The sequence below is a fragment of the Nannobrachium achirus genome, assembly GCF_963921795.1.
Source record: "Nannobrachium achirus genome assembly, chromosome: 19".
In the NCBI taxonomy this organism is placed as follows: Eukaryota; Metazoa; Chordata; class Actinopteri; order Myctophiformes; family Myctophidae; genus Nannobrachium; species Nannobrachium achirus.
Window position 1 is genome coordinate 31303684 of NC_137826.1, and position 55322 is coordinate 31359005.

General features: G+C 41.4%; 4 protein-coding genes across 4 annotated transcripts; 2 read left to right on the top strand and 2 right to left on the bottom strand.

Annotated features, from left to right (window-relative positions):
• Window positions 1-6992: 6992 nt before the first annotated feature.
• On the bottom strand, window positions 6993-11185 carry mpzl2b (myelin protein zero-like 2b). Its single transcript, XM_080749621.1, has 4 exons — window positions 11005-11185; window positions 8871-9040; window positions 8533-8743; window positions 6993-8122 (listed from the first exon to the last, which is right to left on the bottom strand). Exons 1-4 carry the CDS (start codon window positions 11045-11047, stop codon window positions 7950-7952), a joined length of 597 nt encoding a protein of 198 aa, XP_080605747.1. The 5' UTR covers window positions 11048-11185; the 3' UTR covers window positions 6993-7949.
• Window positions 11186-17407: 6222 nt separating this feature from the next.
• On the top strand, window positions 17408-28303 carry pafah1b2 (platelet-activating factor acetylhydrolase 1b, catalytic subunit 2). The gene is made up of 6 exons (XM_080749615.1): window positions 17408-17512; window positions 17997-18078; window positions 18644-18733; window positions 20656-20772; window positions 23694-23816; window positions 24935-28303. Exons 2-6 carry the CDS (start codon window positions 17998-18000, stop codon window positions 25211-25213), a joined length of 690 nt encoding a protein of 229 aa, XP_080605741.1. The 5' UTR covers window positions 17408-17512; window position 17997; the 3' UTR covers window positions 25214-28303.
• A 4231-nt stretch (window positions 28304-32534) lies between these two features.
• On the top strand, window positions 32535-33959 carry apoa1a (apolipoprotein A-Ia; the record flags this gene model as incomplete). Its single annotated transcript, XM_080749393.1, has 3 exons — window positions 32535-32577; window positions 32686-32830; window positions 33371-33959. 3 exons carry the CDS (start codon window positions 32535-32537, stop codon window positions 33957-33959), a joined length of 777 nt encoding a protein of 258 aa, XP_080605519.1.
• A 3840-nt stretch (window positions 33960-37799) lies between these two features.
• Window positions 37800-46209, bottom strand: LOC308304996 (transgelin-like). Its single transcript, XM_080749622.1, has 5 exons — window positions 45970-46209; window positions 39058-39245; window positions 38751-38922; window positions 38442-38544; window positions 37800-38312 (listed from the first exon to the last, which is right to left on the bottom strand). Exons 2-5 carry the CDS (start codon window positions 39235-39237, stop codon window positions 38171-38173), a joined length of 597 nt encoding a protein of 198 aa, XP_080605748.1. The 5' UTR covers window positions 39238-39245; window positions 45970-46209; the 3' UTR covers window positions 37800-38170.
• Between the last annotated feature and the right edge of the window lie 9113 nt (window positions 46210-55322).

Genomic DNA, 55322 nt, shown 5'->3' on the forward strand with positions numbered 1-55322 from the left:
TTGAAATGTGACTTTTTGTAGAAAATCAATATTATATTGTTTGCCTGGTGCTACACACACACACACACACACACACACACACACACACACACACACACACACACACACACACACACACGCACACGCACGCACGCACACACACACACACACACACACACACACACACACACACACGCACCCTTGAACTCTGGCACATATCCCACTCAAGTGACTCAGTAGCTATCAAACAAGATAAAACAAGGCAGGGACATTTAACAGTACAGCAAAGACCAAACCTGAATAAATAATCAAATAAATAAAAGGTCACAACACCTATTATTTACTTAACCTGCTCTCTTGGGATATGTACTTTTAGAGGTGCAGACTAGGCTCTGTGCATACTGCTTAATGTAGTGCCAGGAACAGGAAATGGGTATGTACAGTATGTATGCCCCCTTCTGGAAACCCAGGACTACAGTTATGCACAGAGCACATTCAAACTGCCTCCGCCCCCATATAATCTGTGCTGAAACTTTACAGAACCCATCTATTCCATGCCACTGTAAATACAGGAATACATGTTTTACTTGAAATGGTTAAAATAACGTGTTGTTGCATGCTAGAGATGTTTTTATTGTGTCAATTAAAGGATCATCTTTGTGTCCCTGATCCAGAGAGTTAATAGAAGAGAAGGCAGCTTGTGTTTCACCTGAACAAAGTCCTGTTGTGCCAGGCAGGCCTCCACACGTCACAGGGCAGGTCTTCTCGTGTCACAGGGCAGGCCTCCTCATGTCACAGAGCAGCGACTGGTCACTTCTCCCCTGTGATACAGCAAGCACTACTTCCAATATGTTCTTCAGGTGGGCAGCATGCACAAAAGCATGGACTATGCAGAAAACATTTCTTCTGATGTCGACTGATTAGAAAGAAGAATGGGTAAAACACAGCATATGGGACTGGTAGACAATGGGTAAAATTGTAGGCAATTATAGTATAGGTATAGTCCACCCTGTAGACAATATGCCTTTCGGTTGGTTCAAGCGGAAGTGGCGGAAGTCTTGCGTTTAACGGAGGTTACGTCATGCGTTGCAGTCTTCCGGTGAAATTCTCACGGTGGAAGTTGAACGCTTTCTGCCTTATGTCACCAGGCTTTTCTCTTCGCAGATGAGTAAGCCTGGCTATGCGAGGCTAGGTATAGTCAGACATTAGACAGTGACACTTAACCCCATAGGGCATACATGGGCAACTGGCGGCCCGGGGGCCACATGCCCCCAGAATACTGAGATATTATTATTTTGGCTGTTACAATTCCAAACATGACCTGCTTTAATTCCGTCAGTCTGTATTAGTAGCTTAATGACTAGTATAGTAGTATTAAATGGTCTTTTTTATGTCCAATGTATTTGTATTTAGGTTCATAAAGTTAACATGAGTATATAACTAAATGCAATTGAAATTAAATCAAAATGTTACTTTTCAGGATTCCAATTAAAAAATAATAATAATAATTCAGAATTCCAATTCAAAAGAAGCAAAAATAGCCGATCTACAAGCTCAAAACGCATCGCAGCGCGATGCGTTTTGAGCTTGTAGATCTGCAATTTTTGCTTCTTTTGTATGAGATGCTAGAATGACAAAGTAGGACGTAGCAACATGCAATGTGGCCCTCTGATGTGAAGGTGTAAATATAGTGGCCCTCGCCATCATCAAAGTTGCCCACCCCTGCCATAGGGGGAGAGTGGGGTAAACAGACACTTTTTACATTTGCTCCCCTCTAGGGCAAACTGAAAGATATATAAGTAAAAATGTACACTTGTCCCAGTAAGTTCGGATGTTTCCTAACATTTCCTAACAAGTTATCACCAGAATGTATTCAAGACAAAAGGCAGTGAAAATATGATTATTTCTTTTGGTGGTCTTGTGTCTCACTTTACTGAGACAGACCAGAGAAATCAAGGGTGGAAGTGATCCACTTACTTTTTTCACTTTAAAACTACCATAAAAACACAAAACCCCACAGCGTCGGCAGGTTAAATATGCACAATACAAAAAAAGATTTACATAGCAGATTTTTTTAATATTGTTTGTCCTGTCATTTCCAACTGTATGTTGTTGAGCAGAGGATTGGGTACTTTTCTGTTTTCGCTCTGCATCAAACATCTTTGCTGAAAATACCCGATCCACAAGCTCAATCTGCTAAAGTTTTCCCAAAATGACAAATGCTGGGGTCTGAGTGGTTAACCCCCAACTGCTCCCTGAGGCACTGCCCCCGTAACTCTGATACTTAACCCAATACTTAACCTGGAAAGCATCTGTCACATTTTAACCACTTTAGCCATTATTTTATACTATTTAAAATAATATTTTTTTAGCTATTCAAAAATAGCAGATATACAAGCTCATGATGCAGTGTGCCGCTCTATGAGCTTGTAGATCTGCTATTTTTGAAAAATCATGAATATTTGTGTGTGTGTGTGGGGGGGGGGGGGGGGCTTGACATGAGAACCACTCATCATAGAAACACAAGTTTTTCAAAAACCTTAGAAGGATTTAAAGACATTCGTATAATCGGTCCTCTGGTCTTAAAGGCTTAAGTGCCGATACCACATTTCACAATATATGCAAACATAGTGACAAATACAGCAACTGGACCTAATGTTAGCATAGCATATCACATGGTTAACCTGTTTATTAAAACAAGGCTATGTAGTTGCCACTGACTATCCACCTGCTATGTTCAGCTCTATGCTCTATGCTCATAGACTGTGGTCACAGTAGCTTAGGCCAACATTTCAGCATCTGTTCATTCATTAACAGGGTTAACAGACTTTCTAATGCATAATTGGGCACGCAGCCTCTCTCCGAGATAATGATACAATCCAAGGTTGTTGTTACAACTTTCCCCTCATATCGAGTATTTTGACACACACCGTTCGCAGACAGTCTGTATAATGACCTTGAAGAGTGTACAAGACTTGTATCCAAATGGTCCCAATAGACCCTACGGTCTATTTGGTTTCCATTTGTACACTCTTAGTTGCAAATAGATACATTAACACTAAAAGGATTTTTATTGTCTAGGAGTGACTTATGACACGCATATTTAGGAGTGGCTTATGACACGTATATACTATATTTCACAACAAAGGATACTAACAATCTTGTAATTAAAAAAAACAAAACATTTATTAAAAGAAATATATTTGTCAAACAGCTAAAGACAATTTATAAAAACATAACGATGCTTATCAAGAAAATGTGGACACAATCTAAGAATAAAAGAATTTGCACAATGTAATGGTTTTCTGGTTAATACTACCCTGGGGGACCATTGATGACAATGGGTAGGTTCATGGAGGGCATGATTAGGCCATAACAGTTAAAAGCGCTGCAAAGATTTCTTACATTCTATTTCTAACAAGCCCACTGTGATATATTTTAATATGTGTATTAAAATCGAACAGCATTTCCCACTGTGAGTAACTGTTTGAAACGAGCTAAATACAATGCAACACAAAAAAGAAAAAGGGGAAAAAAAAGGCGAAAATGGCCCGGCCCTAACTGGGCAGGCCCGAGGCCCTACCCGACCCTAAATGTCGGGTCGGGTTTGGGTATGGTCGAGTTCTCATTACTCTATCACAGAGTAATAGTAATAAAATAATAATACAAATATATTTTCTTTTTTCATTGAGCCGGAGCCCTACCCGGCCCGACTAATTAGCATACATTTTAGGCCCTACCCTACCCTAAATGCCGGGTCGGGTTCGGGCAGAATTTGAGAACACTAATCCACCTGCCCAGAAGGAAATTCATATTTTAGTTTGGATCTGTAGACAATCGACATCAACAAAACATAAGTGATGGCAGTGTTCTTGTTATCTCCCAAAAAACTGAGACTTGCATCGACCAACATTCATAAAACTTTTGCAATCCATTTTCACGATTACATCAACCACTTAACAGTGCAGTACGTTAACATGCCTGACAAAATGTAAATAACGTTGCTGTCAGGCAGAAACCTTCTATGCATGTCCAAAACCATGATGGAGGGGGGGTATACTATGTATACTATATGTACAGTAGTTTAGTCAAAGCTCTTGTTAATATTTTGCATTGGTTACATATTTTTTAAAGCAACACACAGACTAAACCACTTTCAACCTTGCATCCCTATTTTGGACATGTCATTGCACATTTTCAATAAAAAAAATAATACTATAGGAATTCAGTAAGTAAATAGCGTCCATTGGCTCACAGTTCGTCGCACCGCAACATGTGAGTTTGTACTGTAGGTCAGCTATTTACACTACAATTGCATGACATGTCAACCCTTCAAGGTACATAATCGTCTAATCGTGATTATTTGACATTATCGCAATTATTTTGTCATAATCGTGAATGTTGAAAAATTTCCGAAATAGTGGAAATAGCAGATGCGACGCGTTGTGAGCTTGTAGATCGGCTATTTCCACTATCAAAGTTATTTTTTAAGTAGTAAGTTGTCAAATATGTCAGTAATTTATTTGTGTATTTAGGTTATGTGTCATATCTGCCATGTGCAATTTCAAAGCCTAAAGGCCAAACAGAAATGTAATTATCAACGACAAAAACGGAATTAAATCGTTAATCGCCAATTATTTGAGTGACAATTAATCGTCCTGTAAAATGTCATATCGTGACAGCCCTACTTCAAGGTCCATTATATATTGGAATTTGAGCCACAGAGATTTAGCCTCTCAGACCAATATTTTGTTTTCGATGTTTAAGATTTTGTCCACAATTCCTTGCTGTATTGATGTTGGTGCCATAGGCGCGATAACAGGCTTTCACATTCTCGAGTTCTTAATATATAATGCGGATGTTTAACAAAGATATAACTCTTGAGAGCGTGAAATGAAACCAAATGGACCCATTTTACACTCTCAAGAGTTAAAGATCTATGAAGGTTAATTTGGTTACCAACTCTCTATCACTTAGCTGGGGACCAACTGGAGACCCCTCAAAGGCCACTGGTTGAAAACCACTGGAATAGGGCATTCATTGGATGTTATAATAGTGATAAAGTTAGGGCTGTCACGATTATGACATTTTACATGACGATTAATTGTCACTCAGATAATTGCGAATAATGATTTAATTGTGTTTTTGTCATTGACAATTACATTTCTGTTTGGCGTTTAGGCTTTGAAGTTGCACATGGCAGATATGACACAACCTAAATATACAAAGAAATTCTACAACTTTATACTTTAAAAAGAACATCTACAAGCTCTACAAGCTCACAACGCGTCACATGGCGACATGTTGTGAGCTTGTAGATCTGCTATTTCCACTATTTTTTTTAAATGTTTGAAAATATATGAATATTTTTCAACATGGCAACGATTATGACAAAATAATTGCGATTAAGTCAAATAATTGCAATGAGACGATTATGTCATAATTGTGACAGGACTAGATACAGTAAGACAGGAAAGGTTTATGCCATCAATGGAGTGAACCTGAATCAATCATCTCCGCCGCCATCGTCATCGTCGTCATCATCGTCCTCTTCTTCACCGTCTCCCTCCTCCTCATCGCCTCCACTGCTTGCTTCTGACTCTTCATCTGAACTTTCAACCTCTATCGCCTTCTCCACCGTTTTCAGATGAATTGCCTCTTCGGGTTTACTGATAAACCCCACACAAACACATAACATACATGAACTTCCACACACACAGATGTTGACAGCTATTAGGGCTGCAACTTTTAAAAAACGATTATTTTCTTCAATTATTCTTTTAGATTCGTTTTTCAATTAATTGAGATATACAGTTCTTTTTATAATTATAAAACAATTACATAACTTAAGCATTATTTGTCACATAATGGGATTGTGCAAAAGTATGTTAAAATCATCAATTTACAAGCTGATGATTGTCTATTTTAACAATTTTTGATATTCTTTTTACTTTTCCCCTATAACATACTGTAACACCAAAAAAGGGATTGATGACTAATGGATTATTTAATGATTTTCTTTTTCTTTTTTACAATTGAGCAAATCAATTAGTTTGTTTAACTCTTGCATCCCTAGGTGGATATCCCATCCAAGATGTAATAAATGAACAAAAAGGTTGTGTTAGTTTACCTCACCAAAAGGCCAAAAGCAGAACAGAAAGAGAGAAGAAACCACGGAGAATCCAATATCCAGACTTCTTGACTTGGAGTGAACCCAGACATAGTGTACAGTATCTTCCCTCCAGACCACCACAAAGAACTGATGCACAGCATTCATCGTTGGACAAATAATTACTACAATATTAGTTCATTTAACATCTTCATGATGAAAAAGATGAGCCCAGGGCACTCTTCATAAAGTTCCAAAGCTTTAATACCAGGCTAGTTCATAATAAGTATTCCGTCATTTCCGTGACTTGCCTTGGACTCATCTTCTTTTTGAGTATGGATGTTTTTTCACCTTTTTGAACCAAAGACACCATTCTAAAAACTTTTCACAAGACTTGCCTTAGCTCTCCTTTTTTTCTATTTTATCCTCCAAAACATCATAAGTTATAGTAACTGGCCTTGAGTTGCTAATTTCTTCTGTATGTTCACAGTTGAAGGTAGGTAGGTTGTCTATGTTAAAAGTGTTATTACTTATGCCAGCGTAGGGCGCAAGTACTGCGTTCTTTGTTTCTGTATGTGGTGGTGTGTGTCTGTGTTTACGCCTGTAGCCAATCAGAGAAGGGCCGTCCAAACCATAGCCAATGAGGGGCCAGCATTCTTGGAGACGTCACCATCAACAAGCGCGACCTGATATAAATAACAAGGCGCAAGTTGGCACCTCGACTAACCCTAGTGCCAACTTGCCCACCCACATACATACAGCACCGATTGCAGTACTTGCGCGCTCTGCTGGCGCACAAGTAGGCCATACATGGCCACGAGTGCACAACGTGCAAGTTGGCACCTTGACGTAGGGACCGATGACAGTCCAGACAGACACGGGGACAAACAGACAAAGCCAGATGTAGGAACGATTAGCACTGCTCAAAAGGTATATGTTAAAAACAAGTATAAAAACCCACAGATACAAGCATATGAGGCAAAAGAATTTACTTGCCTCAATTCACAGCAGAGTTAGACAAGTATTTTGCTTACTTTTAGGGAGCAATTTGCAGGCAAATTTGCACCAATTACATACTGTAGAGCAGTGGTTCTCAAAGTGTATTCCAGGGACTCTGTGGGTTCCTTTAGGGGGGTCCAAATTGACCCATACAAGTATGTAACTCTGACAGTGTACAAATGGAACTAAATGAACCCTAACAGGTCCATTTGGTTCCATATGTACACTGTCACAGTTAAGGGGAGACCTCGAAACTTGAAAGTTTGAGAAACACTGCTGAAGAGTAGATAGATAGATACTATACCGTACATTTAAGTCATACGTAGATTTGCCAACAGATGATAAATTGTGTAGTTAAACATATTGCTTTCATAATAACTCAGTCATTAATTCAGTAATTTATAAAAAAAAAAGGGCTGTCTAAAGAGCTTCTTAACGTAGCTCTACTGCTGGGAATTGAGGTCAGTGAACACTAGCTTCAAGAACAGCGCTTTTGTTAGAAAACTCCTCCCACCATATCCATGTCTGTACACAAATGATTTAAAAACAAAATGATAAAAACAATGAAAAGCTGTTTTAAGAACAGTAACGCCTACAATCTCTAATATTTGTAAAAGGTAAAATATCCAGTGTGCTAAAAAAATACCTGTCATTAAAGTAAACATTAAGTGCACTTTAACCCTAATACTGCTGTAAACTACAAGACTTCTGGGAGGTTCACAATAGGGGGGGGGGGGGGGGGGGGGCGGGTTGAGGGGTCATAGAAAAAAGGCCACTCCAAACACCCAACCAGTCTTTCCACAAAGTCAAGCCCTGCAGACTCCACAACCATCAGTAGCAGAAGGGAGGACAGCAGCTGCTCTCACCACACTGTGGGGTCTTTCCACTCCTGCTCCCGTACATGCATCTCCACGTCTGTGTCGGACTGTCTCTTCCTCTTGTATCTCACCCACACAAATATGCCCAGAAGGATTAGGATTACCCCACAGGCTCCTCCCACCGCTGCTGCCAGGATGCCCAGGTCAGAAAGGGCCACTGCACAGAAGCAAAATACAGGCACAATTAGGGCTGGGCAATGTGACTTCAAATAACCATAAGTGGTAAATGGTGCATTTATATAGCACCTTTATCCAAGGCGCTTTACAGAGATTGTGCGTTACATTCACCCATTCACACACACACATGCATACACCGGTGGCGGAGGAAACCATGCAAGGCACCAACCTGCTCACCGGGAGCAATTAGGGGTTCAAAGACTCTTCGACACTAACTCTGGGGGAGCCCGGGATCGAACTGGGAACCCTTCGGGAACCCTCCGTGTTCTAAGACGGCAAGTTCGGCAACTCTACCCGAGCCACTGATCATGATATTAGTGACGTATATATTTAAATATTCTATATACTGTAGACACAATTGCTGTCAACCAGAAGGACTTGCAAACTGACCTTTGTTGACGACCTTGAGCACAATCTCTCCATTTCTTCCGTGCACGTCTGGCTTATTCTGCACCTGGCAGACGTAGGTGCCATTAAAGCTAGGCGGAACCTGATGCAGCGTGATGGAGGCATCTTGCTTTGCGATGTCTCCTGACCACACGGCATGATCTTTAAAACGCCCTGATGTAGGAGGATATGGTGTCTCCTGATAGTAGTACACCTAGCATACATGCACACAAACAAACAAGCAAACAAACAAACACACACAAATTAAAAACATGCAGGTGCAACAGTGCGCTATATTAAAAGGTGTGAATTTCATAAAACATATCACTGTTGTCACACACAGACTCCTCGGGTCCTGGGTTCAGGGGATGAAAGGTCCAGGATACTGTCACAGTGTTGGACGAAACAGGGTGTTTGGACTTAAAGGTGCATTTCAGTTTGACATTTGTCCCGTTGACTGCCTCCACCTCACTTGAAGTGAAGATCTCGATCCCGTTGACCTGCAGCAACCCTGTGAAACAAGCCAGTGCAGGAGAATAGTTAACATAACATAACAAACGCCACAGAATGACAGAAATGCACACAAAAGCAGATTATGCACTCTCTCAATGTGGCTGCCATGTCTGTCTGTTACAGTCTGTCACACACACACACACACACACACACACACACACACACACACACACACACACACACACACACACACACACACACACACACACACACACACACACACACACACACACACACAGTCACACACAGAGGACGGAGCCATGTGAGCAGCAAACAAACCTTTGAAAGTCCTTGATTTTTTTTTCTCATTATAAAAATATGCACACACATCCTCATGACTAGCAGGAGAACATGACCTTAATGTAACTTCTTATTCAAAACAACAGTTCACTCCTTCTGTTGTTTACATAGCGAGGTGGAGGCAAAAATACCCACAAAAGTCCTTGACAGTTGGGGGAAGTGCACTGCCTCATATCTCTGACTGGTGTTCACTGGTTCTTCTCTTATAGCATTCCATTCCACTGAAAAAAGTGAAGGCTCCTGAAAACTAATTTGCTTTTAATTACTTTGTTACTTTACAACAGGACAATGCAATCTAATTGCAGATAGATACAGGTGATGATTGTGTTCAAGACAATATATTGGTACTGTATATGTGTGTATGCCATTGCACAGCTTAATCATTAATGACAGTATTGAGCCCAGAGGGCGAAATGGAGACTGCCTGAGTTAGGATGTCGAAATCAGGAACGGAAATAGGAATGTTATCCAAACAAAGCTTTTTAGAATTTGAAGAATCAGTCAGAGGATAATATGCCCTCTTTCTAAACACAAAAGAAACATTTATCCTAATCCTATGCGTGGTTTATACAATAATAGGTGGTTCAGTAACCCTCATGGGTTCTTGAGACCATGGTGTTGGCGATTAATGGGTGTTGTGTGCCACTGACCACACTCCTTTTATGAGACTGCTTCTGAGAGGATTGTTAGACTGAAAGGACTGCAGTCACATTCATTTATTTATATCTGCAGCTTGAGAGGCCAACATACAAGCAGGAATATCCAACCACTCTGAACAAGGTGAAATTAGATTCATCAATGCAATTAATCTAGTCAGTACTTAGTTGCTACTCATAAACTGAATAGTGCACATGCATCTCCATAGCCTATCCTATCCCAGCTAACCATTCCCAGTCACATTCCATCTTAGATCTGATAACATCCTGGCAACGAAGGTCTATTCATGTTTAACACACTTCAACTAGAAAATCAAGACTCCTCACCACCGCACCCAGCCTGCCCACTGAAATGTAACTCAACACTATCACATCACTCCAATAATATGCCTACATAAACAGCTCCTCTGAATAAGGCACATGCAGCCTCTTCATCTGAGCAAGACTACTTCAGCAAAAGCAAAGCACAAATAGGACAAGAAAACATCCCATTAGCTTTGAAATCAGTCTATATTATAACTATAGGCTGTATGTAGCCTTGGATCAAATCTGATCATAATGTAATTTGATCGAGTCTGACGCTTACTGACTCTTCTCAAAATCGATTAAAAAACAAACAAACAAACAAAACATAGGCTACATCTTGATCCAAGGCTAGGTCTGTCTTATTACAACACATTTTTTACAACTAGTAGGTCTGTGAGGTTCATACATCCAAATAAAGACTGTTTAACTAGGGGTTAATTCGTGTATCACAATAGAAACTTCTCAGTTTACTGGGAAAACTATTCGTGGGAGTCAACAGCTCTCTCTCGGTCTCTCTTTCCGCTTTAAAAACAACTAAACACTTAAGAAATATGAAGAACGTACTGGAAATCATTGGACAGTAACATATTGTTGATTATAACACAACATGAACAAATGAAATCCTACTGTATATCTGTGATAATCGCATAATATATCGATGAAGCACAAGCACAAGCATAAGGAAGTTGTTCAGACTCACCTGGCAGCAGCAGAACACACATCTGAATCCATATCCGATACATGGATTGTTTGTTTATTCTGCCCTTTACTCCGCCAGGTAAAAAACCTTCTATTCAAGTCCCGTGTCATGTAAATAGTTTAGAGAGGGAGAATCATAAACGTGTTTCCGTGCAGAATGGCAAAGAATAATCGGAAGTGTGTCTGTGTAGGAGATTACGCATTCAGTGAAACAGTCACCTCCTGTCCTGCCCATTGGGCGGACGTTAGTCACCTGCATGCTGCAGAACCTGTTTCCATGCTACCAACACCATGTTGCATATTTTCTAATCTAGAGACTTGAAGACTGGAAATTGGAATACTAGTAGTAATCGCATCATCAACGATTTGGAGAAACGGCTGTATTATTTCCCTTTAAACGGAGACCATCAGATTGATAAAGTGTAGCCTGTGTCGTAGGTAAACGTAAAGATCTACCTACAAGACTCTTTGCTGCCATCTTGCGGCCACACTACTGCATTACAAGAATAACGTATTCTGTTGAATTGATTGATTGATTGAGTGAGTGAGTGAGTGAGTGAGTGAGTGAGTGAGTGAGTGAGTGAGTGAGTGAGTGAGTGAGTGATTGATTGAATACTGTATTAGGAGTTTGCATGGGAAAAACTACAAGACACACTACAGTTCACTGATACAAGGTCAACTAAAAGGGATAAAGACCTTATGGTTGTTTGCATTGGGCTTACTTTGAACTTAATTCATGCATCATTAAATGACAGACAAATAAAACAGTACTATGCAAAAAACATCATCAAAAGCCAGAATAAAAACTAGAAATGCACTCTGTCGAGGTGCCAACTTGGACTTTTTTCATTAGTGTGGTTGCCCAACAGGGGCAACACATTATACCGGTAGTTCTAGAGTAGCTTTATTTATTTCTAGATAAACAATCCAGACAATGAATAGGAAAGTGCAAAAAGTCCATTGAGTTAAATGGAGGAGTGGTGCAAGCTTGAGGATTGCTTCACATGACATTTTGGCTATCCACTAGTAATCGCATCATCAACGATTTGGAGAAAAGGCTGTATTATTTCCCGATAAAGCTTAAATGGAGACCAGATTGATAAAGTGTAGCCTGTCTAGTCTAATGTCACAATCGACCTACAACACTCTTTGCTGCCATCTTGCGGCCACACTATCACATTACAAGAATAACGGATTCTGCATCTAAAGGTTGAATTGATTGATTGATTGATTGATTGATTGATTGAATACTTTATCAGGAGAAAGGTTCCGGACAGTACAGCTGACTGATACCAGTAAGACTCCCTAATCGGGAGATAAGCGACCGTCAGGTCGCTTATCTCCCGATTAGAATCACCCGATTAAAATCACACGCGTGATTTTAGGCCAAAATGTGTAGGAGCAGTGTCCAAAAATGTGTTTGAAATAATCTGCCTAATGGTGGCGCTATATGGGACAGATCCATGTTGATGAGATGAGTGTAGACATACTGTGTACCGATTTGCGTGATTTTAGGGCAAAATCTGTAGGAGTAGTGTCCAAAAATGTGTTTAAAAAAATCGGCCTGAAGGTGGCGCTAAATGGGACAGATCCATGTTGATGACATGATTGTAAACTAAGTGTGTACCGATTTGCGTGATTTTAGGGCAAAATTTGTAGGAGCAGTGTCCAAAAATGTGTTTGAAAAAATCGGCCTGATGGTGGCGCTATATGGGACAGATCCATGTTGATGACGTGAGTGTAGACATACTGTGTAGCAATTTGCGTGATTTTAGGGCAAAATCTGTAGGAGTAGTGTCCAAAAATGTGTTTTAAAAAATCGTCCTGAAGGTGGCGCTAAAAGGGACAGATCCATGTTGATGAGATGATTGTAGACATACTGTGTACCGATTTGCGTGATTTCAGGGCAAAAATTGTAGGAGCAGTGTCCAAAAATGTGTTTTGCAAGAATCGGCCTCATGGTGGCGCTAGAAGAGGGGCATGTGAGAATTGATGGGTGACTGACTGACTGACTGACTGACGGACTGACGGACGGACAGCCGGTGGAGGTTTTGATAGTAAATGCGACCTGACGGTCGCAACAAGGTCAACTAAAAGGATAAAGACCACAAGAAAGCTGTTGTAGGCTTGTTTGCATTGGGGTCCCTTTAAATTCATGCAACATTAAATGACAGCAAATAAAACACAGTAGGCTTACTATGCAAAAGATATCATCAAAAGACAGTCGGAAAACATAATAACCAGTAAGACTCCCTAATCGGGAGATAAGCGACCGTTGGTCGCTTATCTCCACAAATAGGCCAAAAGTTTGTTTTACCAAAATCGTCCTGATGGTGGCGCTAGATGGGACAGATGCGTATTGATTACATGACTGTAGAGATACTGTGCGATTTGTGTGATTTTAGGGCAAACTCTGTAGGAGCAGTGTCCAAAAATGTGTTTAAAAACATCGGCCTGAAGGTGGCGCTAAATGGGACAGATCCATGTTGATGAGATGAGTGTAGACATACTGTGTACCGATTTGCGTGATTTTAGGGCAAAATCTGTAGGAGCAGTGTCCAAAAATGTGTTGGAAAAAATCGGCCTGATGGTGGCGCTATATGGGACAGGTCCATGTTGATGACATGAGTGTAGACATACTGTGTAGCGATTTGTGTGATTTTAGGGCAAAATCTGTAGGAGCAGTGTCCAAAAATGTGTTTTAAAAAATCGGCCTGAAGGTGGCGCTATATGGGACAGATCCATGTTGATGAGATGAGTGTAGACATACTGTGTAGCGATTTGCATGATTTTAGGGCAAAGATTGTAGGAGCAGTGTCCAAAAATGTGTTTTAAAAAATCGGCCTGAAGGTGGCGCTATATGGGACAGATCCAAGTTGATGACATGAGTGTAGACATACTGTGTACCGATTTGCATGATTTTAGGGCAAAAATTGTAGGAGCAGTGTCCAAAAATGTGTTTTGCAAGAATCGGCCTCATGGTGGCGCTAGAAGAGGGCCATGTGAGAAATGAGGGGTGGGGTCTCCGCGCCACCGAGGCGGACGAATAGGTACCGGCCCCGGCTCTCCCGGTCGCTCCTAGCCCGAGTTAAGGCATTTTATGTGAGCTGCAGTGGAGGGGGTCCTCCACTGCATCCGTTCTGGAGCACCAGGAGTCGGTGGTCCCCGGGAATTCCCCGTGAGCAGCCCCGTTGAGGTGGTAGTCCAGTAAAAATAAAGCTGAGGTTGGAAAAAATTGTGTTATTTAGTTTTTCAACTGATTCTGACAGGAAATTAGGTCTACTAGCCAGAATAAAAAATCTACCATAATCTGCTCACTGCAAATACCCACAGTGGCCAAATCAAGTTGGGCTCCCATCGACTTTCTATTCTATACAGGAGGAAAATACCCAGAAAAAAAATCTGCTTTAAGTAGGATGTGAGGGGTCTAACTAGGGGTTTGTCATAATGCTGAATCCATTGCAAGCATTTTGTTTTGCACAAAAAACATTCATTGGCCCCAGAAAACGCCCACAAAACTGGACAAAACTGGACGTAGCAGGAGAACAAATTTGATCCTTTTGTTTGAGCCAAATCTGGGTTGGACATGACTCGTGGAGCTGCCTCCGGTGTTGTAATTGTGTACATCCTTAACGTTTTGGAAGTATTTCAACAGGTACTTGGGTATCTTTAGTGATGTATAGCACAGTATCTTGTACACCAGACCCATAGCAAGATGATGTACTCTATCAGCTACCATGAGCCATCCCACAGTCTATCTCGAGCAGCAGAGGCGAATGGTCAATGGCTGCGACTTGTGTGTGACCGGTTATGTTACGTTATGTTAAGAGAATAACATTGTCACTACTTGATTGATTGATTTTTTTAATATTTTCTGCATAATACTGGATAGATTGGATTAACCCCCGCGAGGGCCCCTGGTCGATAACTTTTTAGGGCACTGTACCTTTTCGGGGTCCACCCTATGTTCCCCAGGTTCTATGTTCCCCACTTCTCCCCCCAAAAGATTATATATTCCTCAGGTTCTATGTTCCCCACCCACACTCCCCACAAAAAGGTTCTATGTTCCCCGCTCAACCGAAAAAAGGATCTACTGTATGTTCCCACCAAAAAAAAAGAAGTATATGTTCCAAACTCAAATGCAGGAAATGGTGGGACATCTGGGCACTAAGAACATGTGGGTAATTTAGGTGCCCAGTTGCCCAGGTACCCAGATGTCTCCACCCCTAAGTGCCCACTCGTCTAGGTGCCCACGCGTCCAAATTCCCACATGTCCCTATTGCCCAGATGTCCAGGTGCCCACTCGTCCAGATGCAGAGTCATTACAAAAGTATGGTGTCCAGATGTCCCTAGTGCCCCCTGTCCCACTAGTATCCATAATTTCTCCCCATTATTGTGTATTTTGAGTTGTTATTAATAATTAGAAATGAATGTTTCCCATGCATTTTTGGATGAGTGGGGAACATAGAACCTTTTTTGTGGGAGTAAGTGGGGAACATAGGACCTTTTTTGGGTAAGTGGGGAACATAGAACCTTTTTTGTGGGGGTAAATGGGGAACATAGAACCTGGGGAACATAGAACCTGGGGAACGTACGGTCCTGTTTACAACGGGGTCCTTTTGTACTGAATTCATAGAGATGTAGGCTACGTGAGTTGACACAATGAATGGACCCTTAATTACAGGTCCATTGGTTTCATTTTACACTAAGAGTTAAATTATGGCCTACTGTTCAAAGTCTGCGTTACTTAATTTACAAGTCTACACAATTAGAGAATGTAAAAGAATTGTAATATGATCGACGTTTGCCTGTTATCTCTACTTAGCTATGGTTCCAACATCAATACAGCTTGGAATTGTCAACAAAATCTTATCCAACGACAACACAATATTAAAAATGTTGGGTCTGGGAGGCTAAATCTCATGGTGATCTGTGGCTCAAATACAGAATAAATAATGGACCTTGTTCTTGATATGAAACTAGAAGAAGTGCTCTTCCGAGCACAGGTCTCCACCAGCCACGTGTCCTGGTGGTGGTATAATAGGCCAATGTAAAAAGGGTAACATGTGTTCTTCACCAATCTTAGGCCTTTCATGGTGCCACCATGAGGCTGATTTGAACATTTTGTAGTGTAATTTCTTCCTTGGCCTTTTGCGAATCTGCGTGCACAATTTCATTAAAATTGCACGCTGTGTTTGATTTGAGGCATTTTGTTTGAAACGGATCAATCCTGCAAAGTTTGGAGGCCAATCTTAGCCAATCAGGATGGAATATTTAATACAGGACAGATCCGTCTTGATCATATGACTGTAGAGATACTGTGTACTGATTTGTGTTCATTTTGGGTAAAATCTGAAGGAGTAATATCCAAAAATGTGTCTTACATAAGTCGGCCTCCAGGTGGCGCTATAAAAGGCTGATGTGAAAAATGCAAGGAAAGGGTTTTTCCTTGGCCTATAGGGAGTGCGCTTACAAAGTTTGAAACTGATCGGTGGAGTTATAGGTAAAACCACGATTTGGCCTGTTATAGCGCCACCATGAGGCTGATTTCAAAAAATTGAAGTAGCATTTCTTCCTCATCCTAGTGGGAACGTGTGTGCACGATTTCATGTTAATTGCACTCTGCGTTTGTGATTTGAGGCATTTTGTCCAAAACGGACCAATCTTATAAACTTTGAAAGCCAATCTCAGCCAATTAGGATGGAATATGGACTATCAGACAGATCTGTGTCGATCACATGACTGTAGAGATGCTGTCTACCGATTTGCGTGATTTTTGGACCAAATCTGTAGGAGTAGTGTACAGAAATGTGTTTTGCAAACATCGGCCTCATGGTGGCGCTAGAACAGGGCCATTTGAAAAATGTGGGGCAGAGGTTCTGAATTGGCATCCAGGGAGCGAGTGTGTGTGCTCATTTTGGCTGCGTCCGGGCCAACGGCGCCGGAGATTAGCTGGTAACAAACTCGGAGGACGGACGGACGGACGGACGGACAGGGGCGAAAACATACTCTCCCCCTGCCTTCGGCTGGTGGAGACAAAAAGGTTGAAACCCACTGACAGAAGGTGGTGGCACCGTAAGCAACAAAGACTCCCGCGAGTCCCGCCCATGATCCTTCGCGCGGGTTGTGTGTGTGTGTGTCATGTCAGTGTAGAACGTAGAACAGGACATCTTTTCCCCTTCCGGCTCTTTGATGTCAGCTCTGCTCCCCTGCCCTGACCCTCCTTTTGTTGTCTCGGTCTGCACGCACGGAGAGAGGACTGTCCTCCTCCTCCTGTCCTCGCTTTTAGCGCCCAGCTGCTAACGTTAACGGTAAAGAAAGCATCATCACCGTCCGTTACATCATAGCATCACCGCTGGGACATCACATCACCACCCGCCCCGGCCGGGGAGTTACCCTTACCCACCGAGGATAGAAGTGCAGCCTCCGCTTCGCTCCTTTAGGGCGTAGCAGGGATTGTTGTGAAACCACAGGGAGACAGAGGGACGACAATAGCAGCCAGCCTGCAGGTATCTTTCTAGACAGCTTGAACCATGAAACTAAACGTCTACTACACAGATGCTATTGCTAGTTCATGCCACGGTCAGCAGAATGCGCTCTCCCTCTCTGGTCTGCAGTGATTAGCTAGCATAGCAGGCTAAAAGTGTTCATATGGTGCTGCTTTCACTGCACAGCATGCGACGCCACTGTACAGAACCCTGCATAGTGTTGTTAAACTCGTGCCATCTTGGTCTAATGACTGTCTGTATTTATTTATGTAACAGTAATAAGATTCTGCATTGTTATTAAGTTACCCCCTCGTTGCCTGGGTGCAATGTTTATGTGTTCACTTCAGTTGGTGCAAAAGCAAGGTGTAATAGTAACGTAACCACCACGTAGAATTCTTTCAGCAATCAGCAGCATCACCACCATTATGAGTCGAGATTGGACTGCAGTATAATGTGTTGATGATAAGAAATAACATTAACAATAACGATGTTATGTGACCGTTAGGATGAGTGACGATGACATGAATCCAGCTGCAGTGGCCCAGCCAGTGGAAGACGTGCTTGGAGATGGACGCTGGATGTCACTGGTTGGTGTAGCTTGAATACTAATAATAATAGTATTAATAATAATAAAACAACAACATTACAATTGAAAACAAATTTAATTTAAATGTGCTGTTTCTAATATGTTTATCCACAGTCTGACAACAGTGTTATCACTCAATCAATATCAAAGTAAAGCTCAGATGTTAGGTTTTATTTGGGAGGTGATTTTTAATCCAATTAATCTGTTAACAAAGATTAAACGTGTGTGTGTGTGTGTGTGTGTGTGTGTGTGTGTGTGTGTGTGTGCGTGTGCGTGTGTGTGTACAGTTTACCCATACAAATATAGATATACACAGCTGTGAACGTCATTGTTTCTTCTTAAATTAAATGTTTATTTAGAGTGACAGACATTTAGTATTCCAAGTATATAGTGTTTTAGTGTGTATCTTGAGCAATCTTCTCAACTTCTAGTTTTCCACTGAAGAAAGAGCTGGGAGATACAATGGCAAACATGTTATGCTTTCTAATAAATCTAAAAAGTAAAATATGATGAACATCAAATCACATAATTCCAACAGTGCTGTGATCAAGTTGTCTCTTTTGCAGCATACACGATTTGTACAGGAGTGTAAAGATGCTGAACCAGATGTGCTTTTTGTGGGAGACTCTATGATTCAGCTTATGCAGCAGTATGAGGTGAGAGAAGATGGCTCCATTTGGTTACATTTGTACACTGTTACTAATGGATGAATTACCACTGACGTCTTTACTATTCTCCTTTGTCTAGCACATCATTTGACTGATCACATGGTGTTAGCTAAAGTGTGTGTGTGTGTGTGTGTGTGTGTGTGTGTGTGTGTGTGTGTGTGTGTGTGTGTGTGTGTGTGTGTGTGTGTGTGTGTGTGTGTGTGTGCGCGCGCGTGCATGTGCGCGCTAGTGATGCGCGGGTTAGGGTTTTTTATGGACCGCGGGCCACCGCAATTTTAATTATCTAACCCAGCCCAGGCCGCCCTGCAACAACGCATCAATGTTCACAGCCCAGCTCAGCCCGGCCCGCCGTCATTAAATACATGTCAAATACGTCTTTGAATGTGGATTTTTAAGGCAGCCAAATTCAACTGTGCAAAAACAGAACAGAGAAACTTTCAGCACTGATTTAGAGCACATAGCCTAACAGTGCAGTGCAACAGAGCCATACTAAAATATCGTTCAAACATTTAAAAGCAATGAACCGTTAATTAGCTACATGACGGCATGACGAGTGACGACATGCATGCTTATTTTAATTGATAACACTCCTGTATGACTATACACACGGAACACAACTACTGTATCACAGAGAGATGAGGATCGAGTCACAAGCCTAGTCACTGGCGCACCGCGCCGAGACACCAAAGCAACAGCTCTACGCCTCTCAACATAATATGTTGAGAAAATATTATTTTCTACAATCTATGCTCTCACCACAGCACGACAGCATCCAACCAGCAGAAGGTAATTAACCTGCTCCTTACCTAATCTGCTGCGGAGGTGCAACGTTTATCAAACTTTCAAAGGGTGTACGTTGTTTAAGTCAAAGGAGTATTGTTTTCATATCATAATATGAACTTTAGTTTAGTCAAAAGCTTGTACAATCCACACTGGTCCACACGTGAGTTCTGTTTACATTGAGCTGCAGATAGGCTGTGGCAAGTGAATTAGCCAATAACTAACAAGCAGAACACTTCTCTCAAGCGGTGGATTTCAAAATAAGATCGGTATACTCCCGTAATATGATTAGGCAACTGGTTTTATTTTCAAGTCTACTTACAGGAATTAATGGACTTAATTAGAATTACATGACACAGACCCCCGTTTGGCTGACGAGCATAGGGAAGGACACTTGGTGCGCATTATAGACCTATAGTATTTGAACGAGACCGCCTCAACCCGCCCCGCCAATAAAGTGTAAATTTCTTGGCCCAGCTCAACCCGGCCTGGGACCGCGGGGGGCACACACACACACGCGGGGGGACCGCGTGTGTGTGTGTGCGCGCTGCATTTGTGCTTTCACAGCATCGGAAGCAGGTTACCACACATACATGGCATGAACGTTGTTTCACTAAACTGTGTGCATTATAGACAATCATGTTAGCTATTGTTCTAGCATTGTTTTTGTGCCATCTCAGTGTGAATTGTTCTCATTTCCATCTATGCATTTTAACGTTTAATACCCAAAAAGAAGATCATAGCGAGTAAATGTCTAAGCTTTCCAGGTTGTGTGATATTTATCACGTGGTCAGATGACCCACTGGAATCACAAGTCAGCATGTCTGGGTTTTGACAGAGAAAAAAGCCTGGGAAGCTTCTGATTGGCTTACAAGGTTTCTACAAGGGACAGATATAATATTCCTATTTTGACTATTACCCTGTGCTCCAGACTTCTACTCAGTGTGGCTGTCCTGTCTTTATGAGGCATGGGTTCTTAGTGGGTTGACATTCATTCTCTTATTCCATTATTTTTGTTTCATAAATGGTGTTAGAATCATGCAGTAATATGGTATGTGTTGTAGTTAATATTGCAGGAATTCCAATGCAACCCATATGCAATATATTCTGCTGTCCATAACTCCATATAGGTCTGGAGAGAGTTATTCTCTCCTCTCCATGCTCTAAACTTTGGCATTGGGGGAGACACCACCTGCAATGTGCTGTGGAGGCTGCAGAATGGAGAGCTGGACAACATTAGGCCCAAGGTAAGAAAGAACACACCGTTCATACCAAGAGAGGTAGAACTGAACAGTTCATAATATTAAAGAAGAGAATTCCGGAGTAGCTGTTTTATTACTCAATCTGATGTTATGATATCCCAGAACAATTGGTACAGTTTATTTTATTTTATTTGTTTATCTCGAGTCCTCTGCAGCTCCGACCATGAGCGGTGGGATTTTACGCATATTTTTATCGCTCGACAATTCCTTTTTCTTGTTTACATCTCTCCTTCATAATGGCGGAGATTTATCCCTGTAGTTTTGTCAATAATGGGCTGCTGTAAAAAGGCGAAAGGCTTCTAGACCCCACCTCCTCTGGTCAGAGCTAACATGCGCTAGAAATAGATTTTTTATCCCCCGACTCTTCGCCTGGTCAATGGATGGAATAACGTCAGATTATGGTAAAAAAGCACTTGTCCAGAATTCTCCTTTATATTTAAAGGACCATACCAGCAATCTGGCATATTTTGCCAGTTGACTACCACCTATGGTACAATGTACTTGATTGACCATTCTCCTAAGCATACTGTGGTTTGTTTGATTTTTCAAGAAGCCATTGGTTACAGTATGTTGAATAATTTATTTATTCACCGTTAGTTAAGGCCTTACATGACTTTCCAATCACATGTACTAGACTGACTGACTATGTGCATGTGACGTGAGGGTGTCCTTTGTCCTTGGTCTGAAATATATTAGGCTGAAGAGAAGACAGCACTTCATGATGACCTGGTACTGTTTGACATACATTTATAAGTAGAAGAAGAATCACCACCATTCACAGAAATGTCATTTGGGTAACCATTAGTTAGGATCAGTGAAGCACATTTTGAACGCAGATCGCAGATCCTCAGGGGTAGGGTGACTACGCTGAGGAAGGCTGTGCTAAAACACGTTTGTGTGCTGCCCGTGCCTCACTAATCGTAGTGTAAAGATTAACCTTTATGAATTGATTGATTGAATATTTTATTAGGCAAAAATGTAGAACAGCAAAAACATCTTTTGTTTTAAAGTACAGTCAAAACACCCTGCCTAAATGGAACACCGCAAAAAGGCCTTGTTTCCGTTGGAGGTCCTTGGTATTCAATTCATCAACATATAAAGTAGCATAAAAAACATTCAATATCATCATTAAGTATAAAACACTATATGTACAGAGTAGGGGGAAAGGGGGGGGTGGTGTTCACTTCTCGCCTGTCTTATCGGTAATTGATTTTTAACACAAACGACTGCATCGATTTGCAAACCCCTGGATCGATCTTAATGTACCGTGGTGTGAATCGGAGGTTAGAATTATGAATCAGTTCACTAAAGCTTTCTAGCTAACTCTACTAATGTATTGACATTCTTATTCAGCTTTGATATTTCTTTCTTTTTTATGGAGCACGAAGGTCAACAAACAACACAGACAAATCTTTTTTCAAGTTTTGTTTCAAATTAGAACAAAGTTGTGACTGACATGACAGTCTGTTATTCATGCATGTTTGCTCTGCTGAAACTGCAGTCGTCAGCCCTGCATAAGGTAACGCCCCCTTCACTCAACACAACATCCATTATTCAGGGCATTGTAGCCTAATTTATAGTATGTTGCTCACCAAAAAGAACATAAAAGCTAACAACACATCACATCGAAGACCCTTTTTTAGCTTGTATATCAAGGGACACCCTCGTGAATCTTCACTTCGCGTCACTCACTCACTCATTAGATTGCACCACACAATGGAGTATAAATTAAGTTTAACAGTCCGCTAGCTCTATGTGACTGGTAAACTATTAACTACAGACAGTATTTACTGAATCTGTGTACTGACTGTATACACATTGAACATCATGTTCACACTGTGCACACTGTTCACTAGTCAATCCAACTTTTTCTACGTTTTCTATTAAATGCATAATATTATAATAGAAAGTTAAAGTCAACATGAAACAAAAACTGTATTAGATTGCCTCGTATCGCATCGCAGCTAACAGAATCATTCTGTATTCAAATCAAATTGCACCAAAACATTCTATGTTAAAATATATCGTCCCTGAATCGTATCATAGGCCATGTACTGTATCTACAGTAGATACGGACTGTATTGTCTTATAAGGGAGAGATGCACACCCCTTAACTAAATAAGATACCCAAAGGACATGTGTAAGTGCTGGTGATTCCCACAAACCCGGTACCGTACACCTGCTAAAGAAATTACTTGAAGAAATTTGAGTTGTGCTAGCATTAAGTTAGCCTATCTATTGTCATGAATACAACTTGTGACTGTAACATGAGGTTCTGCTATCTTTGTGTATGAATATGGCCACGTCTCATTCGTCTGCCTCAGCTGAGAAGTGCTTGAACTCTAACCTGTATGTCTCCCTCCTTGATATCATGCAATACACATATAACCTAGTAGGATTTCTCAAGTGTCTCCGACTCCTTCAGCCTCAGCATCCTGATTGATCCAGAATTCCTGGACAGTTACTTTATGTAACATTTGTATGCATTTCAAATTGTGTGTGAAAGGTCTACTATAGACAAAAATAGTCCCTGCAAAAAGGAAGGATTGATTTTCAAATTACATTCAAACGTCCGTGACTAACTGCACAGTGATTCTTTTGCCAACCTTTGCTACATTAATTCAGTAATAATGTTCTCATGACTAATGTTCTCAAACTACAAACAAACAAACTGGAAACTCTACAAATAAAGCGGGAAATGGACGCATAAATAACGGGAAATGGACGCATTTCCCGTTTATGTTACTGCGGTCGCAGTAACATAAAAGGGTCTTGGACTGACTTCTTTCAAGGTGAAGAAGGCTGACCAGCGCAGTTGCCATCTATACCCTGCTGCCCTGGTGACCACTGACCAGTGACCAACAGATTCAAGTAATTTAAATGTCTCTTTTTGTCATCCTGTGCAGGTGGTGGTGCTGTGGGTAGGAACCAACAATCATGAACACACAGCGGAGCAAGTTGCAGGGGGTGTTCTTTCCATTGCAGAGCTACTCACCTCTCGCTTTCCCAAGGCAAAAGTAGTTGTACTGGTAAGTTGAGTTATTTACTTGTCATACATCTCTGTAGAGTTAAAGGAATGTGCAAAGAAAGTTTGACTGGTAAATGATATACAGTGGCTATAAAACAAAGTATTCACACCAATGACTACTACTCACTTTTTAATATGCTACAGTTTATTGTGGGCACACCTAGATTTCAACTAATTGTCCCTAATTTCCTTTTTGTTGTTTTAAGGCAAGAAAAGACTAGTTTATTTATATAGCACCAGTCAACAAGGCATTTCAAAATGGTTTACATAAAACATGAAGTATTAAAAGAGTGCAAAAGAAACACATAAAAGGCAATTGGAATTAAGGTACAATGCAGAAGACATCCTGCCTGAGCGACATCAAAAACATAGATGCAAACAAACTTCCTAAAACTATATAAATCTGAAATCCTAATCCTTGGCCCGGGCTCCCTCACCCGCTCCACTCGTGACTTCTCCCTCAACTTCGACGGCTCCATTGTCACCCCCTCCACCCAAGTCCTCAACCTTGGTGTCCTTCCAGTACCATGTCAACCAGATCACTAAAACTACCTTCTCAATCATCTTCGTCCCAGCCTATCAGACTGCTGCTGAGACATTCATGCCTTCATTACATCCAGACTCAACTACTGCAATAGCTTACTATACGGTTTAACTGCCAAGGTTCTCAAAAAACTACAGTACTCTATGTACAAAATTCTGCCGCCTGCCTGCTCACCAAAACCCAATCCAGGGACCACATCGCACCATAGACCTCCGTGACCTCCAATGGCTCCTAGTCAAGCACATAATTCACATAAAAATCCTAATCACTATCTACAAAGCCCTCAACAACCAGACCCCCGCTACCTCTCTGAACTCATCCAGCGCCACGCCCCCTCCCGCTCCCGCAGGTCGGGCGATGCCAAACTCCTTGACATCCCCAAGACAAAGAAACTAACCTGGGGTGACAGGGCCTTCTCGGTGGCTCACATCAGAGCTGCCACCACCCTCACCACGTCTAAAACAGTTTTTTAACTAGTTTTTCCTTGTTCTGTAAAGCTATTCTGTAAAGCAACCTAGAAAAGCGCCATATAAGTTGTATGTATTATTATTATTATAATCCATAATTAATTTCAGGGTTTGCTGCCAAGAGGGGAGCTGCCCAACCCACTGCGAGAAAAGAATGCTGCTGTGAACGGGTTTCTCCATTCCTGGCTGACACGACTGCACCAGGCTCAGTTCATGGATGTAGGCTCATGGTTTGTGCACTCTGACGGAGCCATCAGCACCCGGGACATGTTTGACTTCCTGCACCTGACACAAGCGGGCTACCGCAAAATATCCAAGCCTCTGTGTGACCTTCTGCTGCAGATACTGGAGGAGATGCCCAAGGAGAGGAGGCCTTCGCTGGTTTGAGGGACTGTAGCCGAGGAAGACACCCAGCCAGAGGCATGCCTCACCTAACTGCCGTGGAGGAAGGTGCAGGGAGGGAGGCATGCCCCTGGCTTCTCCTGGGGGAAAGAGCTTACTCATAAGAGGGGACCGTGATGAAGACAGAGAGAAGAGAGAATAGGCCCCCTTGTATGGGTGAGCCCACACAGAGGAGAGTGGGAACGCATGCATGAGTACAGAGTCAGGGTATGGCGTGAAGAGGTGCACAAAATAAAGAGACTACATTACTGATTTAGAGCCTGTGACTGCAGTAGTAGCACTAGTGCCAGAGGACAGTCTGAAACACTGTCAAATATGCTGAGACAATGGAAGACAATAACACACATGCATATAAATAATACACAGCCCTTGGGACAGAGGGAGAGCTATTCATAGACCCTTATGTAGATGTACTTAACATGTATAGCCTCCTGTCATTTGTGAAGTTGAGAATGAGAAGTTCCTTTCTCATGTACAGCATTAGCACAATGTAGCAAATAAAAAGGTAAAATAGTACCATCAACACAGACATTAATTAAACTCCACATCGATCAAAGTCATGACCAGTGAAGGAAGTGGATTGCAGAAAATAGGCAACAGTGGATAGTATGTATAGATACTTTGTGGTGTAATGCACAAATGCACAATCATGCATTATAGTAATTAGCAAGGAAAACCACATGAAGAAATGTACCATAATAAGTGTATTTGCTTACTTACAAGGTAGTCCAATACTGGCCACTCGAACACCTTGCATTTTGTGCTACGAATGCTTTAAATGTTAACCAAATCCTCATAATTAAAGAGTTGCATATATATATATATTCTTTAGACGTATACAGGATAAGTCAGAAAAAAACAGGTTTTTATCCCCGAAGTTGGTTAACAGTAGTTAACATGGTAGTTAAGATAGTTGTCCTTAGTGTATCAAAACTCTGCAGCGACCATGTTTGTGTAAACCCCAAGCACTAAGAGCAACAATGTATATCTTACTGTACACCAGGTAGCCAAAGATGGTACCAGTTCTTCTCTTCCACTTATTAGCGAGTTTAAGCTAGATGGTTTTCAATACGGCAACGCCAGGCGGACTACGGCTGCTATGACGTAATCGCCGTAGCGATCAAAATGGTTAAGCAAAGCCTCTGCGGTGACGGGTTCCCACCCCTTTCACTGAACGCTTTGGTTCCCATGGCGACGCGTACACGCAGCAGACAGAGTAGGCGCTACGTGGGAAGGGACCTTCTGCCGTAGTAGAGGCGGCCGCGGCGACGGCAGGTTTATCTATCGAGCGTGGATCATTTCCGATTACCGTTGTCATCTGCCGTTGCCGTAGCGAGCTTAAACTCGCTAGTATCTGTTGACCGTGACTTCACATAGTCAAAGGCTCCAATTTCACAATGTGTGCACTACTGCAGTCAGTGCCTCCCATCACCAAGTTGGGATGCTGAAGCTGCTTGTGCATTTGAGGTTCAGCAGTGCACCAGTTTTGTTTCAGCAACTAAAATACAAATGATAGACAAAGATATGATTTATTGTTTTCTGATAGCCATTGACATACAATCCCCTTTCCTTTTAGAATACATTTTCGTGTGAAGGTTGAAAAAGAAGACAAAATGCAAGCTGGTCCGGTAAATCCAGCTTGTATTCCCATCAGTTTAAAATAATCAAATGTAATCAAATGTTTTACTTAAGTAAAAGTATCAATACTGCAATGTAGAAATACTTTGTTACAAGTAAAAGTCTGGAATCAGTAAAAGTAAAAGTATTGCCATCAAAAGGTACTTAAAGTACCAAAAGTACGAGTACGAAATGTTTGAAAATAGCAGATCTATGCGTTGCTTGTAGATCGGCTATAAGGAAGTTGTTCATGTATGTTTTAAATATTATAATGTATGTCTACAAAGTAACAAAAGTTTTCAAATAATTGTAATTGAGTAAAAGTACAATATTTGGATCCGAGATGTAGCGGAATAGAAGTAAAAGTATAGAACATTGAAAATACTCAAGTTAAGTACAAATACATCAAAATTGTACTTAAAGGAGTAGTTCACCCTCAAAATGACTTTTTTTCCCCTATTGATTATTCACGCCATGGAGACTTGAGTTCAATAATATCTTTAGTTTTTTGTTGCATTGCTAAGACAGTAATTTGATTTCAATAAATGTATCCCTGTTGATTCCGGATGGGGACCCGTAATCAATAATAAAAAACATTTTTAAGATTATTTTTTGGGGCTTTTATGCCTTTATTGATATGACAGTAGACTGACAGGAAATGGGGGGGAGAGACGGGGAGTGACATGCGGCAAAGGTCGTCCGGATCGGGAATCGAACCGACAACGCCGTCAGGCATCCATGCCTATGTGGCAATGCCTAAGTGGTATGCGCCCGGACCAGTAGGCCAGTGGGCGCCCCACTATAATAAAATCTTTGTCTTAGGAATGCGACAAATACAAAAAATATATATTATTCAACAGCATGGCATGAGTAATCAATAGGAAAAAAAAGTCATTTTGGGGGGTGAACTACTCCTTTAAGTACAGTACTTGAGTAAATGTAATTAGTTACTTTACACCACTGCATTACAGACACTTTCCCACTCCTTCATACGTACAGTATGTATTTTAATCCAATGGTCTTTCTTGTATACCTAAGCACCTGCTCTTTCTGTCTCTTTCCCACTTAATGACTCTCTCTGTGATGTGTCATGCGTCTAGCAGTGGATTCCCATGCAGCCCTGCCCTCAAAGCACTTGCGTTTTGAGAACATAACGTTGGTTTATATTTTTTAATGTGAAAGTAGCATAATGCTTCGCTACAGACAGAGCTCTATATTATCAATGTCACAGTAAATGTTACCACCGGTCATAGTGGGGAAAAAAATGTTTTTGTGAGCGTATCTTTTTTTGTTTTTCTTCCCCCCCTGTTACAGTGTGTGTGTTTGCCTTAAGTGTTGCTGAAAGGTGTGTGCGCCACCTTTAAGGAAGTGGCCATTTGTAAATACATGTTGAAGCTTGAGTAGATGTCTGGGTTCTGACTTCTGAGTGATGTATTGTGTTGTGTGGGAGTTCTGATAGTGGGAGTCTGTATGTGGTGCAATATTTGCACCTTTTTGTTCTTGTTAAGTGCAACTAAGGTAAAGCATTCCAATAAAACATGTAATAATTTATTTGGGTTAAAACATTATTTATTTCACAGATAATACTAGAAAAGTGCAATCCTCAGAGCGCAGATCCTCGCCAGGCCAGGTTGCCTACAGAGGGCCGTGTCGTGACCTGTTCTAGTGCCGCCTTGAGGCCGATTTGAAACATCTGAGGTGGCACTTCTTCCTTGGCCTACTGGGATCGTGTACAAAGTTTCACACCAATTTGTACAAAATGTTCATGATTTGTGGCATTTTGGCTGAAAACGAACCACTCCCGCAACCTTTGAAATCCGATCAGAATGGAATCTAATATGTCTTGATCACAGGACTACAGAGATAATGTTTACCGATTTGTGTGAGGTTTGGACAAAATCTGTAGCAGTGGTCGCAAAAAACGAACAAAAAAACATCAGCCTCATGGTGGTGAACAGGCCAATTTGAAGAATGGGACAGAGGTTCTTCCTTGGCCTCCTGGGAGAGAAATGGACAGACACACTCACAGGAGTAAAAACATGAAAACATCCCTCGCCTTCTGCACTGGTGGGGATAATTTATCTTATCTCCTGGGAATGTCAAAGAAGAAAGGAAGATTGAACTGTGGATCATCTTTCACCAAGAGAGGGCGCCATTTCATCATTGAAAACGTCCTCCTGAAAGGCTTTGCACCAGTTCTTTCTCCACATGGAATGGCCCATAAATTTCGGAATATAAGAGTAACGCTAACTCACAACCACAATTTCACAGTAACCAACAACTGCAAAGTCTTCCATAGGCTTGTAGCTCGATATTGTTGCTGTTAAATTGGATTATTTGAGTCCTAACTCTTTGCCGATCTTCTCTAATTATTTTAAAAGTTAACATTGTTTCAAATGTATTACAGCCTGTGAACCATCGGCAGATACTGTAGAAATGTTCTATTTCCCCTTTTTGGTCTTCAAGACCACTGCTCTAGAGCAGTGGTTTTCAAACTCCAGGGGTGCCGCAGGTCGCAGGATACTTTCATAATATTTGGAATGCATCAATATCATTTAAACCAAAGTTTAATTGGTTAAACTGAAATCATATTGATGTGTATCATCATCATATAGAGGGTTTAAGTCTTAAACCCTCTATATGTAGGGTAGAATTAAAAATAAATGCCCCAATTCTGTGGGGAACATTGGCAAAATATTGCAGGTCTACAAGCTCACAATGCGTCACAGGATTTGGTGTAGATGGAAAAAAAGGGGTTCAAGTACAGTTGTAACAAATGTGTTATTTTGTTGATAATAGAGGGTTTAAGTGGTTAAATTGAAGAGACAAATGGATAGGTTAATGAGAACATCTAGTTTTTGTTGGTTTCTAGACCAGTTAAGTGTTACATCATGTTTATGATTCCTCTTAGGTTTTAAAGACATTCATGTTGCAACATGCAACTGCTTTTTGATTCCTGCTGTGTTTTTACAGGACATGCTATACTGTATCAGCCCAATTTGCCAGCTTGTAGACGCTGGGTATTGCCAGGGCAGGGTATGATAAGCATGTGTGAAAAGATAGAAAACACTTGCATTCCATCTGGCTATGATGTGCTAGAACCTACCAAAGGTCACATTTTACATAAGCCTGGAGGGTCAGGGTTTGCAACACGTTGCCTAATGAGCATGTTGCTTGGGTTACAACATACAATGAAGTGTTGGCATCTATCTCGTATCTTATCTACAGCCTGAGGTTGCACAGTATCTAATAACACTGCACAACGGTAGAAATACCTAAACAGGTCATACTGTATGCTATGCTCACTGACCTCTTTTTGTTGTAGGCTACACACGCACCATCATGTGTTTGACTGGCTTATCAAAAGAAAAGGAAAATACACCACTGAGAAGCTGAGTGGATGTCCATTTTTTCCTGTACTTTTTTTTTCTTTCTTTTTCTTTTTTCTTATTCTTTTACACAGTAGTGTGTTAAGGAGTATTGTGGAAGTCACTACCTTGTTTGTCTTTGGTCCTGTCTCCAATGTAAATAAAAACACAACACATGGTTCAGAGTCAATATTTAGACATTGGAGTGTGTTTCTTATGGTTGACGCACTTTCACCGTAGTCTACAGTATGTACAGTATATGAGAGCTGTGTTTTGGTATGACAGTATCTTTGAGATGTTATCAATATTAGCAACATGACCCATAAATTCCTGTTGATGCAAGTGATATCAAGATAATATTTATGGTTACGTTGACACTATCGGTTTCACTGAACTATGATAACCCTCTGCCAAAAGGCTCTACATTATGCTTGAAAGCTGTTTTACAGCAGAAATGGCTACAGTAATTCCAAACTCCTGCTGTACTTCTACATCTTTGCAGCTGCAACAGTAGAATACTACAGTATATCCTTAACCTTTCACCTGAGCAGTAGTATCTTGCTTTTTGGGGGAATCATTCAGTGTCTATCTATAGATACAAGGCAGACTTTATTCTTCAGGTTTACCTAATCCTCAAATTCTTTGGTCACCCTGTGATCAGTCGCTAAAAAGATAATTGATACATTTGTTGATTGTACCTGAAACTCAGTCACTCAAACTAATTTAGTGATCAATATAAATGACTCAGGAGGAGATGGATTTAAAATGGATGGACAAATGATGACTAGAGGTGGAAAGAGTACTGAAAAGTTACTTTCTTAGTAAGAGTAAGAGTAAAAGTACTAGTCCAGGAAATTACTCAAAATTAAGAGTAAAAGGTAGCCTATTTAAAAACTACTCTTTGAGTAAGAAGTAATATTAATTACTCGTTACACGCTACCGGTTACTTAAGCTGTCCCAATGTGATGTCATTAACCAGGAAGAGAAAAACACTAATCATAAAACCACCTTTAATAACATTTTTAAGAGAATATATTAAGTAAACTGTATGTAAACAATACACACAAATCAAGTGCTGCAAATGTTGGAAACAAAGGACATATCTTAGGTCAGTGGTTCTCAACTTTTTCAGGCTGCGACACCCAAAATAATATTTCAACTGCGGACCCCCACCCTGACAAGCACTTGGAATTGTAGGAGTTGGCATTACATTAATTTGACTACAGCTGAAAATAGCAGATCTACATGCTCACAATGCCACAGAGGCGTTTTGAACATGTAGATCTGATATTTTCAAAATTGTGGCCTCTATTATTTGACAATTTAGCCTAGATATCGCTACCTTCCATTGCTTTCACAGTATGTCAAAAACCTGAAGTTACTTTACTTATTTACTGAATTTAAACTACTCATTGTACAAATGAAAAGTAATGAGTACAAGTATTTACTTTTTAAATTACTCAAAAGTAAGAGTGAAAGTAGAGCATTTAAAATGACTTTAAAAGTACAGATCTTCAAAAAAACTACTCTTGAGTAAATACTCGAGTACTTTTACTCGAGTATTTTCCACCTCTAATGATGGCATGTATCTATTCTGCAATAACCATTATGTTTTTAAGGCCATGCAGTAACTTACATAGTATAAGTCCTTGTGGTCAAATTATAAACATTCTAATCATTCTAATTCTCATTCTAATCATGCAAGTCAATAACTATGATTAAATATCTAAGCTTTGCTGTTAACTTTGTCCAGCTAAAACAAATATGCAAACATGTGCTATACTTGATGTGCAACTATTTTAGTAACTATATTATAAATGTACCACTTGCAATGCAAGGATGACGCATTTGGTTGTGTCATCTGTTAAAATGGACTTTGCCACAGATTATTGAGGGTGTGTGCAGTTCTCAAGATAAAGCTCCACACATCTGCAGTGTCCTAACCTCTGGTCGTAATAATCCTGAAACCTGCCTGTTTCCTCAGTTACTGACCCTTGATCTAGTCCTCACAAGGTTCTGAGGGGCTGAGGTCCACGTTTAGAGCAACACATCCACACCCACAGACCTATAAAAGACATTCAGCAGTGTGGATCGTCCTCAATCTCACGGAGCAGCAACCCCCCAGGTAAGACACAGCTACAGAGAGAAGATGCTTAACATCGTGGAGATTAGATGAGTCTAACCGATTGAAAAATAGTTTGGAGGAATTAAAGCTGCAGTTGCATGAAAAGACAGTTATGTGTTTTCAACTAATCGATTTAATGTATAAATTCAAGTTCCGATGTCTAATGCCTGTTCATTGTCATTCTCAGGGATTCATCATGAAACTTCTGGCTTGTGCATTGACCCTCTTGTTGGCCGTTGGTGGGTATCCATTTAATCCACTTCTATCACTCTTACTTCAGTGTCAAAGCGTGTTGTGTTTTCTGCCTGTCCTTTGCCTGCCTTTTATATGATGCCATCTCCTTGCAGGCTCCCAGGCCATGGCCATACAGAACGATGCTCCCACCCAGATGGAGCACGTTCAGGCCGCTGTCACGATGTACCTGAACCAGGTTAAGGACAGTGCCCAGAGGGCCTTGGACCATCTCGATGGAACCGAGTACGCTGAGTACAAGTAAGAGACCAATATGCAATCTTTCATGCAGCATTTTCTCTTTTTAAAGTGCTGGTGCCATGATTTTTTCCCCCTCTAAAACATGATTATCTACTATTATGATTATACTAGGAGGAAGATTTTTTCCAAAAAAAGTGTACAGAATGAGTTAAAATGATGTTTTTATGTGGCCACACCTACCAGTTCATTGGTATGCGTGGTTGTCATGGTGGGTGGTGACCCAGCTGAAGTTAGCCACACAACACGTATGTTGGGTGAATGGTAATTAGGGGAGGGGTTGATTCTGTGATGTAATAAGTATCTGTGTTTTTGGACCGGCACGTTTGACCCCACAAGGTGGCAGCCTCCAGCTAAAACCCAAATAGAAAGGCAATACATAATTGCTCATAACAACCACACCAGGGGGTCTAATGAAGTACCAGAAAAAGTACAAAACTATGGCACCGCCTCTTTAAGACCAATCTCCTGTTTGTGACATTGTGTTTTTTCATCTTCGCCGTAACCACCTTCCACCCTTTCTCTTCCATCTCTCTCTCTCAGGGTGAAGCTGTCTGAGAGCATGGACAAGCTTCAAGAGTATGCCCAGACCCTGACCCCTTACAGCGAGACCTTCTCAACCCAGTTCTTGGAGTCCACCAAGCAGATGCGCGAGAGGGTGATGGCCGATGTGGAGGACCTGCGCACCCAGCTGGAGCCCAAGCGTCAAGAGCTGCACGAGGTTCTGCAGAGGCACACCGAAGAGTACCGCGCCAAGCTGGAGCCCGTCATCCAGGAGTACATGACCCAGAGCCAGAAAGAGATGGAATCTCTGAGAACCAGGCTCCAGCCAGTCATGGATGAGATGCGCACCAAGATGGAGGCTAACGTGGAGGAAACCAAGGCCAAGCTTGTGCCCATGATCGAGGCTGTCCGCACCAAGCTGACCGATCGTCTGGAGGAGCTGAAGAACATGGCCACTCCCTACGTTGAGGAGTACAAGGAGCAGCTGACCAAGGCTGTGGGAGAGGTTAAGGACAAAATCACCCCACACACCCAGGACATGCAGAGCAAGCTGGAGCCTTACATGGAGGACCTGAAGACCAGGTTCATGTCCCTGTACGAGACCATCAGCCAGGCCGTCCAGGCCTAAGCTGACCGCTGCGACACCACTCCGCTCCGTTCAACTAATGCACTCTAAGAAGCAGCCAGTTGATGCTAGTGATTTGAAACCCTGCTGAGGCACATAAGAACTGCTCCATTCAGTGGCTACATGAATAACAGAATGATATGTATGCTATGTATACATCTTGGTTTACAATTCTCTGCTTTACACATGCCAAACAGCAAATAAAACATCTCAGAAATACAGTGACGTTATCCAAAGTATTTCATTCTTAGAAGACACAAAATGTAAGTAATAGAACTGTGTGTGTGTGTGTGTGTGTGTGTGTGTGTGTGTGTGTGTGTGTGTGTGTGTGTGTGTGTGTGTGTGTGCGCGCGCGCGTGCACACACGCGTGTGTGTGTGTGCTTATGGATGGATAGATTAGATTGATATACATATTATATTATCTGAAGACAAAGGATGCAATTCCTAATGAGACAATTGCCAGTGATGTCATTACAAAACAAGAAGTAGCCTATACAAGAAAGAAAGCAACACATTTTCATTGGTTAAAGACAATTAGATCACTTATGTGAAAGATGCATAATGCAAACAAACCAGCGTATAATTCTGACGTGGCTTCCTTGTGCAATCTTAGCTATGGATACTAGCAAGTTACTTTATACTAATGTGTCATGGCGTCATATATGTCAGAGCACAATATGTCATTCTTCTAAACGGGGGCTGCTCTCCATTCCGACATGCTGCCATTCTGACATTGACTTCCTATTGTCGAAGTGGAAGCACTTCTATAGAGGTTAGGGTATAGGTATAGGGTTAGTGTCGGAATGGGGGGATGTCGGGAATGGCAGCATGTCGGAATGAAGACATGTAACCCTTGTAAACATGGACTTGGGAACATACCTACTGGCCTCCAATTTACTTTAGCCTGAGGGATGGTGGATCTGAGGTTATAAATTCACACATCATTTTATGCTGATTAGTGTAGTGGCTTGGCGAGATTAGCCCTGGACAGACACACATACATCTACATGCAGGGGATGAATGAAAGAAAATTGGGCACTTTTGTGGGTTGTGCCTGTGGAGAATTTGGGAGCTTTTCCAAAGTTCTCAAACTACGGTGTGAATTAAAGGGTGGGGCCCTGAACTGAAACAGACACACAAACCTTTGGGGGACATGTTGGCACTGGTCCACCCAATTGAACAGTCTTCCACCCATTCAGAGGAAACAGGGAATGAGTGATTAGAAATGGGCTACCACTTTTTCCAAGATGAGCCTAAGACTTTCATTTAGTTACAAAGCTGAATATTCATACAGAAGTCAAGAGGCATACTTTAAATAAATACTAGAGCATATCTGAGAATGTGTTTTTATTATAGAGAGATTATTTTGAAATGCTAATTTACCACAGCCCACCCCTGAGACGCAGAGCAAGTAGACAGAAATGTACATTAGAGAGGTCCAATTATAAGCACACAGTACTGTGCATACAGTAACAAGGGAAACCACATGGTTCATCATCATACAAAAAAAAATGAAAGAAAATATCTGGGAAAAATCTATTCCTGAGATATGACAGATAATGTAATCTTGACCAAACCGCTAATGATCTCTTCATATGAGCCTACTGATCATTTGCACCAAATTTCTTTGATTTATCCTCGAGTTATTTTGTTTACAGTCAGACACACAGGCAGAAGCGATTACAGTACATTGAGTACAATACCCTGCCATGTGTTGCTGAAGGCTGGGTAATAAGGTTTTAAGGCCACAGAGGGTAGAAGTCCAGATGAACTCTGTCTCAGAGCCCTTTCACATAATGTGGCTTTAGGTATGCACTGCCTGTAGGCTGTAGTGCTCTTATTAGGCTCTGGATGGAGCCAACAGGGAACATACCGTAGCAGTTATTGACACAATTGACCATAATCAACTTCATCTGGGTGCCCCCTTCAATGCCCTTATCTCCTTACAGTTCTGAATATTTGAATTAATGTGGCATATTCCATTTAGAATCAACTTATTACGGTGACATACAGTATACATAGGATGGTGTATTCAGTAATTACTAAATGAATGATATATGACCACAAGGATGTTAAAGGGATATTTCACTTTAAAATATAATTAGATATTTTATGTAATGTTACCAGGCCTCTCCTCCAGGTCCGCTCCCCATACACGCCCATTGTAACTTCAAACTCCGTTTTAACCACGATAGATTCATTAAAAACACCCATTATTTTTTTCTGGTGACTCATACTACCCTCCTAATACGTGAGCAGGCCGTGTTTTTATTTTATTTTTGATAAAATTTTTCATTTATCTGTAATAATTCTTTGGGAAAATGGAAAAAATTAAATACAATAAAAAATATTAAAAATAAATGAAAAAAGCTATAAAAAACAGCCTGCTCACATATCTTAGGAGGACAGTAGGAGTCACCATCTATCATGGTTAAAATGGAGTTTGATGTTACAATGGATGTGTATGGGGCCCTCCTCCTGGAGGAGGAGGACTGATAACATTTACATCAAATATCTAAATATTGAATGAAGCAAATTAAAAACTGTTCAGGGTGTTCATAAAAGCCTGATTAGATGATAGAATTACCATTGTTTTAATATCCCTTTAATATCCTTTAAATTAATTGAATCTACCCATACATTATGTTCACATTGGGTTGGAGTTGCATAATTATATCAAATAAACAAAGTCTGCTGCCAGTCTATTTTTCGCATTAGGCTGTGTAACTCTTACTCAGAAATGTCATACAAAGTTTACAATAAAACAAACTAGTCCCCCCCCCCCCCCATACTCAAGGAGTGGGTATGCTCACCCATTTTACAGATTCATTTTTATTTACACTCAGAGTAGCTTGATTTACTGTTTCTATAGTAAGTAACAGAAGGAGAGAGGGAGGGAGTCCTTACATTATTATGCCCTCCCTCTGCCACGATCAATCCTTTTTTGGGAATGTGCTCTGATTTCCCCCAAGCTTTAAGTACAATCATGTTAAACATCTGTTAACCTACACTCCTTCCATCAGAAGATCTAGTTGCACTGGCTGTTCCCTTTTTATAATCACGTTCTGTCACCAGAACAAAACCTTCCTTCCTCCTCACGTTATTTTCGTTGCACACTTCTCTTCCTGCTTTTCTTCTGTGTTCCCTGGCCTGTTTCTATGTCACCTCATGCTGGACAGCTTAGTCAGAGCTCAGGCACAAACACAAGAGTAAACGGAAAAAAAAAAAGCCTCCCCAGATAAAGAGAGAAAGAAACTCCACTCCACTGAACCCTGCTTGTTTCTGTTGTTCCATGCAACCAGCCAAACCCAGCCAGGGAAAATCCAGCCAGGCAGTTTCCCCACCCTTCATCCTCTCCCGCCCCTCTTTTTTGTCTTTCCCCTCACCCTCCCTAACCCTCTCTCTCTCTCTCTCTCTCTCTCTCTCTCTCTCTGTCGGGAAATTTTCCAATCTTTCTTGCAGCAGTCCCTCTTTAATATTACATATCCATAACTCCATTAAAGTTGACTGCAGTAAGGCGCCAGGAAAGACCCAAAACTTCAACTCTGTCTCGAACATGAAGTAAAAGTACAGGGTGTATTTCAGTCTACATTAGTGAATTCCATGAAGTATTATCGTAGAAAATATAAAACCAAAAATCTTAGTGTACAATCACATTTCCAATGGTCCCGTTTTAATGCGAAGAACAAGAGGCTTCTTTAAAATTAATTGAACTTTATTTCAGAATCATTCATTCTCAATCAAATTTTAAGATGTTTATAAAAAATACTGTGCTTTGGAAAAAAAATGCCAAACATATTGATTTGACACGTGAACTTAGCAACATTTCACGACAGCTTACCAAATATGCTAGTAGAAACTGTTCTAAAACCATCACCCACATTATTGCATAACGTGTGTTATTGCCAGCAACATGGAATGTATTTAAATGGAATGTATTCAAACAGAACTTTTTTTTTGCTGAACTGAAATGAATTGTCTTTGTGTGTGCGCACGTGTCTCTGTGTGTGTGTGTGTGTGTGTGTGTGTGTGTGTGTGTGTGTGTGTGTGTGTGTGTGTGTGTGCGTGTGTGCAAAAGTGTATTTTGTTTTCTATTCCTTGGTCCCCCAGTTTGGTCCAGTTTGTTCACATTTCTTGTCTTTGGTCGAGTGAATAGATAGACAGTTCTCCATCATCAGTGACTGGTCTGTAGAGGGGAGAGGTATGAGTGTCATTACAGGATCTGCCTGGGTCTCCCGTACCCGGTCATGCCTGCCTGAGATGCCCCCTTATTTGTTCCCATCTGCAGGCCAATGACACATTTGCCCTCATTCAGCTGTTCATCTGAGAATTCCCTCTTGTTCTCCTGTGACTTCCTGCGCACACAAACACACAAACAGACCAAAATCAAGTTCCTCAAGTGCACTGACATATTTACGGCGGGACAGCTGGGAGGGACAGATAGAGGGAATAGTTAAGTGCTAGGTGGAGGGGGGGAAACTCACTTGTGGAACAAGTTCGGGTCGCCACGGTAATTCCCATCGTCCTTGGTGACAGCTATACTCCCCAGAGCCATCAGAGTCCTCTGGACCGCGGCCAAGTCTTTACCTGTCACATAGACATCGGTCTCGTATTAACAGAAGAGTACAATTATGTAATTCTAATACTGCTGCTGACTGCAGTTCGATAATATGCTAGTGTTAGCTAATATTTCCTTCCTCATATGTAGTCTGTGCTGCGTGACAAATGCTAATATTACATTTGGCCACAGAGTATTGCTACAGATGGGGCTCTAATATGTGTTATTGTCTTACCCTCCCAGAGGTCAACTGTCTGGAACAAGTCAGCCTTGGTGACGCCGTATTTCTCTGCAGCACTGAGGAACTGGGAGATTTGCTCCATCTGCTTGAATGCCATGGAGGAGCTCTGGACCTTCTTGATTGGCTTAGCATCCCCATATAGACTGTTTATAAGTTCAGACAGAAGCTATAGAGACAGAGGGGCAGGAGTAAACACATTTAATTATACAAGCAGTTGGAGAAACAGATTCCCGTATACATACTATAAACACATACGATCACAGATATGCAACATCTTATGGGACAGTGAAACAGCACTCACACAGCCATCCTTAAGCCAGTTCTGGAAGCCTGTCTTGCCAGCTTCAGGCCTGGCTGCTCCGGAGCCACACTGAGCTATGATCCAGTCAACCAGCCTCTCTTCCAGCTCCTGGTCGTACTTCTTATCGATCTTGCTTTGTACCTCACGGCTCAGACCATAGGATGGACCTTTGTTTGCCATGGCTGATCCTGTTGGAAGGGGGGAAAGTTAGCGAACTTTATAAGCAAACTTTGCGAACTCCCTATCTGTGTTTGCCATTATTCAGCGTAGATATTTAAAACAACATCATTCATTCTTTTAGGTTCCTGCCCTGCACACACCCACAGTACTGGCCCGCATTCAAGACAAATATGATTCTTCAGATTTCTCTCTGTGCTCTAAAGTGCCTGCCGGTATTCTATAGTGCTGTGTGTCTCAGCATGTCCTTATCTCATTCTCTGTGGACGGCATCGGGCTGTGCATAAATTCAGCTGATATGACATGCACAGGCTCCTTCATGACTACCAGTAAACAATAGTAAACAAATGCATCCGCATGCTCATATTAACCCTGTGCAGGTCAAAACCACCGTATCACATAGAATGACATCTGCTTATCTCCTTTCAAGGATTTTTCATGGAGAAATGAAAGTGATTTCTCTCAGTTGTTCGGCCTGGCATGTCTCAAACCCTCTTATGAATACTGCAGGAACAAGCTTCCTGCCGGCCTCTGCAGACCCGCCCCACTCCTTGCATCCTGTTTGCACATTGAGCTGTCACTTCCTTCCTTCCTCCCTCACAAAGGTAAGCTACAGTATGTGTATACACTACTATACTATAAGCAAGATAACCAGATGGCACACTGCTGTGTGATCCAACCTACCCTGCAACAGCAACATATAACGCAAGCATACAGTAGAGGAAGTGTGTTGATTGAATGACAAATGTATAACGCTTTCAATGCTCAGACTGTACTGTACTTAAATCAAAGTGATACAGTTTATCCATAGCAAATGGAAGACGATGTATGAAGATGTTTACAGTCAACAGTAAAACAAGAAAGGGTCTAATAACGGTGTCGCTTCCATGTGGATCTCAGACATCATTCATTTATGAATTATAATTATAAATGGTGCATTTATAGAGCGCCAGTGCGCTTTACAATGATTGTGCATTACATTCACACACAGACGGTGGAGGAAACCAAGCAAGGCACTAACCTGCTCGACATACAATAACATATGAATGAAAACTTGGGCAACCTTTCAGCCCAATCTGATCTCTGACCCCATTGACTTCCATTATAAACTAAAAACAAAACAACAAAAAAACATGTGAAAAACATTATGCCTATACTGGCAGCGGGCTAGTCCCAGTTGTCCTACGCCCAGTTGTCCTACGCCCAGTTGTCCTACGTCCCAGTTGTCCTACTGTGTCCCAGTTGTCCTACTGTAGCCTTGCTGTATGGGCTAGTCCGCGAACAGACTGTAAAGCAAGCGATCTTCATCCCATTCATGCGTTTATCGTGCGCTTGCCCAGGCCTTACGGCCTGGGCATAAATATAACGATTGCATTCACCACGGCTTCGTAACTCGCGCGGCGCTCCGCCGGCCGCGCGGTCCGCTGGCCTTCGCGCCGCTTGCAATGTCGTGGACAATAATTACAGCAGTAGGACGGCGAATTTTCGGCGAGAGCTGTACACTACTTGAGTAGCTGTACGAATGCTGAGGTGGGGGTAGGCTACATGTAGCTACTGGCTACAGTAGGACAACTGGGACACAGTAGGACAACTGGGACGTAGGACAACTGGGCGTAGGACAACTGGGATTTTCCCCTGGCGGGCCATGCACAAGAAATGTGGCACTGACTTGTCTAGTGGTTTGCTAAATTAACCCCGGCCCGGACACACACACATTCGCAAGTGCGCGCGCACACACGCGCACGCAGGCGCACACACACACACACACACACAGACCATCTTCTAGCCGGCGTAAAAAACTTCAGTGGTTATAAGGGTATTTAAAGGAGGGGATTGTTCTCTCAGCCTGCCAAGATATGCCACAGACAGAGCAACCATTGTAAATACCATTGCCAAGCAGCACAAATCCTTGCTCTCAGCATTTCCTATGTCTCTTTCTCAATTAAAGAGTGTTTTCCCTTTGGGGTGTCCCGCCTGGCACACCCAAGAAACAACAACACAGCAGCTTCATGCAGGGACACATCATCTCTGCATGGATGCCTTTCAATGGGTAATGAGGGATATGAGGTCTGAAGGGTTAGTCCATTAGATTACCTCTGTCCTCCACCTATAGCCACATCTGTGTACTGTACACAGGCTCCACACGCAAACTGCTAATTAGGGAGTTACCAGATTAGACCATGCCTATATGACTCTTTGATTAAGAATACCCTACAATTGCACACTGTGTGTGTGTGTGTGTGTGTGTGTGTGTGTGTGTGTGTGTGTGTGTGTGTGTGTGTGTGTGCGTTGTGTGCATAGGAGATATGGGCCAGTACAGGTCAGTACAAGTTGAGTTGGCAGTAAAACGGCCTTGTGTTTAGAAAGGCTGTGTCATTATCACAAGGTCAACGGTCTGATCCCCACAACAGCTTGTGTCTATCAACTGGTATGTCTATTGTTCAAGTGTCCTGGAATAAAACAACGTGGTGTAGGGGGGACAAGCTGCAGCTGGTAATCTTGGCAACAGCAGCTCAAGCATCATTTGAAATGTCCCCAATCTTGAGAGTACAAACAATCTTGCAGGTCCCTCTTGCAAGTTTGATATTCTGTAAATATTCAAAATGAGCATTAAAAGAGATCTAGTGTCCCTGTAAGTTTAACTTCAGGAGTCCAAAGTTTGAACAGTAACTAAACAATCATTTTTGGATTTTACCTTAAAGGTGTTGTAAAAGTAATATTGTTTTGTTAATACAAGTGTTAGCTCTAGGGCATATTCTGACTCATTGCAGAGTGTTTGTTCAATAACAGGCTCCTTAGTAAACCAGCCAGGATACCAATTGTCTTCCAATCAGTAGGTAGAACTCATACAGTAAGGCTTGCCAAGCCATGAGGCCCATGGGGCAGGATCCTATCCTATCTCCTGTTTCCTTAGCGTGCCGTGAGGCAGCATGATGTACAAGTACATCCCCTGGACATGATGCTAGAATGTCACAGGGACTTACCCCCAATCCAACCCTTGATGCTGAGTGCCAAGCAGGGAGGCATTGGGTCCCATTTAGTATGACCCGGCGATCGAACCCCAACACTCTAACCACAAGGCCATGGAAATCATACAGGATACAGGATAAACAAGGAAGTGATTAAACAAATAAATGAGCAGGCTATATTTAGCTGAAATGATCATTGTGGGGTTATCTCTTCTGATTGGATGAAATGTGTAACCCACCCAAAAATGTATTTTCTCTTTACAAAAGAGCTGGAGAGATGCCAGACCCCTGTTACTGGGAGAAAAAAATTAAAAGAAACTCTGTATAGAAAATGATTAATATTAATATATCAGAATATAACAAAATAACACTTTTTTTTTTTTTTTACCAAAATATCACTTTAAATATGTGTCTTTTAATGACTCATATTTGTTTTCTTATTTGGGTAAAGGTAACCATTGCAGTTCTAGCTACAACAGTGTATAGCATTACCTGTATAGGTAATTATAGGTGATGTAGGTCTGTGTGTTGCTACATTTATCTACTACTACCCTATCTATTATCATGGTTATAGTTACATGGAACACTGCTGTACTTACAAGGCTAGCATTCTAACTTAAAAAAATATAACAACAACACATTTCTTTATTTTATGTCACTGTTATTTCAAAAACTCTTTTGACCTGAATTCATATTAATACCAGACACCCTAAGGGCGAGAAGCGCACATGGCGAGTGCAGACTGCTGGCGCTTTTTGGCATGGGATCAACTTTGACCCAAAGAATTGGTTGTTTAATAAATGTGGCCATATTTTCCCAAATATGGAGATGACTGACATCTGACATACCGTAGATGTTTGATGTCATAGACCACATGAGACTCATACAGTATATGGGTATTCCCAGATATGGGCTTAATATTGATCATCAGGGATCTCCATAATAATCCATAATAATTACAGTATGGGCAAAAAAGGGACACGGAATGCATTTGCAAGTGTGACTCAGGTTGTGGTGGGTTGTTTAAGTTGGACAAAATGTGGTCAAAATGTGGCCATATATTACTGACGTCTGACATCATAGATGTCTGATGTCACAGACCACATGAGACTGACACAATATGTCCATATACATGGACATATTCAAGAACGGAATTCATTTGCAACTTGCAAGTGTGACTCATGTCGCGGCAACCACACTGGTTAAAATTTTCCATATATGGGCATTTCATGGGCATTTCATGATGCAAATGAATGGCAAAGACAGAATTAATTTGCACTGACCTGTTCTGACATCATTGTGATGTCAGAAGAGCCTGAGGTGTGACAGACAGACATGAGCTGTCTGTCTGTTGACAGACATGAGCTGTCTGTAGTTGCGACCTACGGTCGCAATAATGATATAAACATACAATGATGGTGATTTCATATTTATTTAGCCAAGGTATAAACAGGCTGAGTATCCATACCTTATGTTTTGCAATGACCTTCTTTGTATTCATACAAAAACAAACAGGGAGATACCGGGCATCTCCCTATTTGTTTTTGTATGAATTTGTGGTGGTACAGGCCTGTGCCGCCACAAATTACCTCTTTGTGGGAAGGTTGCTGATGTCATTCAGTTCCTCCACACACATTTCCCCCGCCATTTATACCAATATATTAGCCAATTAGAGTTGCCAATTATTTTCTTTTTAATTGCAGTCTCCTAAACAATATGGGACTCACAAAGAAAACGGTTTGACGAATGTGCAGTCCTGAGAAAGCTTTTAGAAACGTTATTCCAATTAACAAAGCCATTGTAATGTTGACATTAGGGATTGTCAAAGATAACATATCTAAGCTGCTTAATTATTGTGTTACAGGCCCATATCTCCCAATAGCATGCAGTAGCAGCTGCTACAGGGACCAGCCCAGCTCTATCTACTGTACTGTATGCTCTGCACTGTGTGTACCAAGCCAAGCCAAATGGGTCCCTTCTCTCACAGTTAAATGAACACAGGATTTTACTTTGATATCACATACGAGAGCTGAAATACCTGTCAAGCAGCTAGCCTTGCAAAAAAATGTTAATAGTTTCCTTAATCTCATAGCCATGAAAGGCATCTAGTGGCGACAGTGGCTCAGGAGTAGCCTGGCCTTGCCAGACTATATACTAATGCAGCTAACTAACTGCAGTATCCCCTCCTTGTTTTAACATGGATGGATTGTCTAGCTGAGCTAGGCTAGCTCAGGAGGTACTGCAGACGCCAGAAATTGGAAGGTTCCCGGGTTCGATCCTCGGCCCTCCCCGGGTTAGTGTCGAACAAGTGTCCTTGAGCAAGACTCTTAACTGCCATCTGCTCGGGATGAGCGGGTTGATGCCTTGCATGTATGTGTGTGTGAATGTAATGCACAATGTTATGTGCTTTGGATAAAGGTATGCACCATTTACAGTTTTACAGAGATCTAAACCTATGTTCTGACAAATAGGTATAGTATACCTACTACAGAGACATAAATCTATGTTCTGACAAATAGGTATACCTACAGCAGTGGTTCTCAACCAGTGTTCCGGGGACCACCAGTGGTCCTTGAGGGGGTTCCAGGTGGTCCTCAGCTAAATGATGGAGAGTTGGTAACCAAATGGACCCTTATAGATCTTTAACTCTAAACCAAATTTGATTTAATTTCACGCTCTCAAGAGTTACATTATTGTTAAACATCTGCATTACTTAATTTACAAGAGTTCTACACAATTAGAGAATGTAGAAGAATTGTTATTTTGGTCAAAGTTAGCCTGTTGTCTCTCATATATGGTACCACGTCAATACAGCATGTGGTCCGCAGCGCAAATGCTGAATAAATAATGGGCCTTGGTGTGAAAAAGGTTGAAAACCACTGAGCTCCAGAGACATAAACTTATGTTCTGACAAGTACCGGTAGATATTGTACCTACAGAGACATAAAACCATGTTCTGACAAGTAGACATTGTACCTACAGACATAAACCTATGTTCTTCTGACAAGCAGACATACACTGCCAAATCCAAAGTGTTCAATTGAACTCTTTAGTGTAAAATTCACTTGTGTTACAATCTCAAGAGTCAAGAGTTAAACTAACACTGGATTTCAGTGTACCAACATACATGTAACAGTAGGTCCCACAAGCCCTGAAGCATGGACCATTTTACTACTCCAGTTATGCTTTACTGCAGCCTAGCGTAGTAGTGTATGTAATATTAGGAGTGGCCATATATTACACAACTACAACCCGTTGACATAGCTTGTCTCCAGTAACAGATTTATAATGGCCTGTTCCCTGCCAACACAACCATGGAACTATAACGTTTTGCTGGGCCTTGGGAGTTTTTACTGTGCATACAAAGCAGGGCATGTTGAGATCAGCAGATAAGGAGGAACAAGATTTGATAAGGCATGACCTGATTGACACGTGGGTCCAGTCAGGGGAAAACCGGAACTTAAAGGATGTAGAGAAAATGGTATGTCCTGATGAAAAGGCTTATGACTTCATAGCATGCTTTGCGTAATTAGATTCCTGTTGTTAAACATTTGAATAGAGCAATGTACGGGAAAGAGTGTGAGAGGCCATACACGATATAGACTTCTATCATAAATATGTGCTAAAGTAGATACTCCTCACAGGATACAGAATTGAAAAATACAACATTCTGACTACGGCTGACAAACCAGAAAACAGTTTGGCAATGTAGATAGCTCTTTTACAAGTTATTAGGGCGGAGCAAAGTAGAGGACGATGTACTTACAGTGGTTGAATTCGGTAGCTGCTGACTGAGGTGAATGCAGGTGGTTTCAGTCCTGTCTGTGTTGCCGTTTCCTCCTCAAAAAGCGTTCAGTCTCCTCTCCGTTACAGCACAGTTGTTACAGCACAGACTGCAGTATTCTGAGAGGGAGTGTCTATGTTACAACACAGTAACAGACTGCACTGAGGGAGTGTCTGTGTTACGAATGAAGTATAAAATAGCAAACACACTACTCAGAAATGACTTCACCACATTCAAGAGAAAAGGGAGAAAGAGAGAGAGAGAGAGAGCAAGAGAGCAAGACAGATACGCCTATTTCATTCTCTGGCCCAGCCCCTTTTATCTACTTCTCTTTTTTCCCCCAACACACACTCAAATTGTACCTCCTTATTTAGGAGAACGGCAGGGAGAAAAGAAGATCATGTGACCAAAGACTTTGGTGTGGTCCCTGAAAAGAATTCTCCACATTGCTCCCTCCACCACCGCTCAACAGACTGGACGAGGAAGTGAAGGAGGAGTAAGTTAGTCAGTCATAAACTACTAAAGCCCAGGGCACCATGGGGAGGAAATGATGGTAATTAGAGAGCATTGAATCACTTCTACAAAATGATTTATTGCTTCAATATGAATTTATGCTCACTGTGGTCTTTTGAAATCCTCCCAAAGACTGAAAACCCCAACCAGCCGTGGAATGTCCTTTCACCCAATCACAGAGGAAGAGTACTGCGAGGCAAACCGAAGCAGAGGAAACATGTCATAACACGTCATGACACTTTGCATTTAAATGGTTGTCAGTGAAAATGTAAATACTGAGAGCATTCCTGAGTCATGTGTTTTGGTTTACTCTCCCCTGCTACTTTGTTTTTACTTCACCTCTGAGTGCATAAGACATACATACATCCCCCACATTCTTATGAATACGTATGACATCATTGAAGGACACACCCTTGCCTCGGAGGCAAGTCAATGAAACGTGCAAATCGTGACATGGGAGGCCTCAGAGATTAAACGCTGACACAGGTTGTGACAACATTGTGAGGCACTGGCAACCTGTGAAGTCATTGCCCAAGCCTATGGTTCACTTAAATCAACGTCTTGAGCTAGTTGGCTCATATTAGCCCATCTGTCAGTCTCCTTGTTCTTGTCACGTGTTCTATGTCTGTGGTCTTTATTGCTCTCCAGGATATCCAACTGTGTGTCATATTTTGAAACTCCCAGGTCAAGGGCAAGGTTAATTTGCACTCAGACATGTTGAGGTGATATTTCACCATGGTAAACAATCATCACTTTTTGGCACATACACCCCATAGGCCTAGAGTAACCTCCCTAAAATCAGAAGCAGTAATCTAACTCCTACTGCGTCCATGGTCAACCGCCATTCAGGATTTATTTCCCCCTCTTGCAAACATTTGTCAAATGCAAGAGGTAAAAAAAAACTAAAATAAACTTTACTTTCTTTTTGCTTTTTTTTAAAATCATATTTTTGGGTTAAAAACATTTGAAGTTAAAAAAAGTAATATATATTCCAATCTATCAAATAATCATTGTTATAAAGTGTTTGTTCAGTAACGGTCTCCCCATCTCTTCACCGTTAGTAAACAGAACGTTTCAGGTGGTTTACAAATTCTATCCAATCAGTATGAGAGAACCCCACAAATATTGTTTATTGGCTTGTGTCGCAGTTCTAATTTTGTCTGCCTATTTATTTGTTTAATCACATCCAATGTCACTTGTTTATCCTGTAGGCCTATCCTGTGTGAGTTCTCTCTCCTGATTGGACAAAATTGGTAACCCTAAGTATGTATTTGCTAAAGAAAGAAATATCACTTACAGCACCTTTAAAGCATAATGTCTTTAATAACACTAAATTACACTTCTACCACACAGTGAGTGAAATATAAATATATTTTAGGTGATATGTTTGTGATTTATTTAAGCATTTATAGATAAGGCCTTCTTACTAGTTAGAACCTACAAATATACGTAATTGACTGTGTTCCCACAGGGGTCTATACAGGTGTATACAGGGGTCTTGATCTGCTATTTTCACAGAATGTTCTCCTATTATGACATGCTCAGAAAACTAAAAGCGATGCTAGGCTTCTTGTGGTTAAAGCATTGAGTGATGGAAGCAGAAGAATGTCCAGGTAGGTGAGAAAGAAGTGGACTGTTTGCATGGCAAACCTTATCCAGCAGACATGTACAGTAAATATAGCCAAAATACACACTGTATGATAAGTTCCCCATAGGGAAGAGCTTTAAGAAAGTGGACAGATAGATCAATCTTTTTTTGTTCCATTGCACATTCCTACACCACTGGTAATAATTTATTCTTGCTGATACAGTATTGATTGACTGATGCAATGACAATTATCATTGATCTACAGTAGATGACAGTAGATGACCAATCTCCCAACCAATCATCAAAGACGATGATACACGAAAGAAGGAGAGTAATGAGGTCAAGGATTATGTTTATTTATTTTCTCAGAATAATGTTGTCTTAATTGGAACAAGATTTTGTGATTTTATTTTTTCTCTCCCATTCTATGAGATGAGACCAAAACTGGGCTAGTCCCAGTTGTCCTACGCCCAGTTGTCCTACGTCCCAGTTGTCCTACTGTGTCCCAGTTGTCCTACTGTAGCCTGGCTGTATGGGCTAGTCCGCGAACAGACTGTAAAGCAAGCGATCTTCATCCCATTCATGCGTTTATCGTGCGCTTGCCCAGGCCGTAAGGCCTGGGCATAAATATAATGATTGCATTCACCACGGCTTCGTAACTCGCGCGGCGCTCCGCCGGCCGCTGGCCTTCGCGCCGCTTGCTTGATTGATTGATTGAAGGCTTTATTAGAAGTTTGCATAGGAAAATGTACAGATTCATGACGGTACAGTTCACTGGTACAAGGTCTACTAAAAGGAGATCCATGAAAAGACTAAGCTTATTTCAACAGGAAACCATTAAAGTATCTCATATAACATTGAATGACAGACAAATAGAACATAGTACTATGCAGTAGATATGTAAAGAAAAAAAGAAAACAGTAGGTCTATACAATCAGTAAGTACAGTATATACAATATATACAAGGAAGGGGCAGGTAACAGTAAGTCTAAACAATCAGTATGTACAGTATATACAAGGAAGGGGCAGGGAGGGTAGGGTTGGGCTAGGTTTTTACCAGTTGTGAACGGCTGCTGTCTGTAAGTGGTTTTTTAGGGCAATTTTAAAGGATGCTAGTGATCCACACTCCTTTATGGCCTTCGGTAAGGCATTCCACATTTTTGTGGTGTAGCAGAAGAACGAGTTCGACCCTTTCTTTGAGTTGACTCTGGGTTGAACGTGATCTGTGGCACTGCCTCTGGTGTTGTAATTATGGACATCCTTAACGTTTATAAAGTATTTTGACAGGTACTTGGGTATCATAGTGGTGTAGTGTATCTTGTACACCAGGCCCATTGCAAGTTGCTGTACTCTGTCATCTACTCTGAGCCACCCCACTCTTAACTGGTGAGTAGCGGTGAGGTGAGTCTGATTGGAATGTCGTGGACAATAATTACAGCAGTAGGATGGCGAATTTTCGGCGAGAGCTGTACACTACTTGAGTAGCTGTACGAATGCTGAGGTGGGGGTAGGCTACATGTAGCTACTGGCTACAGTAGGACAACTGGGACACAGTAGGACAACTGGGACGTAGGACAACTGGGCATAGGACAACTGGGATTTTCCCCCAAAACTATGTAGCCTGGCATTAGCCAGACTGATACGTGGATTCACTTACACGTTCCTCCACGGTATCAGTCTGTACTTCGGGCCATAGGGAGCAAGTATGAGAAATCAGAAAATGGGCCAATTCACTGTTCAGTTGAAACGCAATCACTGATTGGCCCGGTCATTTTCTGATTTCTTATACTCGCTCCCTATGAGCCAAAGTCCAGACTGATACCGTGGAGGAACGCCTGAGTGAATCCACATTATCAGTCTGGCTAATGCCAGGCTAATAGTACTTCACAATCAGCTTCTTTCAAAGAGGTGATTGCATTATAAATGGCAAGTAATACAATATAGGCTATAGTAATGTTTAAGTTGTTCTATATACAGTAGACTACATTGTATATCTATAAATAGAAAGTATCGAGTACATAGCGAGGGACCTACCATCCAACCAAAGGAGTCACATTGCCTGTTAAAGGCTATTTCCTTTGTTTGAGCCAGAATTTCTGAAATTCCTCAGTATCCTCCAGCCAGGCCCTGTGAGTCACAGGAACTATAGTGACTGGCTGCACTCTGGCAACATCTAAAGACTGCAGCGGTTAGTGGTAGCATATCAAGAGCAGATGGCATCCAACCATGCATTAATGCAGGCTTGGAAAGAACCAGTGAATTGTCCCTAGTCAGTCTGGATAATATATTTATCTGTTTAGCTATACTGGCATGATCTCCGTCTATTAGCACATGCAGCGACAGTACAAGGCGATTCAGCAACCTCTGCAAAGATCTGCAATAATCAATCATCAAACTGCTCTCCCAAGCATGCCATGATGCAAAGCAGCAGATAACCTTTCTCTAGGTAACAGTTTTATTGAGTGTAGGTCTACTGTCCAACTGTGTTGACATTGTCAAACCTTTCAATTAAACTTTAGATGAATACCACACCTACTGCAAACTACATCCATTACACAAGGACATTACAAATATATTTTTATGTAAATGTGATAAACGATTGATAGGCCTAAAGATTTACAAGAATGATGTACTGTAAGTTAGTGTTTGAGTCATACAACAACTTAATGAATATATAACAAGGGAAATAAAGTGGTGAAGTTGAGATGGAGAAACTGCATGCATTTAGGCAACCAACTGTTTGTAAGTGAAAAACAAGATAACCCACAGCATTAGACTGATTATTATCAAACTCTCACCATCTTGAGTTCTGGACTGGTTATAAAATGAATACAAATTTGAAAATGTAATGTAATTATTTTGAATACATAATATAAAGTAGGCCTGTGTATAACATTATAAATCCGTAATAGCCTGTGTTTACGTATTGTTATTGAGAACAGGCTGACAGAACACATGGTTGTATAGCTACTGGGCACTTATGGTTCATCCTCCAGGCTCCAGCTAGACCCATTAAGGAAAACATTAAGGGAAAGCATCTGCGTCACTTTTAGATTTTAACCACTTTAAACCTTATTTGTTTTTTTATATTAGAAAATAGCAGATATGCAAGCTCATAGCAGACACAAAGAGTGCCGCACTATGAACTTGTAGATCTGCTATTTCTGAAAAATCTTGAAAATGTGTGCACATCTTTGAATATAGCCTATATTATTTTAAAGCAAACATACAGTAGACCTATCTTTTCTTCTGGGGAGGGTCCCTGGAACAACATATTTTGAGATGGGGTTCTGTGGCCAAATAATAAATCATTTTGGGGCTGAATGACATGAAAAAGTTTGAGCACAACTGAAAAAGAAACAGGTTTTTAATAAAACTGTTATGATGTAGGCCTACTACAGTAGAAGACATTTTAATCTGCCTTATTAGCACTTAATGGGTTAATGCACTAATGAACATGAGTGCATACAGCTGTTTAAACTCCTCTGTGTCGTTGAATTGTCTTTTATCATGCTGTTAGTTATAGCAGCACTTTATTCACCTGACAATTGCAGTAGAATTAGGCCTACTAGCTTAGCCTGCTAGCATACACGCAATATTAGTTATATTACATGTGCGACAACTAATTTCATGGACAGCAGAAGTCAGGAGAGAGGACCATGGAGAGGACAGGCCACTTACCAGCAGCATGAGAAAGACGACAGGCTCCATCTCCATCCAATGGTAACCAGCCTCTACCAGCAGAAGATTCACTACAGGCCACAGCCACAGGTGAGTTTATGAAAGTGTAAAGTTTGTAATGAGAGAGTCATTTACTAATAGGCCTACTCAGCATGATGTTAGCCAGGCTAGCAAATATATTTGGAGGCTAGCTGGGGGAAATGTGTAAAACAAAAATAAAAACATGGATACAATCTCACAATAAAATGTTGAGTTGTGTTTATAAAATGAATAACAAATTAGAACATTTCTTGATTAACATTATTTGTTGCACATTGTCACATTTCAAGTCTATCTACCCTCCTCCCTCCTCTCAGAGAGGAGAGAGCGAGATCATTTGATTGTGTGCGCACAGCGTGCGTGTAGCAGTAGTGTGTCTAGTGTCTGCATGTGCAAGGGGAAGAAGAGGCTCTGAAAGGGGAAGAAGAGGCTCTGAAAGGGAAAGAAGAGTCAGTGTAATAACTATGCATAATATATCGGTGGGTATGCCATGCCAAGTCTAGCCTCGTAAACCATTCTCTTCTCTTCCTGAGGAGTCAGTTTACTAGGCTATGCAAAGTCCTCTTCTGTTCTGCAGGTTGAGTGGTTACAGGAGGACTGATGGAACATGGATGTCACCCGGTGTTGCCAGATTTTGTGAGAGAAGTAAGCAACCAGGCCCAAAAGAAGCAAATAGGATACGCTTGTAGATCTGTTATTTTCAACAACAACAGGAAAAAATGTATTTATTTAATTTAACACTTGTATGGGGGGAGGGGTCTGTGGCCAGACAGATACATAGGCGTTTTTCATCTACCTTTGAAAAAACGCTGAATATTCTGGGAGCATTCAAAAGACGGCCACGGCCGGGTATGCTAGAATCTGACAATAATCCTTGTCCAGGCACGACAAACGACTCCAAAGATATAGGCTTCCGCCTTCCGTGTCAACCTTGCGCCAGCCCATCTCCCATACACATACTTTATTTGTTTTTCTTTTAGTCTTTTTTTTTCTGGGTATTTAAGTAGGATGTGAGGGGTCTAACTAGGGGTTTGTTATGATGCTGAATCCACTGCAAGCATTTGTTTTGCACGAAAAACATTCCTTGGGCTAAAAATGGCCCCAGAAAACGATGGTTTAGTGATGGAAAGTGATGAATCATCACTTTTCACAGTTTTGTGTGTGTTTTCTGGGGCCATTTCTAGCCAAAGGAATGTTTTTTGTGCAAAACAAATGCTTGCAATGGATTCAGCATCATGGCAAACCCCTAGTTAGACCCCTCACATCCTATTTAAATATCCAGAAAATAAATGTTTTTCTGGGTATTTTCCTCCTGTATTCACAGGCGCCCTGTGAATACACTCGGGCGCCCTAGCTAAATCATCAGAGCATGCCCTGGGACGATTTTAGTTCCTTAAAAAAGGGAAACGCCTTTTTTGGTTACGTCATCGACGTGTCAGTTGACGTCCAGTAGAATCTGAAAATAATTGGTGACCCTTATAATAACATGGCAACACTGAAGTCAGCAACATGCTGTCAGGTACAGTCAAAGTAATTGATAGAAGAAGGTACTAGTAGGGACACATGCCTCTCATTGACACAATCAATGAGAGGCAATACTTTGTAGTTTGGTGAAATACATAGGATCAATGAGATCCGACTGGACCAGCTTGTGAACAAACACTGTTTCTGAACGATTGGGACCTTTGTCAGTTAATCGGTTCAGGAATATAAAAGAAGACATATCGCAGGTTGTCTTCTTTTATTTTTCTGGGCCGAGTATTTCACAAAGGTCGTAGTCGTTCAGAAACAGTGTTTGTTCTAAGCTGGTCCACCTGGCCCTCAGTATTGACTCCAAGGGGCGGCAGAGGCTCAGTGGTAGAGTGGCTATACTTGGTAAACTGAAGGTTGCCAGTGCGAACCCGTGCTCCCCTTGAGTTAGTGTTGAAGTGTCCTTGAGCAAGACACTGAAACCCTAATTGCTACTATTGAGCAGGTTGGTGCCTTGCATGGTGTCCTCCGCCATCCCTGTATGAGTATGTGTGTGTGAATGGGAGAATGTAATGCACAATCATTGTAAAGTGCCTTGGATAAAGGCGTTATATAAATACACCATTTAATGTGTGACGAATCTGCCGTCTGTCATTGGTGGATAGCGAAAATGATGTTGATGACCGTGCTTTCTTTTTATTTACGTAACTTGGGTGCAATAAGGAAATAAGATTAGCCTTGCACTTAATGTATGCAGCCTCTGTGTGTAATGTATTGATCTGGTGTGAGGCAGATGTGTACTTGTGGGGGATGGGCAGGGAGGTGCTGCTGGTCTAAGAGGGGAAAAGAAAATTTCTATCAGCCAGCAGCCCATGGACAGGCCTGTGTGTGTATTGAATACTTAGTTTATTCTGTGTCTTACCAAGGATGAGGCACAGGAGCAGAGATTAACCCGAGTGCCCTTCATAGCAGGTGTAGAGAGAGGAGAACAGACTGCCTCAGCAGGGGGGGTCATGGTGGTTTCTCCTATGCTGGAGGGTGTATCTCTGTAAAAATGTGCTGGGTGTGCTCTTCTATTGACCATATTCCCACAGCGGCCATTTTGCTCTTATGTCATACATACACTGGGGTGGGTAACCCCACCTCGGCGGGGGTGCACACGGGATATCCTTCCTCTGTCCTCTTCCCAATATAAAGCCAACGCCTCATTTTATGATGTAGGTTTAGTCAAATGAGGCTTTTATTGCTTTCTTTTGGAATTTACAGTGGTCAACTTACTGGAGTGATGGTAGAATGGCTAGTTGGGAAATATCTGCATTTGTATGATGAATATGACAAATGGGGGGATATTCCTGTCCTTGTCATAATTGTTTTAGTTTATTACGCTGTCAAGAGTTGAATTATTGTTAAACATACTTAATTTTCAAGAAGTCTACACAATTAGATGTAGAAGAATTGTTATTTTGATCAAGGTTTGCCTGTTATCTCACATCAATACAGCATGGAATTGTGGACAAAGATAACAAAATAGTCTTGGATCTGAGAGACTAATTGTCATCAAATGGTGGTCCATGACTCAAATGTGGAATAATTAATGGACCTTTATATGAAAAGGTTGAAAACCACCGATCTACAGGTATAATTAACATAGACTGACTGAATCAGTCAAGAGTAATAACACTATTAGACGTCCCTGGCCTCAGACTCTGTGTGGGAGCTTTACTGGACATCTTGGGAATGTCGTTGAGTCAGGAGTCAGGACGATGGAGTCCAACTGAAAGGCTGCCAGTGCATGTTATCTCTGGCCGTGCAGGGAGCTGCTGGCCTATTAACAGAATGCACTGAAGCTGCCAATGGCTCCTCATTCCTCTGGCTCTGAATCACAATCTGAGGAGATCTGAGGTGCACCCGAGAGGAGCAGGGCAGACATCTCCTGTGGTCTACACACGCACGCAGGTAGAGGAGGAATGACAGATTAATGTCACCCGTACTCTACAGTATTTTGGACATTATAGATATGAACTAGAACTGCACTCTGTCGAGG

Coding starts and splice junctions, on each gene's coding strand:
- mpzl2b (XM_080749621.1), bottom strand. CDS start 11,047: ATGTATCGGATATGGATTCAGATGTGTGTTCTGCTGCTGCCAG. Junction 9,041..11,004: donor GTGTGTTCTGCTGCTGCCAG/GTGAGTCTGAAC, acceptor CTTGTTTCACAG/GGTTGCTGCAGGTCAACGGG. Junction 8,123..8,532: donor GCTCAAGGTCGTCAACAAAG/GTCAGTTTGCAA, acceptor GCTTCTGTGCAG/TGGCCCTTTCTGACCTGGGC.
- pafah1b2 (XM_080749615.1), top strand. CDS start 17,998: ATGAGTGACGATGACATGAATCCAGCTGCAGTGGCCCAGCCAGTGGAA. Junction 18,734..20,655: donor AGCTTATGCAGCAGTATGAG/GTGAGAGAAGAT, acceptor AACTCCATATAG/GTCTGGAGAGAGTTATTCTC. Junction 23,817..24,934: donor AGGCAAAAGTAGTTGTACTG/GTAAGTTGAGTT, acceptor AATTAATTTCAG/GGTTTGCTGCCAAGAGGGGA.
- LOC308304996 (XM_080749622.1), bottom strand. CDS start 39,237: ATGGCAAACAAAGGTCCATCCTATGGTCTGAGCCGTGAGGTACAAAGC. Junction 38,923..39,057: donor ACTGGCTTAAGGATGGCTGT/GTGAGTGCTGTT, acceptor CTGTCTCTATAG/CTTCTGTCTGAACTTATAAA. Junction 38,313..38,441: donor GACCCGAACTTGTTCCACAA/GTGAGTTTCCCC, acceptor TTGTGTGCGCAG/GAAGTCACAGGAGAACAAGA.